This window comes from Plasmodium malariae, assembly GCF_900090045.1.
Source record: "Plasmodium malariae genome assembly, chromosome: 5".
Classification (NCBI taxonomy): Eukaryota; Apicomplexa; class Aconoidasida; order Haemosporida; family Plasmodiidae; genus Plasmodium; species Plasmodium malariae.
The window spans coordinates 184964-246500 of NC_041779.1; the positions used below are offsets into that span (position 1 = coordinate 184964).

Consider the following 61537-nt stretch of genomic DNA (forward strand, 5'->3'; position numbering starts at 1 on the left):
AAAGGAAATATATAATAAATTTTTTAAAAAGTTCATTGAAATGATCACTTGCAACAATAAAAAAAAAAGAAGAATTGTTAAAAACATAAATTTTTTAACTAGTTCAGAGAAGTTATATCAATTGCGATTATACATAATATTGTAAGTGACCAACTATATATGATAATACAAATTCACATGAAACATTAATACATATAATTTTTGCATATAAAGTAAAAACTTTTATTCAGAATATTGAGCAATATAAATATCATACTTTAATGAACCAAGAAAATTATAATATATGAACATGTTCCGAATAATAAATTATTTCAAAGAAATAAATTATAGTAAAAAAATATGTAAAAACACGCTAACCTTTAAAAATATTTAATATATTTTTTTTTTTCATTTGAATATTAATATATATTTCCATATTATCTAGGTTGAATAAAGAAAAATTTGTAATTATACAACGGTTAATATTTATTAAGCTCAATTTCACTGACCACAAAATAAAATTCCTTTAGATACGTGAAAAAATTTATATTTTAAGCAACATATTAATTATAAATAGGCTTTATAATAATTTACTACTATACCACTGAATTATTTTAAGAATTATACCAGTAAATATATAACATTTAAAATACTTAATTAAGTAACTAACTATCATATAGCAGTTCATCCATCCTCATCATCAAGTAATTCTCTTAGTACTTCTGTCCCTAATATATAACAAATACGTAATGGAATAAGAAATAAAAATATTAGTACAAATACTAAGATAGTATTATTTTAGAGTAATAGCTAAAGCACCGCTTGTATAGTCAGAGTGTTTTAAACCTTTTTTCTTGGTTGTATCAGTACATTTTCTGTAATTATATAAAGGAATAAGCTTCTTATATAATTTTTTTATAAATATAATATATCTGTGATTACATATAAGACTCATATATAACACATGTACATAATTTGTAAAAAATTTTGGATATAAAACTTGAATTATTATTATTTTTACACCAATTATTTGCATCATTTATGATTCAATATTATCATTTTTATTTTCTGAACCATTATGTTCATTTCCAAAAAATACAGAATTAATCCTTTATTGTTGTACCCTTCTCATATTCTGATAATAAAATATCAGTTGTTGGAACTAGTATTCCTTTTTTACCAAATCTAATTATCTAAAATTTTATAAAAGATTCTACAATGAAAAATACTTTTTCTTATTATTTATAATGTTATAAATTTAATTACTCATAAAGAATAATTTATTATAATTATATATGTACAAATGACATGAAGCAGAAAATATAAAATAAATTTACTGCTATTACGTTATAAATCATTACTAAAATAACATGTACAAATAAAAGGGAAAAATGCAGGTGATTTAACTAAAATAAAATTTTTATTATATTTCTAATTGTTATAATTACTTAACTTTATAATATATCTAAGTAGGTACAAAATTCATTCATATTCATAGTTAGGGATAAAACAGTATAGTTATATATATTTTTATTTAATTTAATTTTTTTTAAAAGTAAAAAATTACATAATAAAATACAAATATAATATAAAAAATGGAAAAGATGACTTTAAAAATATATTTTTATATATATCTAATAAAGTTATTTATACAAAAAGCAAATTCAAATAAAATATTTTATTTAAAACTTATTTTATTAATAAATGTTCAAAAATATATATATATATATAGTAGGGCACTTACAGAATAATTCTAAATTTTTTCCATTGATTCATTTAAGAAAAAATATAAAAAAAATATATCTTTTTGTGCATAAATATTCTACATAAATATTTTAATTCGTAACTAGAATAAAAAATATACGGTGAGAATAAATATATTAGCATATAAAAAAAAAATACTTATTAATTTTTTTGCTCAGCTTCCTAATAATAAGCTTGGTTATTTTCACATACTCTACCTTTTAAATATTATTTTATAATTGGAAGAACATAAATTATGGTATGACATGTAATAGTATTCAAATGATTAAAAAAAAAACAAAAATCTTTCTATATGTCATAAATTATAAACTAATATCACTCATATATTTTCGACATGAGGACATTTGTAGAATAAATAAAAAATTCCATTTTAGAATTGAATTCTCTTAAATAATTTTGACATTTCAAAAATTACTATCCAAATTAACTCTTTTATATATTCTTATTATATTATTATATATGTAATACTAAAAGTTGTACGTAATTTAAAGAAAGATGTTTTTATATTATGACTAAAATAAAATTTGTTACATTTAAGAATCAAAAAAAAAATATATATATATATATATATATATTGTTTTTTTTTTTTTTTGCCAAAAAAAATATAAATTTATAATTTCTATAAAAATGATAATTTTAGAAAACACGCTAAAAAAAATAATAGAAAATAAAGCGAAAGAAAAATATTTGTAGTAATTACGTTAAATAAAGAAAAATATTTATAATAAAAAAATTATTTTAAATAAATTAATTTTTAACATGAATTATATAGATAAGAAGTATGAAAATATAACATATAAAATAACATACAAAACCATTTAAGAAAATCCTTAATGCTTCATTTTTCATTTTGACAACATTATAGAAATAATAATTTTTTTATTATTAATTAATTTATAAAAAAATATATTCCCAAATCACGTGTTAAATTATATATTATATGTTACATAATAAAAAAAATTAAATATTTTATGAGATATACCTATAAATCCAAAAATACTTATATTACTTATTGTTTGTTGAATAAAGTAAATATATATAATTATTAAAATATAAAATATTAAATATGTTATTTTAATTATATAATAATATAATGTAACTAATTTGAATAAGAAAATTACTTTTCTGAATAATAATTAATTAAAAAATATATAAAACGCCTTTAAATTTTTAATAAACCGTATAACATAAACTATTCAACAGTAATTCACAAATATATGATAAAAATTTATTATTACATATTTTCATCTTTATTTAGCATTTATTATTCTATATAGAGATATAAAAATATTTAAAAATATACTCAGTTCGAGAACATTAACAGATTAACTCATATAGAGGTCACTATGTCAAAACATGCAAATTTGTGTTAATATGAAAAATTATAAAAGCGCAACATAATAATTAATACTATAATTTATGAATAATATATAATGACAAAAATTATAAAAATATATAAACACACACTTAATAATTATTTTCTAAATATTCGTGTAACTAATTAAATTAGTAATATTTAAGAGCATTTATTATTTTATAAATGGATTTTTGAATTTTATATAAATTAAAAACATACATTTATAAAAATGATTAAATTAATTGTACATGTTAATCAAAATAAATGAATTACATAAAAATAATTTTCATTTGTTTTCAAAGTTTTAAATTTGTTATTTAGTAAATATATATATTTAATATGGATAGTATTATTAACTGTATATATATATATATATTTATATTTATATCAGCCCTTCATTATTTCTTTATCTACTGTAGATATAATCTAGCTTGTAGATTTAAGTATTTTTAAATATATGTTTTAAAGTAATATTTTATATTCTTTTAATTAATGCTATTGCTGTTATAGTAATAATGAGATATTTGACTTTTTTTCTTTCAAAGTTTTATTTAAAAATAAATTAATGTGTATTATATATATTTTCACTGAAATTATTATTTCCTATTGTTTCATTATGTAATAATTTTATACTCATTTTTATTATATAGCTATTATATCATTTCAACAATAATATTTCTAATATGAGTTTTATAAATTGTTCATAAAAAAATATTTATAATAAAGTGACCGCTAAAATGAGGGTGAATACAAGTTTTAACTAGACGTACTTTACTCTATCACTTCGCTGACATTTAATTATACTAATTAATGCTTTTTTTTCCAAACATATTTAACACTTTCATTTTACTAATAAGCTTGCGTATATTTATCTAATGTAACGCTTAAAAAAACAAAACAAAACAAAACAAAAAAAATATAGTTTAATTTTTTATTTTTCTTTTTTAGTTCCAAATGAATAAATTCATTATATGTAAATATTCAAAAGTAATTTATTTATTCCCATTCTTTATTATTTCATGCGTACACTTCTTTACATACTTGTTTATATTCGGTATATATTATAAACGTGGAAATCTACATATAATTCCATAGTGTTTATATGTTTACCTATATTAATTTATAATTAGTGTTCTTCTACATTACGGATTACTAACAACTTTTGCGTTTGTATCTTTTATGTATTTGTTTGTGATAATTTACGCTTTATAATGTAAATACTGATTAAAACCTTACAAAAGTATTGTCATTAAAGAGTACTTTTACAATATTTATGTTACATAATATGGGGTTAAACTTAAACTAATTTTCTGATTAAATAATTAATTTAAACAGCACAAAGCTCATTTAACTTATCATGTATATATTTTTTCTTCCTTTTTTTAACACCCTTAAGAGATATATCTTTTTCAATGAAGTTCATACATTGATGATATTCTCCCTTGTCATATATCAGAGTTCTCTCAGTCGTCTTATTCCATCATATATACATAAAGATTTACATGAGAACATGCACAACAGGAGAACATAAGGTCGTAATGTGAGAAATAACATGTAAATAAATTCCTCATATGCAAAATTTTATATGTATATACATCCGCTTACAACGTTTTAATGCAAACAAGCTAAAACATCCAACATAGTAAAAAAAAAAAAAAAAAAATCTATATATACATACGTGCTATATTTATAAATAAGTATTCATTCGCGAATAATGCTGCCTTATGAAAACACATAATCATTCACACTACTCTGCACTAAAATCATTTCATTTACGTATGCACATAAGTTTACCTTTCGAAGGTAAATGTATTAATAGATATATTTTGTTTTAAATGGTTTACATACATATTAAAGCCTTCATAAAAATATTCTTCTATTTGTACAAATACATAAAAGTAATTTAAGTATATGCATAAGAAGCTTGCTCATAATACGCAATTCCTCAATAAAATATTATAAGTGTAAATAAATAAAACATACTTTAAAAAGAGCATTTTATTACTTCTATTTGTTTTAATTTCTTCTTGTTCATTCTTTGCAGGGGAATATACTTCCATTAATACTTCTAATAATATGTTCAAATATGTTACAATGTTGTATTAGGCATAAAAATGAATATGCATTCAATGAAATATATGAAGGCATATTTGTACAAATATGTATATAGCTACATCATCCTATTCAACATATGTATATACATTGACAAATACGCATGTGAACATGTATGTACATGGTATAGAATCATGCGAGACACATAAAAATTCTCTGAAATTTTTTTTTTTCATATCTTACATTCCCAATTCCGAAGAAATTATATAATTAGAGGCTTATTTTTGCTGTTTTAGCCTTTTCTGAAAAACTAAGAAAAGAAAAAATAAATTAGAAAAGTACTGTAAAGACATATACTTTTATTTTTTTCTGTCTCTTTTATATTAAACATTTATATGTATATCCATCTTTGTTTTTAGCAAAATCTCAGTGTAATTTCTGTCTTATAGAATAAAAGGGAGAAAAAAAAGTGATTTCACAATTTGATATTAAATATATATATTTTGTGTCATAATTAATCACATTTTATATTACTTTACATTTTTTTTATTTTTTTTATTTTAATATACCTGGAGTTCCTTTTTCATGACTTATTCAGATAAAGTTTTGCCTTTTCTCCATTATATCATTTTCCAACATAATTCTCTCATTTGCTGAATAAGCCACTCTTATAGTGACTTATATATACTTGAAAAAAAAGTGTTTCATTCATGTTCATAAAATTGTTATTTCTACAGTTTATATATTGTTAATTCTCGCAATACTCATCTTTTATTTTTATTAAAATTTTTGAATTCTTGCTCCCACAATACTTATGGTTACAATGATATATGGTGTATCAATCGCATAAAATAATTTTTACAATTATAATTACATATATCGGAACAAATAATATATTAGTTCATTGTTATATTTACAATTCAGTGACTTTGTTATAACATAGAACACATATTCAACTATTTCTTTAATTTAAAGATTTTTACCCAAAGTTATCTCATTATAATTTAGTAATATTTTATTTTTTTATATTAATTTTTTAAGTGATAAATAAAAAAAAAATTAAAATTAAAAAAGTGAGATAAAACAGGGAATTAATTATTAGTATTAAAGAAATCTTTATTGATATACATAAGTATGTAATTTATATTCAGTACGCATATATACATGTAAATATTTTTAAAAAATTCAAAAAGAGGTTAAAAGAAAAAAAAGAAAATATATATTATTTAATATAATCATTTTATATAAGTGTATATATTATATACACTAAAGAAAATATGTTAATAAAATATAGTAATAATTATTAAAAAACAAAAATACATATAAATATTTTTTTATTATAATTCTTATTAGTAATATCTTCTCTTGTACCACTCAGAATTGTTCACATATATTATTCTCATATTCTCTTTGGCTTTAGTATATTTTTGCAAGGAAATAAATATTCAAGTACTAATTCATTTACCAAGCAAAACTTTTTAATTGTATGTTAAAGCGATAAATGGAACATATATTAATATTATTATATTTTTCGTTTGATTCTATAAAGATACAAATATAATAATTTAAATTTAGTCAAGAATATTACTAGGAAAATATACGTATTCAAAATAATATACATTATATTTATTTAATTAAATATGGTATAAAAAAAATAAGTAATTTCTTAATAAAACAAATTGAAGCTTATGTGACAAAAAAAAAAAAAATATATGTACATATGAATTATCGAAAAATACATAATATTTTTTTTATGAATTTCATTTCATTTAAAAAATTAGCGTTATAAAAATAAATGCGTTATTATTTGTCTATGTAGAGTATGTATATTTATATTGATAATTAAAATCATACTAACTCCTTAATGGATATATTACATATATTAAAAATAGGATATATATATATATATATATATATTAAATCTACATATTATTACATAATTACAGAAAGAATATATATTATTTCACTACCAATAATTATAATATACTTTTTATAGACATATATAAAATTTCATTATTTTCATAAAAAAAAGAACGGATTTATACGTAATACCTATTAACATATGTTTACATTTAATTCAATTATATAATAATTTAAGAATATAAAAAGTAAACAAAAATATATATTTTATTTATTTATAAATTCTTATTATAACATATATTTAAATCGTTGTTACAAAATTTAATTAATACCATAATTTTATTTTAGAATAAAAAATTATAAATATTCAATTTAATTGCAAAGATACCTGTTAAATAAATCAGTAAAATAATAAAAATTATCTAAATTTAAAAAGATATTTTCCTTATTTTCATAAATTCAAGTTTTGTTCATCACTAAAATACTAAAAGAGAATTATAATAGCTTTTATAGTAATATTTTATATCTTATTTTTCATAATACATATTTTATATAATGAATATTAGACGTTTTATTAAGTAAATAAAAAATATATGTACATATCAATACGACATTGTATATTTACTTCCCTTCATTAAATAATAAACAGTACATTTTTATTGGTAAATTATAATTAATACTTCCTTTTCTTTATAACTTGATAAAATAAATATTTTAGAATATAATATATTATAAAATGGAAAGCAACATTTTTTGTTCATAATATATGTTACCACAATAATTCAATAAAATTACATGAATTATTCTATTATATATTAATTTTAATGCACAAATATATTTTTTTTATAAAAATATATTTAAATATAAAATATATGTATATAACAGATATTTTTAATTAAGCTACAACAATATATCATAATACTAAAAGAAAAATATTCAAATATTCAAATTCATTAAAATTATAAGAACATACATTACACTTCTATGAGTACATCAACACGTATATTCAGATGTATTTATAAAGTTTAAGCTACTACGATAATATTTATTTTATATTAACTAAAGATAATACAGATAATACTTCTTATTAAAGACACTTTTTTAAAAAGACGTATATTCCTTATTATTCAATTACCTTTTTCTGAACTTAATTTTTTCATATTTTTTAACCTTTTTATGATAATAAATAATCCAGAATATTAATATGAAACCTAATATAATGAAAGGTAAGAAATATATTATAAAACCAAATAAACCCGTTGATACATAGACCTTCGTTTCAATTTTACTCCCTACCCATGATTTATATGTCCAGAGAGGCTTTAAAGTTTCCGCCAAAGAATTACCCAGAAAGTTATATATTTTTTCTGGTAAAGATTTCCAAAAACCTGGAGCGTATACTCTCAAAAACAAGCGCAACCCATTTATAAAACCACAACCCACAAATAAATCTAATATAAGGGATATTGTTAAGGACAAAAACAGTGACAGAGGTACAGACAAACGCAGTCCATATTTTTTAAGTATTATGTTTTTGTACAACTTACCTCTAATAGTCCTGTTATTTTTAATAAAATTCTCATAGTCAAGTTCTTTGAATATTTTTTTTTCTAAATGGGAATATTTTTTTGTTTCGAAAATAAAAAAGTTATTTTTCTTATCTTGTTTATGAATTCCCTCTTTATTTAATAAATTTTCCTTTGATTGTTTCTTTTTTTCTTTGTTCTTTTTTTCATTCTTACAAATATTTTTTTTTTCGTTTTTTCCATAACATGGTAACTCTTCCTTTAATCCTACAATATTTAAGCCCTTATCTTGCGTATATTTTGCCATTAATCGATGGGCTCTTATATCCATTTTTCTACTAAGTTTGTAGTTCTCACACAATATTTTGTTAAACTCTCTCTAAAAAAATAAAGAAAACCTTTCCTATTTAATCAGTAAATAAGTCCTTGATAAAAAATTATATTAATAGTAATAAAAAACATAAAAATTAATAATATATATATCCTTAAATAATATCATAATACCAGATCACTCTTGATTTTACTTATCCAAATGAAAAGGATAAAAGTAGCAATTTTAACTAAAAACAATATATTCATTTTTTTTTGCGTTATATCGATATTTTAGATTGTAATATATTAAGGAAGAAGTTAAAAATAATATAACAATCTTTTAATGATAAACGTTACTATAATTATTTATTTAATTTTTTCTTCCTTTTTTATTTCTTTCGTAAAACTTATTAAAAATTACTTAACTATGAGGTTTGTTAAAACAAAAACAAAGAAATAAAAGTTTAAAAAAAATATATTGAAGAAATTTTAATTTAAGTTAATTTGTAAAAATGTATTATTTATTAAAATTAAGCAATTTGAATTTGTCCATAAATATCATATATAAATAATTTATTGTACTAGCATAATTAATTGATTTTTATTATTAAGTTTCTTTAAAAATAAAGCAGAAAAAGTATAAGAAACTTTATCTTTTCTAAATTGAGATTATGTAGAATATGGAATGTATAGAATATATAGAATATAGGTATTTTGTTGTTGTCTATAATAAGAGAATAATGACTATGTTTATCGTTTTTTTTCCTTTAGAAATTATAATTTTATAAATGTTATTTTTTAAAGAAAATTATTATTGATAAATAATATTATTATGATAATATAGTATTATAAGTAATAAATTAAGAACAGTAGATTTTGTAGAACTTTTTATGGTATATCATTAACAACACCTATATTATCCAGTGGTTCATTAGATATTTATGAAATAGAATTTATATAATATTACCAAATCTATAAAACATTATATATTTAAAGGTAAATGAATTATGATTTTTTATTTTTGTGTAATAATTGTCGAAAGATATATATTTTAAATATACTCAATATGTAACATTATTTGTACATATGTTTTTAAATTCTTTTACTTCAATTTTTTACATTTTTAATTAAATATACATATTTAGAGGAACTGTTTATATTATATAATAAAAAAATTATAATAAAAAGCATTTATGTTGGTATTATATATACTGTTATAAGAATAATTTTATTCCAGTAGTTCTTTTTCCCATTCTTTCAGTAATTATATATATGCGTATTATCTGTTTCAATAAATTTATTATATCATAGGTATTCAAGTAATTTTTATAAAAAGGAATTTAATGAACAACTACGTAATTGTAGTAATAATATAAAAAATATAACTATCTTTTCAATTTATTGTAAAGATTATAATACATGATATTAATAATCTGATGTACACAATTTGTATATAAATCAAATATATACTAATAAATGTGGACCAATTTTCATCAGTAACCGGAACTTCAACGCCTAATATATAATTAAATGTTTTATAATTTATAATATATAAACGAAGTTTATATAAATATAAGATTTTTATTTAAAGCATTTCTCAAAAAACAAAAAAAAAATTTGCTTTTAGAACATTAATAACATAAATTATTAAATACTAAAACAGAAAAAATTCTAAATTGTTTAAAAAATTAAAAAATATATTTAAAATGTTATTATAAATATATGCAAGGATATAATCAAAAAAAAGCTAAAAATTAAACAATCACAAAAATTAAAACAGTTCCTAGAGCTATATATTTTATGCTTATATTTATTTATATAATTAATGGTTCTCACAAAATCATATCAGTTATTAAACATTTGTATACATGATATTATTAATCTTTTTCTTTTTATTTTATGTTAAAATACACTTCTATAACCATATATGTATACAATTTTCTCTTTTTCTACTTTATCTTCTCATTTCTTATTAAATAATATGTGTTTGCATCCATTTAAATTTATTAAAAATCAGAATTTTCATCTACTACTTGTAGTATATGAAATTCATTTATATTTTAAATTCTTTTTATATACACTCCGAATTATATAAATATTTATACTTATAAAAAATGAAACAGTAGAAAAAAAGCACAAAAAATTAATAAACAATACTTATTTACAAAAAAACTGTTATATTTTAGTTTATTCTTAATTTAGGTTGAATCATTTAGTTAAGAAAATTTTGCAGCACGTATTTGGTTATTTCTAGAATAAAAAATTTACAATATTATAATATATTATAAATAATAATATAAAAAAATAAAAACATATATGAATTGAAAATTTTAATTTATGTTTATAATTATGACCTTTATTTGTTTAAAAATTTCATTACATACATTATATTAATTTTTCATCATTAAATATTTATTATTGCTGAAATCTAAAAAAAAAAAAAAAAACAATTTTATATAGATATATAATTGTGTATATAATTAATATTCTGAACATACAGAAACTAAATTTTTATTTAGAAGTGTGCTCTATTTGAAATATTGAAAAAAAAATAACATTATTTAAAATGTAATTTTTTATAGTATTGTTAATATACTCTCTTATTTGTATTGTTAACAGTGAGCAAAAATATATCGTTTAATAATTTTTATTTCCATATTCAGAAATACACCCATAATTTCCAAAAAAATAATATGTATTTTTTCTTTTCATATAATCAATAAAGTTAATGAATTAAATATGTATCGAAAGAGTAAGCTACACTTAATTTAGAACCAGTATTATAATATAAATCAATGTATTTTTAATATTATTTTAATCTGTTTTATCTAAATTTAAAAATACAAGTTAAGTCTTTAATTGGGGAATTTGACACATTTGAATATAAATAAACGTAGAATTTTCTACTTTGTAGATACAACATAAAAATATATACTAGATAATATATAATAGTTACATTTAAATATTGTTACTATATTTATCCTTAATCCCATCAAGGTATGTAAGACATAATTCTCCTTATATTTCTATTTACGAAGAAAGAACAAAATGAAATTAATAAAAATTCAGCAGTATTTCGTGGACTTATAAAGAATTTCCAAAATAATGAAATAGAAATTTGGATATATATTTAAAATGGAGCTTTCATATATAAAATTAAAAATAAATATAATCCTAAATAACATAAAGCTAATTATTAAACTAATAATCTAGAACGTCTCAAATTTATACTGCACAAAGTTAACGGTATTTTTTTCATTCAAAGATCTACAAAAATCTCATTAAAAATATGAGAAGATTAATTATGATAAGATAAAAAAAAAAAAAAAATTTTATTAAGAATTTTCAAAATATGAGTTTGGTATTTCATGCTAGCCATTCCTAATATTTTTTCATGATTAAGGAAAATATGATGTAGTTATTAAATTAATTAAACATTACTATTTACCATGTGACATGTTCGGCACATCCTCTTTTGTTAGATTTAAAAGCTTTGTTTAACGAGAAAACAATATACATGAGTTGTTTTATTTATTGAAAATATTTATGCACTGCATATAAAAATATTTCTGAGAAATATTAAATGAGTCATAGATAATTTAAAATTTGTCCCAGTTATTAACATAAAATGTATTTAAATTATATCAAAGATATGTTATACTATAGATACATAAATAATATTTAAAAAAAACAGAAAATAGTAATAATTCCAATAAATTGTCATTAATATCTAATTAAATATAAATTATTAATTTAATACATTAATAATATAAAAACATATAAATATACACGTTAATTATATAAAAATTTTCAGTAAAATAAATGCTTATGCAATTTTGACAAAATTGAAATAGTATACATTTAAGAATAATAATTAAATTACATATAGTTTTAACTCTTCATTTAATTACAGATATTTATAATCACCAAATATGTAAGAAATATTAAATATTCCATTATTAAAAAGTTATATTTTTTTATTATATATTTGCAATATCATATTTATGCGGTTAATGAGAAACAAAAAGTCGTGTAAAAATATTTTTACAATAAAGACATTATTTTGCCGATGTTTTATAAAACTTATTTTATATAATAAATATTTTGTCTTTTTCTTTCTGTGAAATATATACATATATATATATATATGTATCAAACTACGTGTAATACCTTTAATAAATTATAAAAAAAAATGTTTTTTAAATATAAAATCTATAAAACATTTTCTTGAAAACCATAACATATTATAATTTCAGATAAAAATAAGAGAAAAAATAAAAAGTAAAACTGTTTAATAGTAATGCATATTATCACAGCTCTAAATAATTATATGAAGTGCAATGTTATATATAAACAATAAAGATCAAACATATATTCGTAGAAATATTTTTTAATACGCAAATATATAAATTATGCAATAATATATTATTATGTTTAATTATTATTTAAAATTCAAATTCAAAAGCATTAAAATATTAAAATTAACAAAAATATGATGAACATATTTTGTTGTTGTCTTGTATCAAAGAGGTCATCTATGCCCGTATATTTACAATACTTTAGACATTATATGTATGCTTATTGTATATATATCTAAATATATTACATTTAATACTTCATTATAAAGACTTCTTTATATAAAGATATATATTTCTTTTTATACATTTTACTCATATATTAACTTAATATTTTTGTATTTTTCATTATTTCTTAAGATTTTATAAATCGCTACTATGAGTATAACTGATATTATAAACATAAGGATGCTAAACGATATTATATGAATATAGGGAGCTATAGATTCTGGCACCATCTTTTCTATAGGATTTTTGAAATATCCCCAGAATGGATGTTCATTAATTTTGTCCCAAGTAATATTCAAAGAATCAAAACCGTGTAATGAGGGTATTCCTATTCCCAACAAGAAAAAAATAAAAAATATAAAAACTCCAAAACCGTAACTTTTAAATTTTATTTTTTTTAAAGAAATATCTCCAATTCTCCTGTTTTTCTCAAGAAAATTGTCATAATCTTTTTTTCTGATCCATCGTTTTTTAAAATGGAAATATTTTCCATCAAAAATTCCATTATTATAATCCATGACTTCTGTATAGTATTTCGCCTTATTTAATAAACTTCTATTGGATTGTTTTTCTCTTACGTTGAACACTTTTTCACAATTAGATAAATTTTTTTGTGTGTAATTATTATTATATTGTATATTTTCTTTTAATTCTGTATAATATGAATCCTTATTCTCTTTATACTTTGCTAGTAATCTATAATTCCTTGTATCCAATTTTCTACCAAGATTATAGCTCTCATACAAAAACTTGCTAAATTCAATCTGAAGAAGCAAAGAAAACATTTTTTAATTAAAAAAAATATATTGTTATAATAATCCGTATTAAAAAAAAAAAAAGCATGAAATTTATAAAAAATATACATATACTAAAATAATATGAACCTTAATCCCCTAAGTCTATTTGAGTTTACAGAATACCATTTTTAAGAAAATTAAATATCACGTAAAAAGCTCGTATATAAATTTAATCAAATATAATATTTATTATTCATATATAATTAAGTCTTTTACTCAAAATACAGCCTAATATTTTAATTAAAACATACTGGAGTTTATAGTTTTAATAAAAGCATAATTCCATATAGGATAATTTATAATATAGCATAATATAGTTTAAAAATACGAAATATTATGTACAAAAAATTTAGTAAAACTTAAGAAATTCTTTTATATATGGATATTTTTCTTTAAAATGTTAATGAACTTAAAATGAGGAATTTATTATTTGTACTTAAATACTCCAGAAATAATATATTAAATTGCAACTCTTATGCAACTAATATAAATGAAATAAATTTGATTTTTTACGAGATATAACTTTGAAAGCAAAAATATTCATATTTGCAAGTTTTTATTACTTACTCTTTGTTCAATTTAGTGTTAGGAGTAATTAAAAAAATATTATATATTAATTATATTATTTTAATAATATAACAATAATGTATAGCAATTTTCCTAAGAAAATTACATTTATAAAAGATAAATAATTAAAAAAAAAAAAATCTTACGTCTAAGATGTGTATATATTGAACACTCCTTTGTTATTTCTATATTTTTATTTCTCTTGTAAACTTTGCATACTATTTTTACTATAAAATATATATTAAACTTAATTTATTTTATTTATATATATAATTCAATTTTTCTATAATATATTTTCTTCAGATTTTAATTTTTATACATTACTAATATTCTAATGTTATATTATATATTTCTTATGATAATAATATTTTAAACCTCAACAATTTTGTATTTTATTATAAAATAATTATACTCCTTTTATTTCTCTTAGCCACAGATGGTTTAATGGGATCATTGTTTTGTGTAAATTATTCTCTTCTATTCATATAAGTCTGATATATATTATTCTCTATAATATTATACTTTTTTTTTAATTTTTCTACAATAAATTTAATAATACATTTTATAGATAGACCAAATATATTTCTTTATGTATCCATATTCTGACTATATATTATATATTTTTAAGAAATAATATCTATATAATATAATATTACAAGAAGGTAACAATATTTTTAATCATTTTTATGTAATAAAACTTTTTTCTAAGCATACCTTTTATATATCACATAAAAAAAAAACTTCATTAATTACAGATAATTGCATGCATTAGATTTTTCTATAAGGTTATATTTAGGAATAATATTTTTATTAGTGAAATTTCTCTAATCTTGTTTTTCTGTAGTATCTTGTGAAATTTTTTTAATTATTAGTATTTCTTCCATTTTTGTATAACCATATTCTTTAATAAATATATTTAATTAATACAACGTAGATGTAGTATTTATTTGTAGAAGTATTCATAATAAAAACTACTTAAATTATGTTTATCATTTTCCCCATTTAACTTTATATTATGTTTATTAAGAGCTTATGAAAAAATTATATTTACACATTTATTTAAAAAGTTGCTTATGTAGATTTTCAGTACAAGTTATATACAAAATTATCCTTTATATTGCACAATTTACAATATATATAATCACTTATATTATTATTTATTATTCACTTTATTGATAATATATAATATATTATCTGCTTCACACGTCCACTTTTCTCATGCTATAATAACAACTATTTACAATGATCTGTTTCGACAAATCAGCTATCTTTTTATTCTTTTTATTGCTTTAAATTATGAGTTACAAATATACTACTATATATAAAAAATATTTAATTTTGATAAACTTAAAATATTCAAATATTTTAATTCATTTTTATTTGCATTTTGATTAATTATATATAAATTAGGAAAACAAAGAATATAGAAATTTCTAATTTAACACTCCATATTTTTGACTACTTGTAATACTCTATATATTTTAATTAATAATCTTTTTTACAATGATTATATATCAATAGGGTATTATTATTTATGATAAGTTACAATGTAAGTTGCTATATCATAATCTTCTCTCTATTGGTATATATGTCCTAATTTATATATTTTTTTTCTTTTTTTTTGTTTTCTTTCTTTTTGTAGTATAATATTATACGGACATATGCTCTTGTTAAAATTATTATTCTTAATATAAACTTAATATATACTTTTCGTAAAAGATTACTCATGCGGCATGGTATGCTACATTTAGTTGTCTTCTACCTAAATTTGATTTTCTTTCTTCATATGTGTGTTGTGTTAATTCTAGTGTATCCATATAATCCAAATTACGCCTAATTGATTTATTCTTTAATACTTTAGTATTTATCCATGATACAATTGGAGTAAACTATTATTCAAATGATATATATAAGATGATTATAAATTAATTATTTCATAGTTACTTATTATTTATTTATCTATTAAACAAATATAAATAGAAGTAAATTATAATATTTAAATTTATAAATAATATTAATAATTACTTTATATAGGAATATTCCAATGAAGAAAATGCCAATAAATGGTAGGACAAAAAACAGGAGAATTTGAGATGAACTAAAGGTATATCCTTTAATTACATATTCTGGATCAATATTAGTAGTGCCATAACGGATTGAACCTTGATCTTCTGGGGACACTTCCATTATTTTACATGTCAAAGGAGATAACTTGTTTTCAAAACAACTAGGAATATATGATTTAAGTTGTACACAATATGATGCAAAATATGTTTTTGCACAGTTGTATATTTCATTATAAGTAGTTTCAGCTTTAACAAGATAAGTATTAAATTCACTGTCACACATATTATTATATTCTTTAAGTGTACTCTCAATGCTATCATGATCATTACAATAATCATACACAATCTTCATTTTTTCAAAATTCTCCTTACTAATACCTTTAAAAAAAGTACAATTGCATTTATAACGCTGATAAAGAACATTTGAAACATTACTAAGTATTTCAATAACTTCTGAAAATGATTTTTCCTCTATGTTACTTAATAATAATTCATTGCCTAACCAATAGTACAAAAAACGGCATTGTTCTTTACACTTAACGCCATCATCAGTAAAAGCTACATGACATAAAGTCTTCGTAAGCTTATCTTCAATACTTTTTATTTTTTCATAATTATTTAACCCAGCTCTTTTTTCTTTAAAGTTATTATTTTCATTAAACGGTGAGCAATAATCGAAATTTGACTCAAAATTTGTTCTATAATACACTTTTGATGGTAGTGATTCTATAAAAATTTTCTTAGAGTTAATAAAAAAAAAAAATAAAAAATTTGTAATTAGAGAAAACATATTCTCAGAATTATTTTATTAATGTAATTCACAAGAAAAATAATATTCCATTAAATATATATAAATAACAATTTAAAGTTATTAACCTGCAGAACACTGGACATTTTAAAATGTGTCTTCACTCTTGGAATATTCGAAATACAAAAATGAAAAATATTTTTAAAGTATATTTATTTATATAACATATATAAAAATACATAATATATTCATAATTTTCATAAATTTTATTAAAAACTTAAAAATGTGAAAATCTATTATTTACTAGAAATTGCTTTTAAACTTTTATAAAGGATAAATTATAATGATATAATTATTCTTATATAAATGTAATATTTAAATTTGTGATATAACCAGAAAAACAGATAATATTACAGAATGATAAAAAAAGAATAATAATATTTTAAAATTTTCGGACATATACAAATGACACATTATAATAACAAATCATAAATTTAACGTTTTGTTGAATATATATATACATAAAATATTTCATGTGGAAATAAATACAATTTTATCATTTAATATATTTGTAAATATATTATTGATTAAATAGTTTTTTTCATTATTAATATAAAAAATTTTTATTTAACAAATACAATTACTATGTACACATATATACAGTTATATTTTATTAATATATCCCTCTTAAAGTTTAATTCCTTGTAATATCATTGTAAATTTTAAAATTAGGAAAATATGAATTAAACGCAAATTCATGTTATATTATTCAGAAAATATTATATATTTAAATATTAATAGAATACTTAATAGAACAAATTTCAGTATATTAGTATTAAAAATTAATATAAAGTTATCTAATATGCATTTAACTCAATATATAAAGACTTATTTCTCCGATGTATACTATTTACCATGAATTCTTCACTATATTATGCGATCGGAATATTATGTTTTTATAATTTTTTAACGCTTGATTGTTAAACTTCTTTTCATAAATTTTTAAATAAAAATATTAATATATATACGATCATATTACTACTTATATTAAAGCTTATTCATTGATAATTTTATAAAGATAAAATAAATAATAAAAATTATACTATTATAATTATGTTTATCAATTTGAAGAAAATAATATCCTGTTACATATAATTTATTATTTAAAGATATATTTATTTAGATTACTCTTAACTTTTCATTGTTCTATGACATTTAAAAATATTGATATAAATGTATTTAACTTAAAATGAGAATAAAATCATTATTGTATAATTCGTAGCTCTCAAAAGAAATCTTATAATGCAAAAAATTCCATAAATATGTTAGTTACAAAAAAATATATTACATTTGTTACCTCCTTTCATTATAAAAAGTTTATTGCAATTTTTTGACATTATGAAACTTATGGAATTATAAATATATTTATTAAATTGTTCTTTATGTTTTGTATCGTACTAGGAAAAAAAGGAAAATTACCTTAACTTTGACTATCACAAGTATTGCACTGAATATATTATTTTTCGAAAACATTAATATATTAATTTTTATTAGCGCTATATTTAGTAATTTTATTTTTTTATTTATATAATAGAATAAGTAATCATTTTTATATTTCATCATTAAAATTATTAGTTACCCACAATGGTAATATGTTTAAATAAATTTTTAGAAATCCATTTTATTATGATGTATCTCTATGACACTTTTCATAACATATCTAATTATACATTATTCATTTCTTCATACAGTTATATATGTATACAGATTACTCTTAGGTGTTATAATTTTAATCATGATTTTTATTATTTTTAATCCATATTTATTAAAAAGCATAAATTACTCATACATAACTATTTATATTCTTAAGATTTCTCACTTTGTAAAACATTTATTTTCTTTTGTAAAATTAATGATTAACAGCTATCCATATTTTAGTCATAATTACAATAATAGGAATAAAAAAAAATTTTTAACTTAATATTACGTCTGCAAAATATTTCATTCATAAATCTTTTATTTAATAGGAGCTTTATTTTATTAAATGATTCTTTTTTTTTTTTTTTTTTTCTTTTGCTTATCTTAAATGCCTTATGCTCTCTGATGTGTACATTAGTAAATATAAGCTTATGTTTATGTAAAAATTTTTCTTATTATTTAAATTTGTTCATTATACACGATATAATTTTTTAATTTATTGAAAAAATATTCAAATTTTCTCATGTGCAATAATAATATACGTAAAACCTTGTTACGTTTATTATCTGTAAAAAAAGTATGGTTTATATAATAAAATATGTAATAAAACAAACAGAAAATAAGATTGTCATATTTTAATTATACATTGCTTTTCGTTATAGTAGGTAAAAAAAGAAAAAAAAAATCATTAAAATAATTTAAATAAAGTCAAAATATATAGTTTTACAATATTTAATATACTTATTTAATATTGAAAAAATAAAAAAAAATTTCTATTAATTTTTTTTCAGAAAAGAAAAAAAAAAATAAGTGGATTAGATAAGATATGAAAAAATCAAAATTTATTTAATCAAATTTATGTATTTTTAATTTAAGCAAATGAAAGTATAATATATAGAAAACATATACTAATATATACTCAGAAACTAAATAACTTTTACAATATTGAAAAATATTAACTCTAATTTTATACATATTTTTTTCGGTGTTTAGTATCATCGCGAAATTAAATTAATTTTTATATTAAATATTACACAAAAGGAATATGAAGAATGTAATGATTTATTATATAAAATGTATATTAATATACATTTAAAAAAAAATACTTATTATTTTACTTTTATGAACTATTATATCTTAATAAAATTAAATTTATAGTTATAAAAAAATTTATTAATTTGTATATATTTTTAAAAGTATTGTAAAAGCGAGATACATATATTTGTATAATGGTATTACAATATTATAACATGTAACTACATTCGATTGAAAACTATAGTTATTTAATGAAAAGATTAAAAATATATAAATTCTAAATTTCTTTTTCTCTAAAAATCTAAATATACATATATTTAGATAAATATTAATATATCTAAAATAATATTAATATTAATATTAATAAAAACAAATGTAAAATTAAGGTTAGTATAAAAACATTTCAGACAATTCTATAATTTCACAAATATTAATAGTATTCAAGTTATACAAAAGTAATGCAATGTCCAAATTTAAAATACAAATAAGGACGGTAGAAAAACATTTTCGAATATGAAATATTTCTTAATTTTTCCTTAAAAAAGTTTAGAAAGAAAACATATATATAATTTTATATTAATACATAATATAAAAGACATTTTTAAGAAAAACTATAAAAAAAATAATACCTTTATATAACATAAAATTTTCTTATTTTAATAAAATTATTTTAATATTATAATGTATTTAAACTTCTTAAAAAATTATACAGTGGTTAATAATGAAATATTAAATTTAAGCAAATATATATTACTAATAGTAGTAAAAATAAAATATATTGCAATAGAATTCTCCACATATATACTGTATTTTCCTATAGGAATATATTTTAATAAAATATAATAATACTTAGAATTATTAAAAAATTAAATATGTACTATTTATAAGATTACTAATAAAAAATGCTTTCATTATCCCTATATAGTTTTATATATGAACACTTTTCTCATTTCCACTAGGTCCTAAGTATCCTTTTACAAGGAAAAATATATTCTTGTGTAATTTCATTTACATCACATTAATTTTTAAAGTGTTTGTATGATAAATAAAATATATATTAATTTATTTTTTAATAATCTCCATTTAAATATAAAAGATTGACATTTAATAATTTTTATTTAATCATAATATATATTACCAAAGCAGTTACTTGCAAAATAATATACAATACACTTATATAATTGAAGCTTACATAGAAACATAGAATAATTTTTTAAATATATATGGTAAAAAATTAATTAAGCAAAAAAATATTTTGTATTTATGAATTATATATATAAAAATAATAATTTTTCTTATCATTTTATTTTTTTATAAAAATAAGCGTTACAAATATAAACGAATAGTAATTATCAGCAAAAGCTACGTATATTTTCACATATATTTAAAATTATATTTAGTTTTCAAATATTATAATTATATATATATATATAATAAGTATATATAAAAAAAATATCCGCATAATTATATGTTTTTAGAATATTTATATTTATTTTCATTAATTCCAATAACTTAGCTTTTAACAGACATATTTACATATATAAAATATTACAATTATAAAAAAATCAAAATTATATATATTATTATATTACCATATTTAACTCACCAAATTAATATTCTAATTATGTAAAATTAAAATAAATATATATAATTATATATAAAAATCCAATATAATATATATTTAATTCATTATTGTAAGAATGTATTAATACCACAATTAAGCAATATAATAAAATAATAAATGTGTTTTACCCTTCATTTAATGGTAAGGACATAAAATACATAAGTAAGGATACAATTAGAAATAATCAATGTTTAACCAGTGTATTTATTTATTATGTATATATATTTTTTGTCTTTTATACCGTAGAAAAGAAACTATAGTTCTCTTAAAATGGTTTTTACAATATATAAAAATACTCTGATACATTCATTTAAAACATATTTGGTATTATAAATATTAATAATGGTTTTAAGTAAAAAATAAAAAAAAAATATATATATTAATTAAAAATAATAGTTTAATATCGTCTTATTATTTACAAAAGTGAACACATTTTTTTTTTATTTCAAATTAATAATGATCTTATTCAAATTAAGTCAATAAATAATCATTTCAGAAGAGAATCACATGAAAGAAAAGGAAAAATTATTTTGTATTTCAAATATAATTTATAACTCTTGAATAAAATTATATGATCTATTCTATTACATATCAATTTTAAAGAACATGTATATATTTTTCATATGAAACTAATTAAACACTATATTATATATGTAATAAGACATATTTAATTATGCTAAACAATTACCTTAAAATACAGAATCAAAAATAGAATAACATACAAATTCTTTCAAAAATTAAGAATATTTCTTGTATGCAGTTATGTATCAAATATACTAGGTATATATAGATGTATCTAATAAATTTAAGCAATTATGCGTAAATTTATTATGTATTTCTCTAAATATGTTACAGTTATTACTTCATATTAAACACTATTTTACTTTGGGAAATATATTTTTTATTATTCGTTCATTTATTTTTTATAATTTTTATAAATATACCCTATCAAGTATACAATACATAATGCATAGAATACTGCTAAACATAGTGCTTCAATACTTTTTTCAAAAGATGTTCTAATACTACTAATTATTTGTGAAAAGAATGCCAAGAACAACAGTATGAAATGTAACTATATTCGTAATCCGCACTTTTGAAATACCATTTTTCCATGAGTCTTATCAGTATATGATTGATTTTTTCCAATATTTTCTATATAATTAAGATATTTGAATGTAATTCTTTCAAAATGGGATATTTATTTTTTCTCATGTACTAAATATTTATGTCTGTTAAATTGTTTATCGAATTTATTCTTGTATTATGAACTTCTATTTGATCGTTTGTTTCTTCTATTGTCCCACTTTCTATTTTTAGGTCTAACATTATATTTGTTCTCTTTATAACTAATTATCATATTTTTTTTCCATATAATATTTGAAACATTACTCTTTCCATTATGCGCTAACAATCGATAATTAGTTATATCTAATTTTTTATTAAGTTTGTACTATCAAACAATATTATAAAATGTAAACAAAAAAAAAAAAATATATACATATGTATATTTATCATTTATATTAATAATTACACTTTTCCTGCAATAAAAAAAGAATAAGAATAAACAAAATGAACATTAAAATAATGTCAAAACACTTAAATAATATTATAATATTACGTCACTTCTAGAATGATAAGTAAATGCTATAAGTATAAACACAACAATTTCAATAAAAAAGAGTGATATTATTTTTTGTTCTATTATAAAGATATTTAATATGATAATAGTTTTCTTCAAAAAAAAATTAATAATAATATAACACAATTTTAATGACAAACGAAAATGTAATTAGATTTTTAAATTTCCACTCATTATTCACTAATAAAATTTTTATTTATATATATATACTGATATATTAATATTATATTGTGTTTTATAAAATAGTAAAACGAAAAAAACTTTAAAATAGATTATAAAAGCTTTACATTAATGTGATATATGAAAACTAAACATTATTAACATAAATATAATTTGAATTCATTTGTAAATATACAAAATATATACTTTAATATATTGCACTAATTAAATAAATTTTTTTTATATATTCAAAAAAAAAAAAAAGAAAAAAAGATGATTTCTTAATATTACAAAATATGAAATTTATCTAAAAAATTAAATGTATGGAATATATATTTTGCTTTATATTATATAATTAAAGAATAATTTCCATTTTTTTTAAGATGCTTTCCTCTTATTAATGTTACTAACTTTATAAATGCTACTTTTTAGAACAAATGCTTATCATTGTTAAAAAATATTTGTTAACAAAACAGTATATAATAATAATCAAAAAAAAATATACCGTGCAAAATGTGTGTCATACTAATTATAAGATTTTCATACTATAGGATATTTTATATATTTAAAAAATCATTTTTATGTGATACTAAATAATATACCTAAAAATATATATTATTAAGGTAATCAAAATAAATATTCTTTTTTGTAGCATAAATTTTTAAAATGATAAATTTTAATAAATATCATTATTTGTAAAGGAACTTCTGCATACTAATAAAATTAATTCCCTTTCCAGTTTTGTAATTAAAAATGTGTATTTATAAGAAATATTAAAATAACAAAAAATAAAGGGAAAAAATAAAAGATAAATAGTAAAATTTCTGTTAAAATATTAAATATATTTATTTCAATTTAAAGGTATATCAAATGAAATATATTCAAAAAATAAGTATAATATAAAAGATATAATATTTACATAATAAATAAGCATAAGAATATGTTTTAATAAAATATATTATTTGGAAATATTTTTCTGATAATTTTTGAAAGAATGTATATTTTTTTATATATTCTTTTAAAAAAAAATAACATCAGGTACAAATTCTGATGATACAGAATAAACAATAAATATGAATAAATAATATATTGTTAAAAATAACTATAGAAAAAAAATATATAATTCCTTAATATTTTTATACTTTATGTAATCTTGGGTGTGACAATTATAAATATATAATACGTAAAAAAAAGTATTGTAATTACACAATATAGAACTACATATAACTTTTCACCTTAAGAAATATTGTTCTTCAGACTATACAGTTAAAAAAATTAAGATAATAGAGAAATATAAAATAGTATTTTTAAATTTCAAAAAAATAATTTTTTTTTCAAAATTAACTTTAATGTATTTTATTGTTTTAAAATATATATATTATTATCGTGAAAGCATGTATTGAGTTTCTTATTTAGTTTGTTTTAAGAATCTTTCGGAATTTGGTAATATCACATTTTCAAGTACAATTAATGTTTTTATATAAAATATGCGCTAAAACATTTTATATATTCACAATAATGTACATATAACTTATAAAATATATTACAAAAGTTAACTGTTTGTATGGAAAAATACCCTAAGACATAAATTTACATATAAAATTTTTCAAATTTAACAATATTCATTATTTCTAAATATATTTTTATGCCTTTTTTTTAAAAGTAAACATATATTTGTGTAAATTATTTACATTTTTCCCAATTTGAGAAGTCATATACAATAAGTATAATTTCCTACTAAAATATTTTATTCTTTCATTATTATGTATATATAGTATAAGTATATTTTTCTTTTATGTGTATATCTCAATAATCTTTAGCTACTTTCGCATAATATCTTTTATATATTTATTAAATTATATTATTATACATAATAATAACTCACGTTAATAAATAATATATAATAAATTCCAATTTCCACAATATAATTTTCATATTTTTACTAGCTATATAAAATTGTGCCTTCAAAAAATAAATTATTCATTTACATATTTAAGTTTCATAAAAAATAATATATTCTTTATATAATTTCATATATAATTTTCCAAGGAAATCAATGTTTCGCTCTTTTACAAAAAAGACATTTTAGATTTTTTTTCCATTTCTATAATTTAACATATAAATAATTTGTTTCACAGCATTAAAATGTTTCAATAATTCAAATGCATGTGTAGTCTCCGCGACTATGCTGAGAAATATAATTGATTATATAATATTCATGTAAATAGATATGTTACATTAAACAAAATAATTTTTTTATACAGTAGGAAAACTTTAAAAATTAATATCTCCCTCGTAAACATCATATGATTAATTTCAAAAGGGTATAGCTTTTAAGGTGTATTAACTACATGAATATATTCCATGTCAAAGTTATAAAGTTCTATTAAAATGCTCTTTTGTTAGTTTACTGTCACAAGATGCACATTCCTAAGCTACCGTGTATGAATTTATATTTTTATTTTCATTTAGTACATTAAAATTTATTGTAGTATATTTCATATTTCTTTTCTCCTAGAACTATAAATTATTTTAAGGAAAAATAGGAATTGTCTACACAATCCCTGTAATATGTTACTGCAACAAATTACTGTTATAATAGTGTTGTACATACAAATATCCAATTTATTTAATAATAGTTTATATCATTTTCACTTTGATTCGATCTACAATAAGAAAAAATAATAATACAGATATGAACAAAATGCCCCAATAGAAAAAAATAGTTCTGTAGCATCTATAAAAGATCAAACATATACAGATAATAGCAGGTATTATATTACATATACTGTACAAAATTATAATTTAGAAATGTTCAATAATATATATCATTGTACATATAAAGTAGAATCCTGAACATTTTAAATGAAAGGTATATTAAAAAGAATAAAAAAAAAAAGTTAGCATTATTTTTTTTAATAACACTACAAATATAATACTCGTATGGTTCTAATGGAGCTATAAAATGTTTATATATAAAGACCCACGTATGAAGTCTGAAAAGATAATAAAACAAAAAAAAATATAAAACAGAAAGAGAAATATTTTATGCAAAATTATAAGAGAAACTCAGATTTATAAAAAATAATTAATTTATATTGGATAACTAATGATCATATTACTATTCAACGCGAACATAGTATAAATAATATTTATTAAATGGAAATAATACATATAATATATATAAATTGATAAGTAACTAAAGGAAAATATTAATAATTGAATAATTATAAGTAACGCTTTACCAGTTTTGGATAAACAGAATAATAATTAATTTAATTAAACATTAATATTACTGAGAATGTTTCATATATGAATTCAAGATTAATACATAAATAATATTTTTTATACTAACAAAATTAAATTATTAATAATTCTATATATTAGAAACTTCAAAATTTGAAAGTTCCATGTCAGAACAATATCATTTTATAAAGAATAAGTTTACACAAAATGATCTTATTTAATTCAATAAGATAAAATGTTACTAAATATAAAAATATAAAAATAAAATCACATCTTCTACATTACAATAATCTACATAAATGTAATTTATTGATTTATTTATGAAAATATAATGGAAAAAAGTTCCTTTTACAATATGATACGACTATATATTTATCCGCATAACTAATAGAATATTAGTAAATTAAGACATATTTATCATCAAAATAAAAATTATTGTTCTATTTTTTAGATATATTATTATTTAGTATTGTTTACTCTATAATAATATGTTAATAATTTTAACCATTAGATTGAATAATATAAACTATAAATTTAAATACATAAATAACTTCTTATAATAATATATGTCACAGTTTTTACATTGTGTTTTTGTATATATAAAATAAGGAAAAATTATAATTTGTTATTTTAATAATAACATTACCCTAAATGAATTTACCTTTATGTATTTTCCAGGCTTCGTGATTTAGTACTTTTTATTGATAGAGCATTTGAATTAGTTTATATTATGTTAATATTTTACATAAAAATGTAACTATTATTATATTAAATATTATCTTTTTAAATAAAAAAGCAAATAGTATATTCATAATATTATGAAGGAAACCTCATTAGTACAAATAAATTGTTATTATTTTTGTATTAACTTTAAATAAAAAAAAAATAATAATAACATATAAATTACAGAATTATATAAAAATTAGGAAAAATTATTAAAAAAGATAATTAAAAATACTTTAACAAAGAAAAAAATATATTTTAATATATTTATAAAATAATAAAAAAAAACATTTTTACGAACATTTTCTAACTCATTTTATGCAGTTTTTTTCAAATGCCTTCAAATATTTCAGAAAATCATATTTTTTTTTTGTTGCTACATATTAATGCACAAATATGTGTTCATTACATAAATTATGTTTACGTATATCTACATAATATATTCAAAAGCAAAATTATAAATAAAAGATATTTTAAAACATGATAAATTATTTTTATGTATAATCCGTTGTATATTGTAATTAAGTAACATATTTAAAAAAAAAAATGGAATAGTATATAAGATTTTAAAGTAAAAAGAGTAAAATAATGAATAAATATATTTTATATAAATAAATTAAAGTATAAAAAAAAAAATATTAAAATATAATTCATCAACATAAATGATTTATTAAATATAAACTTAATAATGTAATTTTATATGTTAAGTAACTTGTTGCAAAATTTTATTATTATTATATTAATTTTTAATTCTCATATCACTATATATCTCTTATTTAGTTTCATATGAAACATTAAAATAAGTAATACTGTATGTACAATATAAAATAATAGCCTATGTTGTTAGTTATAAGTTTAAATTGTTCTTCATTTCCATTTAGTTATTCAAGCCTTAACCATATTATAAATAATTCATGTATTCTTTATTATGCATAATAAATAAATAATTACTACTATTAAAAAGATATCTTTACATAACTAAAGGTAGAAAAAACTAAAAAAATATATAATATATTTTTAATCTACCTATTAGAATACATCTATCAAAAATTACAGAAAAATTATTAAAAAGTGTCAATATTTTATGTTTTATCTAATTTAATAAATTATTGCTTTTATGTTCATTTATTATGTTATTATTCATTATTTTAATGATATAGTTTATTTTAAATTTTTTTAATTCTATTCTATAAATAAGTTTGTTACAATTATTTCTTAATATTTTTCCATATATTCTACAAGTATCCAAATATTTTTTCATTAACTAACAAAACTAAAAATACTTTAATTAAATAAAATTTTATCCAAATGCAAGGATTCATATCTAAAAGTGATAATTGATACCTAATAAAGAAAATAAATGCATAATGAATTATACCATATTAAGAATAAGCTATGGAATAATATATAGAACAAATATTGAATTATTAAGTATCAGATATAAATATAATATTCAGATCCACATGTGCATTTTAATGATAAGATCATTTCAAAATTATAGCAACAATTTAGTTTAATTTGTATATTATTAACTCTCATTCGTATATACAACTCAGTAAATATAAAAAAACTTTTAACAAAATAATTAAAACTATAAAATGGCCTATATCAATAATAAATAAAAAGATAAAACAAAAAAAAAAAAATAAAAAAGTACTATCTGTATTAATAATGATTTGGTTTATGGATTATTTATTGCAGGAAAAACGAAAGAAAAATAGGGATTATTTACGTTAATATAGATAATAATATCTATTTATATATGAGTTTGTAATAAGAAAAAATAAAAAACGTCAATATACAACTTAATGTAATTTCTACAGAATAACATTTATATTACATATTGATGTAACTTATATGTATATCTTTCATGTTAATATCTTGGCTTTTCTTTCATAAAGTGAATATTATTTTTACATTGTAATATTTATATAACTGTGAATTAATAATAAAATATGGTTATGATTTATCTCTAGTTGTGATATATATTCTTAATGTAAAAGAAGATAAGAGACGTACAAAATAAATAGAAATGTATTCAATTAATTTATAATTCATATATAAATTCTTATGTTAATGATAATTTTATAATTTCTTTTTAATAAGATATATTCATTTAAAATTTCACTATCGGTAAATAAAAATAAATTAATCTGTATTTTTTTTTCAAATTGTTATTTATAACGAACTATAGTATTAATATAGAACCATCATGGATAGTTGTTTTTCCTCGGTAAGATTTAATGTTTTCTAATACGTTTAAGTATTCAGATAATTTATTTTTTTCATAACAATGTGTTAATAAAACTATCTCAAAAAATAATAATTAAATAAGTAATGATAATAATAATAATACGTTTTAATACAGAATTATGATTCTCTAGGTTCGCTTTCCTCGAAGTCTCTCGAATATCATATTTTAAATATATTAAAAATCAAATAATACAGAAAACCAGCACCTTACGTAGTGAGAACAATAAAGCTAAATTTAGAGAAAAATGTCAAGACTTGGCTAATTATCTAATTCAGAACAATAATCCACCACGATATTATGAACAATATAAAGTGACGTGGAAAGGAGCACTAAATTTTTGGTTAAAAGTTTACTATAGAGATCTAAATAAATATGGAGGTTGCCCTTTGATTTTAGAGGAAAAAGATAAAACTATTTTAAATTTAAAATATGAAGAAGTAGATTTCTGTGATAAAAAAAAAAAAGATTTGGAAGAAATAAAACAATTAAGTGGAAAATCAAAGGGTACTGATATATACATAAGTAAATGTAATGCATATAATGAGTGGATTGAACAGAAGTGGAAGCATTTTGAGCAGAAGCAAAACCTTTTTGAAACATGCTATAAAAAAACAAGCCTAAAGAAGAAAAAAAAAGGAAGTTCAGATTTTATATGCGACTTAATGAATCCCCAAACATTCCAAAAAATACCAGACTGCCCATCTCCCAATACATTATCATCTCTTAATGTTGAAGCTAAAAAAGCAGAAAAAGTCTTAGAAACAAAGGATAAAGAAAAACAAGAAGATTCAAAAGAATCAAATGATCCACCTGAACTAGCCAGTCCAGCTAAATCTGAAGAAATAGATCAAGATACAAATCATAATCAACATGAACAGACAAATCAACAAGTACCCTCAACTCAACACGATCTACAAATACAAGAACGGTTATCATCACCTGAACCTCCACCTGAGGAAGACAAAGCTGATTTTCAAAGTTCTTCACAGTCTAAAACACTAACACTTCCCAAACCTTCCAAGTCATCCCTAGAAGTATCAGGTGAATCTCTATCACCTTCTCCAGTTCCACTAGTCACAAAACCAGACAATGCTCCCCAAGCGACTTTATCTTCTACAATATCATCTTCCCAATCAAGTCCTTTAGTTTCCCCTATGCCTTCTGTAACTTTAGGTAAACGTAATGCTACTTATTTTTCTATTTTATAAATAACTACATAAAATAATATATATATTTAAAAACCATTATAGGTACATTAACAAAAACATCTACCATAAACATATCATCTATACTATTAAGTTTCATAATTATTATTGTATTTTCTGTTTTTATTAAAGTAAAATAAAAAATAAGCATTAAAATTATGATAACCATTTGATTATTGTAATATACTATTTAAAAATGTTTAATTTTTATACTTCAGTATACATTATTAGGGATTCTAAAAAAAAAAAAAAGAATAAAAAAAAGACAAGTAAAATTCCTAAGAATACTGCTACCTTCACTCTCTAACAGAAGTGAGCATCTAACACAAGGTCATTTAGAACACCCAGAATATGATGCCGAAGAAATCATAAAAAACATAAATATATATGAATGTAACACGATAAAAAAGGTAAATGCGTTAAATCGAAAAAATGAAAGGACTAAAACTATTATAGAAGTACATTTGGAAGTACTCAAAGAATACAGAAAAGAAGAATGGGAATACAGAAAAGGAGAATTTTTAGACATATGCCTAGAAGTGCTCACAAAAGAGGGGCATCGAACTAATCCTAGTTTAACAAATGAAGAACTAACAATAGAAAGTATTAAAAATAGCAATGACACTGTAAAAAATAAAATCTTATGGATTAAATGGATAGAAAGACATAAAAATATTTCTGAAAAATTGAAAAAAGTGGAATGGTTTAATAATTTGAAAAATGAATGGAAAAAAGAAAAATCTTACATAAAAGAAATGAAAGAATTAAAAAACGAATCATCGAATGAAAATCATAATATTCTACTCCTGGAAAGAGAGAAAGACATATGGAGGAAGTGGATATCAAAGAAGAGAAAGTTTATAGAACAATATTTTGAACAAGACTGGTTTAAAGAATTAGCAGAGGAATACCAAAATATGCTAGATGAATACACAAATGAAGAAAAAGTAAATGATGAGTTACCAAAAAATATAGAAAAAATGGAGCACAGAGAAAATTATGAAGAATTATATAAGTATATAAGAACAAAATTACTATCAAAATTTTGTATACTTGCATATATGGCAATATTAGAAGAATGCAAAAAAGAAGATTATATAGAAAATAGAGAATTACATTTAGATAGTTCCATAAATGATTGGAAAAATGAAGAAAATTCAGAAAAAAAAATAAAAATTACAGATAACTTCATTGAAAAGAATAATAACGTTTATGAAAATAGTAAAAATAAGGAAATTCATAATAATATAGGGGAAAATCTTTTAGGGGAAAAGCTGGAAGATTGGATAGGAGAAGATGAATCATATGTAAATTCCATATAACCTATTAATAACAATGATAAATATGATTATATTGCAGAATATTTCATCCTAAAAATTTATGTGAATATATTAAAATGTTGATCAATCTAAATCTTATGGTATCTATAAAACAATCTTATTAAATTTTGCTATACCAAAAGGAAATAAACGAAAAGCAGAATGTGAAGTAGCAAATAATATAAAAAAGAAAATAAGGAGTGAAACATAAAGTACGAAATTCAATATCCTTAAAAATATTCCAATGACATATAACTTTATTTTATCTGTAAAGATATATTTATTAATGTTATAGAAGAGTTGATTCAATAAAAGGAGTTAATATATACATAAATATACAAAAAAATTATAATATATTAAATGTAAGCACATCTATTAATGAGATTTAAAGCAATGTTCTTTTTCTTTTTTCCTAAATAAATAATTTCTTACAGCAGTACATTAAAATATATGATGAAATGTATAACTTATATTTTTAAAATATATGCATTTTTTATATATATTAGAATAATGCATATTACTATATTGGAATTCAGTTTCTAACAATGATACAGTTTTAACGTAGATTAGGACCATATATAAGCATTCTAATATGTATATATTATATCATTTTTTAATTTTTTCCCTGTTTTTCTATATAATTAATCTGTCCAAACGTATTCTTATTACTGAAATTTTAAAATTTTACAACAATATAATATTATGTATTTCTTAAAAAGAATTAGTTTTTATTACATTTAACAATAATAACATTTATATTACACTACGATAAAATAAAAAATTTTCACAATTTTTTTATAATTTTATTATCCTCATATTATGATGCAAAGCTACGCATTATGCTTGATGCCACTTAATGATACAAACAATCATATATAAATATTAATCAATTTTTTATTGACTTAAATGAAATTTTAAAAATATAGTTACTCTTTTATTAATAAGTAATATGGAATAATGGACATTTAAAAAATAAATACATAATCCAGATATATAACACATATAACAATAGTAAATAACGTTCTTTATTTTAGATACTTTATATATGCAAAAATTAAAAAGAAAGAAAAATAATTATGTTTTCCATATTTTCGTTAACTATTTTTGATATCTATGATATTCTGTTACCTAAGAAGATAGATTATAATATTATGGATTACTTAAAAACAATTAATATTGTTGCTAAATTAATTTAAAAAAACATTTATAAAAAAGGTTACAGTTTTAATATATATAATTCCATATTTATAAATTCAAATATATATGTAATATTTTTTTTAAACGTTGTAGATGCACAATTTTTTATCATATACAGATCATGTGAACATTTATTAATTCCTTACTTGTTATATTTACAATGTATCATGAATAAAAATATTCATATAGTTAAATAAATCTTTTCACATAGTTAACATAGTACTTCATAAATTATAAACACAATTCAAAAATTAAGCAACTTTCATATGTTAAATCTTATCCACATCAATGTATTATAATATATCCCCCAAATTAAGGGTCATTTTTTGGCTTTAGGGAATGAACTGTAAACTGCTAATTAATAATTAACTTAACTATAAATATAAATTCTTTTAAAATAATTAACAACTTTATCGTTAGTAAAATTCATGAAAACGTTTTTTACATAAAAAGTAATTCTATTATTTTAGAAATATAAAAATAATTTATTAATATATAAATATGTTGTCTATTTATAAGGAAGTACTCAAACACTCATAATATTCAAAGAAAAAATATTATGAGGTTATGTATTGTTGATTTTTAAATATAAATGATACTTTTTTAAAATTTATATATATGCATAGTTAAAATTTATACTAAATTTATTTATTAAAAAATAAGAATATAATTATAACTCTGATTTTATTATATATTCAATAAATTTGTATAATAAAATAAAATAAGCAAAATACTTTATAAACACAAAATTGTACAGAATTCTTCATTTAAATAAATAAACAAAAAAAATTTTACAAACCTTTACTTATAAATGTATAAATGAAAAACATAAATAAAGGTAGTTATATATGATTATTATAAACTTAATATATACAATGAAAATTTAAATTGTTCTTTATTTATTCTTTATATAGCGAAATATTTTATAAAAGCGAAATATATTTATATATTCTAAGATATATAATTAAATCATAACACATGAATTTATCGTCGAAGAAAAAAAACTAATGGCCTTTAACATTATACAGTAAAAATAATATATATAAGTAGAACGAGTCTTTGCTTTATTATTCATAATCCCATTTCATGTTTTTTAGTTCGTAATCTTGATACAATTGTTGTAATGTATTATTTAAATAAATTTATTTTTCCGTATTTTTACAATTATTTTCTTAATATCTAACGTTATATAAGTACTAGTTTGATGTTAAAGAACTATGATTGTGTCAATTTATTATGTATGTATGATGCTTAATAGTATTTTTGACATAAATAAATTTTTAATTCCTAATTTTTCATCTTTATTTCTTAAGTTTTAATTCTTAATTTTTTATTTTTTACTTATTTTTAACTTTTTTTTTTTTTTTCTTTTAATTATATTTTATATTTTAATTACAAGTATTTTAGAAAAAATTTTTTTTTTTAATTTTTTTATAATATTATTTCATATATTTGCATTATTGTCACTTTTTGAATTAATTTTCATTTATTGTATTAGTGAAAATTCTGGCTTAATGTGAAAGCCATATAACATAACAACTATACAATAAAATTATTTTCTTTTAAAATATTTAAAAAAAAAATAGAACAGCAGTTTATATTACATAACGCAACAATAAAATTATCTTCTTTTAAAAATAATATAGTTTATATGGCTATTAAGCGTATTTCCTTAAAATATGTAAGTTTATGCATATGTTACATGTATATTAATAAATATTTTATTTTATTATATATTTATTTTGTTCTAATCGTTGTGCTTTTAGAAAATTACATAAAAAAAGAAATTTAATATATAAGACTTTAGCTGATTTAGCCAAATTATTTTCATTATTTTAATTATAACAGTTTGACTTAAAATGATACATTATTTAAGTTGAACTTTATATACGTATTATTTTATGAAATTTTATTACATTTATCCATTTTTATAAGCATTTTAAAAAAATATTTTATTAATATTTCATAGAAAATATATAAATATAAACAAATTTTTAGAACTATAGTATTCACAGAATGTATAATTGCAGTTATTACATATAATTACATGTCTTTAATATACATTAAAATATTCTTCTGTTTATATTATTATTTAAATACATATATACACCAAAAATTTACTAATATATTTTTATTTAATATATTTATTCCCTTTTTACCTATGAATATATGTAATAGTTACCATTAATTTAAGAAAACCAAAAAGCTTTATATTTTAATGTGACAAAAAAATATTAAGAAAAATTATTACAAATCTTTTATTCATTATAATTTAATATTATATAATGATAAAAATTCCAGTATTGCAAAAGATCTAGAACCCATAAATAAGTTCTTCATAATGGTACAAGCAAACAAGTTTTTCTATTTCACTCTATTAATTTGGTTAGTCCAGTATTCCTATGAGGTAAAATATTTTTTATATTCAATAATTTCTATACAGTTTTTGTAATCTCACATTTTCATTATATAATTAATATTTTATTTATATTGTAATACTTTTATCCTTCTAAATATAAAATATATACCACAATTTTTAGGTAGCTACATCTAGCACATCATGGAATAAGATAATCAAACTAAATAATATATCAGATGTAAGGGTAAGTAGATTATTATACGGAGAAACAGATCTATATGATCAACAGAGATATCAATCCTTAAAAGAAAAAGCAAAGCATATAGAAAAGGAAGATGAATATATTTTTGGAAAAAGACTAAACAAATTATTACAAAGTGATGGTATAAAGGAACAGTTTAAAAAAAATATGTATAATGAAGAGCTTCAAAAAACATCTGATTCATTAAATTTTAAGGATAATTCGAATAATTCTTATGATTCTTTAACATCTATTGATTACCTTGAAGATGTTCATGATGAAATAAAAGGAGAACCAATTCGAATGAAATGGTATAAGTCAAAAGAAAAAAGTGTGTCACCATTAACAAGTAATCATCACAAAATAGTATATCCACCATATAAAAGAGGAAAACAAAAAATTTTATATCCTGAATATAAAAAAACAAATAAATTTATAGGTAAATATGATAAACGTATTACTAAAAAAATGATTAATATTTTTACTACAATTATTCTATTCAGCTCTGTCACCATATTAGTAATCCTGAATTATCGATCTCCTCAAGCTGTTCTAGCATCATGCGCTTTATTGGCGTTATCCATATTATATTTACATTTTAAAGGATTTAAAAAATTTAGCAAGAGTTCTAATATTTATAATATACATAATAGATTTTCTCGGCCCTTATAAGGATCATATGAAAAACTGGTTCTTAGAAATATTTAATTTTAATTCAATTTTTTTAATATACATATAATATTATATGTTTAAGAATATATATATACATATATGAACTTCAACGTTTTATGTAATACACAAATAGTATTCAACTTTTATCTAAAAAAAATTCCTATAATATTATTCTTGTTAACCCTAACTTAAATATATCATTTATGTTTTTAGTGTTTCATCATACAATTAATTTTTTTTATATGTGATAAGATAAAAAATATTGTTAAATTAATTTTTTTTTATTTTACATATATATTTATATGTGTTTAAGAAAGTTCTCTTTATATCTAGGTTTTATTTATATACCCAAAATATTTCTAGACATTTTTTTTTAATATGTTTTTATTTATTCGATATTTTTTTGTTTTTTTAGTTGTATTTAAATATACATACACACTTTAAAATATATAATATTATTAATATTTATAATTGTCATCTTAATGTGTATTGAACTAATGAATCTGTAAACATGTTTGTAACATGTTAATTAGGATAATTTTGTTAACAGAAGAATAGAAGTACACTTAAAGTGATTTTATTAAAAATAAGAATTAATTTCGTAATCATTTTTACTTAATAGAAATATTGTTTATACTTAAATTTCAATTTTGTCACATGACTTTTTTGGATCTTTGGGAATATAAATATAACATAAAATTACTCTTTTCATATTATAAAAAAAACATTATATCATTTTCATTTATTAACTATCCATATATAAATAAATTCCCTTATTATTTTATTATTATTTTTTTAAATATATCCTACTTTTCTTTATACCCTTATTAAAATTATTCATTTTGAAAATATCATGTGCTTAAAAAAATTTTATCTCAGTAAAAAATAATAGAATGATTACTAAATATATAAAATGTAAAATGAAATATGGTTTATTATCATAGTTAATATGTGAAAAACCATACAGGTGTAGTAATAAATAGATATTATTGATTATGTAATTTTTCCTTTACTTTTTCTCATAAGTAACAACTAATTTCGTATATATAAAGTTTTAACTTAAGATAAAAAAAACTTATTAATAAGTAATATATATGAGATAATACTAAAACAACAAATGTATATTTTTTTTATAATGTAATTATGCTATATTAGTTCAACTTCCATTTTTTTATGCTAAATTCTCACTTTACATAAGTTTTATGCAGGATAATTAATAATTAAATTAAATTATATCTGAATTAATATATAAAAGGAATAACTTAACTATGCAGTAAATCCTTAATTGAATGACGTATAATATTCCACTTGTATGTAATGATTTTATATATTTTAATATAATAAATTCTTTCTTTTTCTTTTATTATTATTACTATTATATTAATATATTATAAAAATATATATATTTATAATTATTTACAGAAAATAAGATAAAAACAAAAAATAAAATTCATTCAAAATGCATAGTATATTTCTTTAATTACAAAAGAAATAGTAAAAATATATAAGTACTCTTATTCCATTCTAAAATTTTAATAAAAATAATAAATCACTAGTTTTTATACTATTTTATAGATATTATGAAGTATTAGTAAATGGTAAAAATTTATTTTTATTAAAGTGTCATGACTTGAAAAATAATATTACATATGTTTAAAACGATACTAAATCTGTATTTATTGTATAAAAAAATGTCCTTATAGTTTTATTTTCTTCGTTTAATATTTTTTCAATAATAATATTTAAATAAACGACATCAACGGATAATAATATATAATTTCTATAAATTTTAGATTATTAATTAGAAGTAATTAACTAATATGTTTTATCTATTTTATAATAAATAATGTAAATTAAATAACTAAATTTTATATTTTATATACTTTAAATAAAATATCAAAATTTTCAGATTCTACAGTTTTGGGCATCTTTTAAATTTATTTTATTTTTCCTTCTTTTATTGTGACACTATATCTTGAATTACTTCTAAATGGAAAAACAAGTTTATATGTATTATATATATTTTATATTTATTAAACAGTTTCAATTAAATTATTTTAATTAATTTGGTTTTCATAAGTAAATTTAATAATAAATAATATGTCATAAACTATTTTTAAATTTTCAATTTCACTTCCTATAAATTAATGTTAACTAAATAGGCATAAAATAATAAAAATTTCATAAAAGTAATATAAAAATGAAATTTTTTAAAACAAATTATTTTAAATAGTACAATAGCACCTTTTATAATTAATAGTTTAAAAAATTAATAAACCTTTTTTTTTTACAAAATTTAATATAACATTAAAAACTTATTTCAATGGAAAAAAAAAACAGGTTTTCAAGTATAATTAAAATTTTTACATTTGTCCTTCTATTTTGCACATCCCATTGCTATAACCAAAAAGTATATAAATTAAGAACATTTTTTTTATTTTCTTATTATTTTCACAGTTTTTTCATATTTTATCTTATGTTATTTTAAAAATATAACGTTCTATACTATTCATATATTTATATGAATTAAATATATATGTAGTTTTCTCTTTTTTAGAGTACTTATATTAAATCGTTAGAAGGAAAAGTAAACTTAGAAAATACATTAACTATTAGAGCTATACGATTATTGTTATCAGAAAATAAATTAAAAGAGAACAACTTCACAGAGATAAATTTAAAACAGCGTAGACAAAATAATGAAAAAGTTGAAACATTAGTAGGGGAATTAGAAAGTACGTATGAAAAAAATTCAGATAATCAAGGTAAGGTCAATATACTTAAAAAACTAGACGAATACCTAGAGGAAAAAATATTCAATTCTTTAACTTATATATATAGTTATTTTAATAAAAATGAAAAGGCCAGAAAAAAAGAAAATTTTAAGGGAGTACTTAAGTATATAATTTTATTGAATCTCCCATCTGCATTAGTTTCTTTACTTGGATTTCTCTTTTATATAGGAAAAGATAATACATTATTACTTTCCTTGGGCACTGCAGCTTGTATTGTTATAAATTTACTTATGATGATATATGTTTTTTTGAAAAATTTAAAATATAAGGCTATACAAGCAGGTTACAAAAATCCTTCTTTTAAAGTATATATTGGTTTCATAAAAAAAATTTTTAAATTATAATAAATTGAAGTAAATTTTATTACATATTTAAAAATATACTGATGAATAGTTGATTTATTATATTTAAGATATATCTTATGATTCATATTTTTATACACAATAATAAAAATAATTATTAATAATATCTATAAACATTTTCCTTTTCCATTTTTATTTTGTATTTTCCTTTCTAGTTAATTTAATAAATCTACTTTTAATATATATACATTATAAATATTGCTTTTAATAAACAAATATTAAATATTAATATATTGTTATTTTAACGGAGTTTATTTTCTTTATCAACAGCTCCAGTTTAAATATATTCTTAACATCCTTTTGTATATTTTTGTTAAATCTACGCATAAACATGTATTGTAAAATTAAAATAGGAAAGTGTTTTCCATATATTTTCATTGATTTAATGAGTTGTTTATTATTTTGACCATAAACTTTTTTATTTTGTTTTTTTTATTTTTTATCTAGATCCAAATACTTATTATTTCAAGCGATATTTATAAAAAAGGATCAGTACGTCAAATTAAATATAAATATGTATTTTTCTAAATTTTGTAATACACTATTAATATGTTTTTTTTTTAATTGATATTTTTATTTTTTTTCTATTAATAAAAAAATATTCCTCAAAAAAATTATTATGAGAAATATATTAAAAACAATTTTCTAAAAAAAATGTGATTACTAGTGGTTTAATATTTTCAACACGCTTCTAAAGTAAAATTATAAATGTAAACAAAAAAAACTATATTTTCACTTACAAATAATTAATTTTTACTACTTTATTAAATCGTACATTCAAAAAATTTATAATAATATAATATAAATCTAGTTATTTTATTATTATTATATCGACTTAAAATACCATATAAATTTAAAGCTCATAAACGTTAAATAAACTCATTTAATAAAAAAATACAAGGTATATACATTAGTATATTAATGTGGCGCACGAACGTGTTATAGAGCTAAGTTTAATATGATAATATTAAATTTCTTATTCTTTTGTTCCTTTTTTTAGTTTTTCGAATACTAGGTTTTTTTAAAAATTAGAATTATAATATTAAACTAAATGAAAAAAAATTTAAATTAATATATAATTTCTATCAATAATTCTAAGTTACAACAGTCAATAAAGCATTAGTGCATTATATGTATAAGTTATTCACATTGATTTCTTAATTTATTAAAAGAAGTATTTTATATTTTATGGTACTAGATACTAAGTAATTCATTACATTTTCTTACACAATTGATGTTATTACACTTAAATTATTACTAAGATGCATAAATATATATAGAGTGTTTACTTTTTTGATCCCCACAAAATATAAAAAAAGAATCGACTTCATATAAGGATTTTCAATTATACAACATTAATATGATGTGTGATGAATATTTTTAGTTAACAAAAAATTTAAATTGTTCCATAATAGTTCTTTTTTAAAAACATGCGTTCATTTATATGCAGATATGTTAATGTAAAATATAATAATTAACAGAAAAAGTTATGTTGCCTTTTTAACACTATAAATGTATTATATGTGGAATTGTTAGAATGTTCCAAAATATACTTTAAAATATTTCATATATATATACGTTTTAAACAAAATTAATGAAATATATATTTTTTTGCATAAATGTATTTTATTGTGTAAATTTCATTATATAAATATATAAAATATATGATATGAAACTTGTACTAAGTAAAAATATAAAATAAAATTTCAATCATGATATATATTTTTGCTTATTATAAATTAATATGTACGAGATCCTTACGCATGTATATTATATTATGATTAAAAATGTGCTATATAAAGTATAATTTTTTCTTTTAGAGAAAATAATTTTTATTTATAATATCTTAAATTATAAAAATACACATATAACTATAAAAGAATAATTTCCTATATGCATATAATATATACATAATATTAAACATTTAATAGCATAATGTAATATAAAATATTGAATGAAACATAAATATAAATTACAGAATATATATATATATATATATATATATATATATATGTAAATTTTCTTTATTTTATATATTTTAGTAATTCTTATTAAATTGAATTAATAGCACATTTCATGTAAGTAAAATATTAAATGTACACAGAGCAATTTTAATTACAAGAATTTATGATCCTGGAAATTAATAAAGTATTCTAAATAATTCATTCTTAAAAACAATAATTTTTTATTATATATTCATATTTTCTCATTTAAAATTTCGAATATATAAACAAATATTATAAATGTTTCTATGCAAAATACGTATTATTATACATTAATCATAATATCATCTACAATAAAAATTAAATTATTATTCTTTTTACAGAATCCTCAAGAAAATATGCTATTTTTGTTTTATAAAATACATAAAAAGTTATTCACAATAAATATAAAAAAAATGATACAATTTTATCTATGTCATAAAATAATCATTTTGAACTGAAAAAACATAATAGGAATAAAAATAAATTTTGTCTACTCTTTAAGTTTAATAACATGAAGTTCTCCATTAATCTAACGAAATAATACTAAATGTGATTTTTTATATTAATATTAAAGAACATTCATGTATTTCATATACAAATATACTTATATACACATATATATATATTGTTCGAAAATACTATGTTCTAACGATTCTTTGAAATATAAATTTTAAAAATAAAACTATAGTATTCATTGAGAATTAAGAATAAATACTTTTCTATTTTATATCAAAATAGATATGAATATACATGATGTTTTATAATAATTATCTAATTGTATATTCTCTTCTTATGTAAGTAATATTTTTAAGGATTCTATATATCTTTTTAATCCATATTAAATGTTATTTTAACCAAAGGAATTGTTCATATTTTAATGAAGTTTTGGGTAAGTTTTTCTTTTTTATTTTAAAATTTTCAGTTTTTTTCAAAGTATAACTAATACTTGATATAAATAAAGTATCCACAAGTAGTAAAAATACAAAAATTGCTGATGATATTACAATTCCTACAATATGAACCGCTGCTAATATGGAATCATTAGGCTGATCTGGTAGACTTTTGGGAAATTTTGAACCACCAAAGTTAATTAATAATAATAAAAATATGAATCCTGTCAAAAAAACTAAAAAGAGTCGAATAATTCCTAAACATATCTTCCAATATATCATTTTTCTTGCAGTCTTTTTGTCATTTTTCTTGTTATTATTAATCTTATTTATTAAGTCTAGTTGAAAGAATATATTTTTTTCATGAAATAAATCTATTTTATTAAATGTAGAAGACTTTTTTTTCTTGCCTAATTTATTCCTTTCCTCTGATTTTAAGAAAAAATCTTTTATTATTTTTCCTTTTGATTTAAGCTCTTTTCCATTTTTATACACATCTTCTCTTTCATCTATTCATTTATAGACACTCTCATCATATGATGTAACTCTAGTTGACTTTACAATCATTGAACTCTCTGATAGCAGCCTATTAGTTGTTAAATGTGAATAGCTATTTAGTTTATACTTCTTGCGAATAGATTTACCACAGGCATACTAAAAAAAAATACGTAAATATATATTATTTACATGCATATATATATTTATACTAGGAAAATATAATTTTTAAAAATAAAACGTGAAAACCAAAAAAGAAGAAAAAAGAAGAAACTTTATTATAATACTTCGCTATTGCTATAATGGAATATCCAAATTAAAAGGGAAAATATAAGTATATTAATCAGGATATGGTACTTAATATCTTCCATAATTATATATTTCAATGCTATTATATATTTACTAAGAAAAATATGAACTGCATTTTAAATTCAATAAATGATAAAATACATTTCTTATATTATTTTTTCTTATTTTATTTAAAGGTAATAAGTTGAATTTATATAGATATAATTCATATTAAATTTTACAAATGTAATATGACTTTAAAATGTTTTTGGAATAATTTTTCTATATAGATATTTTACATAAATATAATACTAAAATAATACAAATAAGAATAATATTAGATAAGATGAAAAAAAAACAAAAATTATACAATCATTGGTAAAAATATGTTATTTATTTAAAATAAAGTATAACATGTAGAAAACGTATACTTACATATATTCAGAACATAATTATGCACTTTTACAATGTTTATAGGAATAATTATAATTTTATATTGTTTTTTGTCAAATTTCCTTCTGTATTTAAATAATATTAATTAATCCGATAACCAAATAAATAGAAAAAGTATATGAATTTATGAAAAATGTTAATAATTATATAATGTATACATTCATATTTATCTAAAAAAAATACATATCCTTTTATAAATCATTCATTATTAATAAAATAAAGTTTATATTTACAACGAAATCTGTAAATTTACTTATATTGTTTGATGTACTATAATAATTAGATTTATATTTTTGTATAAGAATTTCACAAAATAATTTGTATACAAATAGGAACACGATTTACTATTATTTAATAGAACATTTAAAAATTCTTGATTTTTATATTATAATTATCCCTTTTAAAAATGGATACAAATTTTTATAAAGAAAAATACTATAATAATAATAAAAAAGAAGGTAAAAAGGAATTTATTACAAATACATCATTAGACCTTCAATAATTTCAAAAATATTTATAGCCATATTCTTTTACCAATGAAAAAAACACAAAGAATATATATAAATGATATATAAAATGATCATGAAAAATATCTAAGAATATAAATAATTCACTAATTTTTCTTATAAATAATTGAGAAGAAACTTACTCAATTTTGTTTGAATATATGCAATTAAAAATGTATTCTTAAAAGAAAATATAAAAAATTAATATTTTCAGATAATAAAATTATTTGTTATAACAAGGAAATTATTATATATATTATTTATTTTACCCTTTACACATTTACAACAGAGATAATAATAATAAAACATTTATTAATTTCAAAAAAAATATTATTAATGATCAAAAAAACAAAAAACATTATCTCAAGCTTATTCAGTAAGTTTTAAATTAAAAATAAAAATAAAAATATGTAAAAACAACGAAAAATAATTACAGTTAAAATATTTTTTTGTATTACTAATTCAATTTGAAAAAATTGACATAATTATTATTCATTTTATTATATAATATGTACATATTGTAATATGAATAAGGAGATAATATTAGCTTATTTCGGACGATTTTATGATTTCAAATACATATATTTTAAATAAATAAACAAAAATTTTTACACATAAATTCGTAAAAGAAAAAGCCTCTAATACGTATATTAAAAAATAACTTATCAAAATTTATATAATATATATAATTCACTGAAATTAATAAATTTTTTTACATTCTCAATAATTCTATGATATATTCATCTTTCTTAAACTTTTTTTAATTTCCCATTTACATTTATGAATATATTTAATGATTTATTTGTTTAATTATGTGAAGTATAAAAACAGAAATCCTTGTTTATCATCAATTTAACTTATCATAAATATATAAATATATTTTTATAAAATAGAATTAAATCAAAATTATGCGTATATAACAATAAAATGATAAATATAAGTATTCTGTTATTCAAATGAACAAACAGATATTGCACAAAAATAATAATCCTTAACAAAAACTTCTACTAAAAATTAACTAAAAATAAATAAATACTCAACATTTCATAGTTATAACTTAAACTCTAAACCTTGATGTATTTAATTTGTTCTTGAATAAACGGATAAAACATAAATGTATAGTATTATTAAATATATATATATTAACATTTGTTAACTTCTTCTAGATATAACATCACGTATTATAATAATTTCTCTTGAATATGTATTTTATAATAATTGATTACTATTATACTAATCAATAATATTATTAATTTTATATAACTATAGGATACATAACGTGGTTTACTTCAGTATAATGTATAAAAATAAACGGTAGTATTCTACATATATTTTCACACAAAATTTTATTTTCCTGTTGTTTCATTAATGAGCCGTTTTATATTCATATTTACTATAAATGTATTACTTCTTTTCAACAATGTTATTACTACTAATAGAATCACAAAAATATATCATCATGAACATAAATACTTTAATTAATAACGAAAATGAGTGAAATTTCCATTTCAACTAATGTTAACATGCAATAACATTTTTCTTATTTTACAATAGAACATTATTAATATTAACTTTTTTTCAATTAATATAATATGTTCAAACATATCTATCCCATTCGTATAATGTATATGTTTTCGTATATTTTCTAACTGTAAGGTTAACGAACAAAAAAAAATGTTAAAATAATTAATTCGCCTATTATAAAATGTATAATTTAATAAATATACAGAACAAAATGTAGAACAAACATAGGTAAAATAACAAATTTTATTTACTAAATAATTATTCCATTTCTTATACATAATTATTAGTAATGGAACTCATTTAAAAAAATTTAAAAAAGAATAAAAGTAATATTTTATATTATATTACTTATTGGAACCTACCATTAACCATAAATTGTATAGTAGGATAATACATAAATATAAGAATTTTTATAATTCAAAAAGAGCATCTCTCAGAATAAAATTATTCAAATAAGCAAAAAATATTCATATCATTTATCTTTTACTATTTAAAATATCATAAATGCTCTATACCTTTTTGTGCCATACAAAAATTTTTTATTATTGATTATACACATCATTTTACAAGAATAAAAAGGCAAAAAAGCAAAATAAATAAAAATTAATTAACATATATATTTTGTAAAGTTATACATATGATCTAATTCATCAAATTTCAATGGTTTTCTATTTTCTAAATTTAATCTTATATCTTATAAAATAAAAATATATTTTAAATAGGAAAAAATGTATTGTGATAAGATTGATTCATCACATAATTCATTTGTTACTTATACACAATCAAAAATATAAAACGAAAATTATACATATATATATAAAACATTACATTTTCATTCAGTAACTTCGTTTCTTTATATAAAAAACAAACGCTCTTATTCTTAATTAAAAATTCTATTCATATACTTTTTAATTACACCATAAAATATTAATTTAACACCAAAATTAGATAGAAAAGAGTTTAGAAAATTTTTACAGTTAGAAATGTAAGCTGGTACATATATTAATAAAATTATATAAACTGTGCTTATATATATTTGTGTTAAGTTATATACAGTTTTCAAAAAAATTGTTATATACAAAAATATATATATATATCACAATACTGTATTGAACTGAAAAAATATTTTAGAATAAAATATGAATAATATTAAAACATTCAAAATTACATATAAATTAAAAGTGTATATTTTTACTGTTCTAAATCAAAAAAACCCGTCACTTGCAGGTCTATCTGTGAAATCTAAAAATATACAGTTATACTTGTTATGCATTTTTATCAATTTGTATAATATAGATTTTAATTCTTACAAAGGTCAACGTAGAGAAGAATATGCCGTATTATGTAAATCACTTTTTATATGTATTAACTTTGCGTATGCTTCAGTTTTTCTGAAGATATATAAAAGCACCACAAAAACTGAAATCCATAATATAATTAATGGTGACGTAATTTGAAATAAAGACAAACTAGGTATTCCCCTCGATTCAGTCTTAAGAAAATTATACAAAATAGCACCTCTTGCTGCAACTTTTAAATGGAATATAAATAAAGCATAATATACACCAACTTTACTATGTACAGATTTTCTTAAAAACTTAAAATTAGAATTTGCAACTGCTCTAACTGTCTTTATATAATTTATTTTATTCAATATACGTTTATCAAAATATATATTTTCTCCGCTGTATACAGGTGATTTACCTTCCTTAGCTTGTACATAGCCTCCTCTATTATTTAATGATCTTTTACCTTTTTGTATATTTTTTCTTATTGTTCTCTTTCTGTTATTAGACATATCTTTTTTTTCCCACGTTCCAACGTTTGGAATATCTCCTTTTATACATAAAATATTTGAACTCTTTTTGTTTATATGTTCAACTATCAAATGATAAATTCTATTATCTAATATTATATAAACATTGAGCTTCTGATCCAAATAATTATAAAAGGCACACTAAAATAACAACGTAAATATTCATGATTTAAAAAAATAAAAAATTTCATTCTAAGAAGGAATATTAATAAAAATAAAACAAAAGAAAAAAACATATAACAAAGGTATCATTAATAAATCATATCATATCCCTTCAATATTAATGTGACATATATATGTTAAAAGGATAAATATCCCAATTTTAATAAAAAAGAATAACTTAATTCTCTTTTTCATTTTATGGAATTTTAATCCTGTATCATATCCTCGTAAGAACAAATTAATAATAGTATAATATACTTAAAATGACAAAGAACACTATATTTTTTTTTTATAAAAATTTAATAATATGTATATAAAGTATTTTACAACATAGAAAATGTAAAAAAACTTTAAAAGTTTACTTTTAAATTTTTACCTTAATGTTATATATAAAAAAGAAGCATTACGTAATATAACATATGAATTCATTCATAAATATTTGAAATATAGAATTTAATTAATTTACTACAGTAATTAAATAATTAATTTATTAGTTCTTTTCAAAACAGAAATAAAAAAATATATATATAATTTTTCTTAATATTTGAAAATACTCTCAATAAATAAAGTATATAATGAATAAAATATATATAATGCAATGGTCTGTATAATGAGAAAATAATTGATAATTTTAATGATTTTTTATTAAACATTATATTTCGAAACAAATGATTATTATAGTTAAATGATATTAATTATTGTAACAATATAATAATAGTAATAATAAACAAACAAAGAAAAATTTTTACGAATTTTGTACTATATTATTAATAAAAGCTATATTTTTTATGATTTATTTTATACATTGAAGATCAAAATTATAGGTTATTACCTAATGTACGAGTAAATATATATTTTAAAGGCAAATGAAAAAACACAGTTATTATATGTGTTTCATAATTTTTAAAAATTATGATTTCCAATTATGTGTTATTTGTTCCCTTATTTCTAAATGAAAAATTTAAATATTCGTCCAGTTTACTTATATATTATTTTTAAAGAAAAATATACTTTTAGAAGATATACTGTTAAAATTAAAAAACAGAGAAAAAGAAAAAAGGATATTAACAGAAAAATTGGTATAATAATCTTACATACAGTATCACCATTCTGCAGAAATTTCGAATGATTTATATTTATAATATTAATGTTATATATGTGGCGTTATATATACATAATAAAAAATAATTACAATATGAATTTGTAAAATATATGATTTAATTATTTTACTTCTCATACATATAAACAATTAAATTATATTTTGTTTGTTCATTTACAATTACATTATATAAGAGACATATTTTAGAGATTGAACTGAATGAACATAAAATATTATTTTGATAAAAATATCATTAACAGCAAAATTACTCTCTCTTAACATATTTATATTCCCTATATATTATAACATACAAAAAATAATTAATTATAAAAATATTATGTAATTATATAATTAATATAATAATCTAATATTAAACTCTATTTTATTCCCTTAAAATATTAGTTTTCTAAGAAAAAAGTTAAAAAATTAAAAAAAAAAAATTGTTCAAAAAGTGACATTATGGTATTTATATTGATATAAGTAAATTTCATTATCAGCCTGCAATTTCGATACATCTTATAAATTTTTATTTTTTTGACATTTTGTTTATATTCCTTTTTTTCTCTAATTTAATATTTCTATATATATTATAGGTAAACACATTTAAAATTTTATAAATATCTATACATATAAATCATTAAATAAGTTATGAAAAATAAGAGCACTATACTATAAAATACCGATAAACATTTTCTTATACAACATTTACTTTTTATGAAACTTCATTGTTTATAAAAATTATTTTGAAACTTTTTTTTAAAAAATAATAATTTATGTTTTTCCTAAATTAAGAAATCACAAAAAAATAATTTAATTTTCTAATAAAATATTTAATATTCTTCCTATTAAGTATATATACTATATGACAATTGGATTCGTACATATATATATAAAATAGTAAGTGTTACACACATTTTTCATTATAACAATTTTATATTTAATAAATAATATTATTACCTAATAATAAAACAAGTTAAATATAAAAAAAATAATAAATTTCAAATTTCAAAAATTTATATTCATATTTAAACTAACTATACAGTATTCTATATACAAAAAATATTATATTAATTTAAATATTGAATATTTATGGAATATAATATAATTTATGTTTTCAATATAATTTACGTATTAAAACCTAAGTTTTCCTCTTTTACAATAAAACAAAATATATTTTTTTATATAAATTCCTTTTTTATAATAAAACGTATATATTATTTGTTTTACAATTACCAAAAAGTTCCCCTAGTACAATTTATACATAACTTCTTCTTATCTATGATGAAAAATGCTATTGAATATATGGTAGTCATTAATAATTGTATCACACAAAATGACAATAATTTTTATACTAACATACAAAACATTAAAAATTAGTATGATACTTATAAAATACATATAACTAAGCTAAAGGGGTAAAATTATATAAATTTGTTAATGACATTCAAGAGATTTCTCAATCTAAATAAATCCTAGTTCCTGAAAAATCTTCATTTATTAATGACAATCATCGGAAAAAGGATCACATATGTTAACGGATATGAATATAACTATTAGTTTCTAATAATTATATTATCATTTATTATAGCATATTTCTTATATTTTCTTTTCCTAACATTATGTAATATTCCTTTTAAAAACGTGAATATACTTCTTTTGTTCCTATAATTTATTTCTGCATAATATTACTTTTCAAGTAGTACTGTATTTACGAATATGTAATTTTTTTTAAAATTAGTCTGTATTATTAGATCTTTCGAGTTATATTCATTAATAAAAAAAGTAAATACGAGGAAATTACTAGATGAACAGAACAAACAAATACCTATAATTCGTTCTGGAAATGATCAGACATATTCTTGTGGTTGCAGATATCATATTGAATATCTTACTGTATAAAATTATAATTTGTATATTTTCTATAAACGATATATTTGTTTATATTAAATAGAATCTTAAACAAGTAAAATGAAGTGTGTATTTAAAAATTATCATCAAAGAAAACGCTAAAATACTAATTTCAGAGACAATATTACAACAGTAATATTATACAAACGAGTGCTATTATAAGAGAATGTTAAAACGTTCATATAAAAGATATTGAAGAACAAGTTTAAGATGCTAAAAAAAAAAAAAAATTAGTAGGAAATTAAAGAATAATTATTTTATTGAAATTTATATATTACGTAGAAGATATTGTTGAAATATAAAAATACATTCACATAAAGTACAAAATCAACATTAATGTTATTACTCAAGCTTAACATAGTTAGCATAAAATCTATTTATTATGAGATATCTATACTTATAATACATATGTGAGGATAATTTAATAAATAAAAACATATAATTCTATCTATATTCATATTGGAATATAAACTTTTCCTTTCATTGTCTAAAAATATGTGAAAACATGTTATATATTAACGTAGAATTAATACAAAAATAATAACTTTTATACAGTGTTAATTAAATTAACAAATATTTGATAAATTGTGGAATCAACCTTAGATAATTCAGAGGAAGAACTATAAAATATTTTATTAAATAAATTATACATAGAACAATATTATGTAACCTAATAGAATTCATAATGTTATTAAAAATATAACATAAAAATATATTTATATTAAGATAATCTGAATGAATATACTTTATTTCTTTATTTGTAAAAATACATATAAATATTAATTTATTTCCTAGAATGATGATACGCTATATTTATATATTTAACTGAAATATTATAAGTAAAACTAAAACTTAGTGATTGTCCAAATAAATTGTTTTTCTGTGTTTTGAGGATAATTATTCATTAAGGTTGTTTTCGTTACTATAATATATTGATAGTTTTTAATTCTTGTATAAAATATTATGAACTATAAATTTTAATATATAAGTGCCTTTTTCAATAATATAAATCCCAGTTTTAACATTGTGCACGTATACATATTTAATTAAGATAAAAAAAAATTTAATTTGTTATTTAAACTATTTTTTCTTAAATAAAATTAAATTTTCTTATATTTCTGATTTTGTGCTGTAATACACTTTATACAAGTAATATTTCTTTTAGTTTATATTATATTAATAAATTACACGGGGAATATATCATCTACATTAATATTAAATATTATATTATAAATAAATAATATTTTTATTATAATATGAACAAAGCTTCAATGATTCATATGAACTGTTATTAAATTTGTATTACACTTAAATAAATGTAATGTTTAAATTGCAATATCAAGCCGTGATTCCCATAATATATTAAAAAAATATATAAAAATTACATTAAAAAAAAAAAAAAACATATATTCACACGTATATATAAAATGGTAAATAAATAAAATATTTCATATAAACACAATATAAAAATTTTTCCTTTTTTCTTTTTTGGAAATTTTATTTTGTCATATAGAATTCAATCCTCTAAATTTTTCTTAAAAGCGTTTTAAAATATTCTTCCATTGATTTAATGAATTTTAGTTTCTTAGGATATTCCCATGAATTAAAAAATACAAAATTATTTAACAAAAACGAAATAAATTTGTTATATAGAAAAAAAAACCTTAAATAAAAATACTCTTCTAAAATTACAAAAACTAGAAAAAAAAAAATAATGTTCAAAAATAATACTAGCAAAATGTTGAAAGAAAAAATGTTATAAAGGTATTGTTTTACACAATTTTTTTTTTTTTTTACTATATCTCTCTTCCTAATTGTATTATTGTAATCTTCATAAAACAAAGCATAATAAGAGTTCATATTTTATAGTTTCATTATGCTTTTTAGTACTTTGTTATTGAAATTGTTGACTTTAAATATTACTACGCATCTTTTATAAAAATTAAATCAAGCCTATTTTCAATCTTAAGAGTAAAAATTTCTTATATTTTTGACTACATAAAATAAAACTACATATTCGTTATATAATTATATTTTGTAAACATATTTTTTATTAATTAATACACAATTATACATAAAATTAATAGTAAATATGTATATATTTAAGTATGTAATATATTATAATTTTATTAAGTTTACATATAGCCTTCCTTATCATTTAATAATATTTATCAAAAATATTTTTAAAAAAAATTACAAGATAATTAGTATATAATCTCTAGAAAATCTTTTACTGTTCACCATATAACAACAGGTTTAAACAAAACTGTTCTAATTATATTATTTGAATATATACTAATTCAATTTTTACTATTAGAATTTTATCCTCTGTTATATCCTTTATAAAATATTTTACCTATCTATAGCATATATAATATTCTTTTTTCGAAATAGGTTGTACGTTGTTGATTTATAATTTTTATACAATATTTTACTCTCAAAATTTAATAGAATCCTAATTTATTAACTTTGTTTCGATAAAAGGACTTAATAATAATAATAATTAAAACTCTTATTAATTTCGTTTTCAGTAACATATATTTTTTTGTTCTTCAGTATATATTACCATTACACTTATTTAAACAAAAATACAAAACTTTTTTATATTGCAATTATAAAAAATAATTAAAACAAATCATAAACCAAACATTTAATAATTATTATCATAAATAATATATATATATATATATAGCACCTTAATTATTACAAAATTGTTATCAGCATTAAATAAATTCATTATGAGACAAAATATATATATGCTTACCTTTTTTACTGAAGGTATTATTTTTTCCATTTTAATATGGATCTATAAATTTTTCGATGATGTATCATAATCATTATATATAAACTGTTTTTGTTCATTATTATTCTATTTTTTAATAAAAAGTAATCTTTTTATTCAAATAATATATAAATATACCCTTTCTGAATATGGGATATGTACCTTTACTTTTAGTTAAACAACTATCGTAAATCATAGGACAAGGAATACAACCAAAATAACGCATTCAATGTAAAATTTAGAAGATTACTAAGTACCGAAGCAAACGTAGAGGAAGAAAGAAAAGATGAAACGTTAAAAAAAGGAATATATAATTTATTATACGAAAGTAATGATTCCTTTGGAGAGAGAATAAATTCATTAGAGCATGATGAAGAATTTCTAAAAAGATTTACTGATTTAATGCAACGTGAAATTTCTGAGCAAGAATTTAAAGATTTAATTAAATATACAAAATTTCAAAAACAACACCACTCACACAACACTCAACATAATTTAAAAAAAATATATAAAAACGTAAAACATTATGATAATGCTGAAAAACACAAAAATCCACATATATCTTCAAAAAAAGTAGACTCAAGCTATGAATCAATTTTATTTCAAAGCAGCTCAGGAATTAATCATCATTTCTTTAAGCATAAAGACATAGATAGAAATCTCTTATATTCAAAAAAAAAAAACGTCAAGTATACTCTTCATTTAAGTCAAAAAAAAAACATTCCTTCAAAAAAGATTATTAATATTGTTTTCTCTAATTATGTTACGTATTTCTGTTGTACCGTTTTGGTACTTTGTGCCATCATATCTGGAGATAGACTTTTCGCATTATCGACAATTACTACATAAAAATCTTTTTTAAAATAACGCATTTAAATTATTTAATAAATAAAGATGAAGCTAATAATAAACATAAAAAAAAATATACATTATGAAAAATTTATATTATAAATTTTTATACTTATTTCATTAATTTAGGGATATATAAAATTTTATACTTTTAATAGTGAAAAAGTATACCCCCTAATACAAGTATATAATATTAGAATTCTTTATTTTTTTATATTTTATCTTAAAAAATTAACTTCAAATTATTTTATATATAACATAATATAAATAAATTATTTATAATTAAATTGTTAATTTAAATTATTGAAGTATCATATTTTATCTAAATATAAACCTTCCAGAGTTTTATATTTATATATTTTTAAGTGTAAATTTATCAAAAACATTAATGTTGCAAGTATGTAAAATATGTAAAAATTCAATTAAATAACAGTAAATTATATTTTTCAATGAATACATACATAGTTCATATTCTTTATAATTTTTAAGAACATTATTCTATTATTAATTAATACTTATTAACATATTCTATAAATAAAATGTTATTATTCGTTAATTTGGTTCATATATACAATATGAAGTAGTGTTCTATATTTTTTTCTTTGTATTAGGCTTTTTTGTATACTGCATAAACAATGCGTAGTTAGAGATTCTCTTTTTTTATGTAATTATTCTCATAAACCACAATTTCCACAATTTATTATTACATAATTATATATCTTATAATTAATTCATATTATTACTTCGTTAAAAAGAAATTATTTATAATATATTTTCAATAATATATTTATTATCTCATCTATATCCTTATATTTTTAAATAATTATGGAATTAATAACTTCCACACAGTATAATTTTTTTTTTTTTGAATTATTCTTCAAAATTCTAAACAAAGTGCATTAAATATAAATTCTTCCATATATAATTATTTTGAAATAAGAAAATTTTAATTTCATAATTCTTATCAAAGCTTCTCTATTTATAACATCAATGATTGAAGCATTCAGTAACTAGTATCTGCATCTCTAACTTCAAATATGGAATTTTAATTATTTTCTGAATACCTCAATATTATTAAAATTATACTGTTCATTCAAAAATAAATCAATATAAACTCTTTTTTATTAAACATATCATATATATCACTTTAAATAATTCATTAAATGAAAATTTATCCTTTTCGACTTTTTTCATATATAAAAAAATTATCATTGTATCCAATATCATCCATGCTCCTACATATATGTTTCGATATTTCATAATTCCTTATATATCTCTTTATATAGATTATTATATAATACATAATAATGTTTACTAGATCAATCACATCTTTTCATATAACACTTATCCAGAATAGTCACATATTTCATATACTCCTACCATATACCTATATACGTAATACAACTAACACAAAGATATATTTACTTTCACGTATTTAAATAATTTGATTCAATTTATTTTAAATGAGAAAATATTTAAATAATATAAAAGTAAATAAATAAAGTATATAAAATATATATTTTAATTTAAATTGTTACTTTATTATAATAATACTCGCACGTTATATATTTTATTATTTTTTTTTTTTCTTGATTATACATTTGAACACATTTTAAGATGTATCCAAATCTATAAATTTTTTTTCACTACTTATAGTAAAAATAATAAAAATTTGAAATATTTATTTTAATATAGTATTTAAAAGGGTGTACGTTTATATTATAACTAATGAACTTAAAAATTTGCTCTCACATAAAAAACTTTTTTTTGTTTTTCATTTTATTATAAATATTACAACTCATCACATACTAAAAACAAATACATTAAAAATAAAAAAAAATACAAGTTTAGAGAGAATTGGTTAGCATAAGCATAACAGTAAAATTATTTATAATATTATTATTATCATAATAAAGAATATAATACCCCAATATATGCAATTCAATTTAAAAATTATTCGAACAGATATTCCTGATTTATTGAAGCTCCATTTTTTACTTGAGTATAAAAATAATAACTAAAATTCCATAAATTATTTATTTAATATTTACTAAGCAGTACATTATATTTTAGTAAGTACATTTTAAATGAAATAAATGTGAGAATATATATTAAGTATAATTATCTAATACAAATTTTTATGTTGTTTATTTTATTATGATAATAAAATCTTTCCCCTTCTTTTTATATAGAACAAAAACTTGTCTACAGATGAACTGATAATTCATATATAAAATTTCTTTTAATAATTTATCTTATAAATATAATAATATTTTATAGACATTAAATTGAGAGAAAAAAAATAAAAATTAATGTATAATTTTTAGTAAAATGCATTTATTATTTTTATACTTTTAAATGTTCAATACATAAGTAAAATTGGAATTTTATAATTTCACATTAATCATCCATGTTTTAATATATTATTATATAAATATGTTTTACACAAGGAAAATATAATATCTAGCTACTCTATATTAACTAAAAATTTATAGAGATTTATTTTTTTTATTTTTTGAGAGATAATACTTTCCTATTTTATAATGATAATATTTTCCACCATATCCTAATTTTTTTATTAAGCAACGTGAGAATAACAGAATTCCATAAATTAAATTATTAGTTAACTATATAGCACTAATAAAGTTCACATATGCGATAAACAGATATGAATGCAATATATAAATTACAATATTTAATATATATGTAGAATTTTTAATGTTCGTTTATTTTAAATATATTTTTTTAAGCATCTAAATGAAAAGGAAATAATTTAATTGATTATAAACATAACATGTCATTAGTTTTAATCTTTTATTTTCATATATTTTTTACTTGTGTATCTCCTTAAGATATTCAATTTTAATTTATTACAAATAACTTTTTAATATAATACTTCCTCGATTATTACTTAATAGAATATATAAAAATTCTTATTTTCCATAGAGTATAATAAATTATAACCTGTTTCAATAAATATTATATTAATTATTTTATGACATAAAAACTTATATTACTAATAGTTAAAATAAATTCATTTAAATATATAGCATATTTATTATTAAATAAAAAGTTAAATTGGATTTATTATATAACACTTATGACTAAGTAATATCTACTATCAAAGGGGAAACTAATTTAAGGATTATTTATATATTTATGCATAAGTAGCAAAATATAGGGAAATATAATTCTTATGAAATTTCTTTATATAATAAAATATAGTACAATAAAAGTATGTAAACATAAAATAAATAACTCAGATAAAATGAACTTTATATTTAGCAACAATAGTAATTTTAACTACCATGGTTAATAAAAATAATAGAGATAAAATTATATTTCTCTTAATGCAGTACCCGCAATTATACTTGTTTATATTGTTTTATATATGACAAGCGTTTAATTATAATAATTTAATATCAAAAGTTTTCATTTAGGTACTTAAACATATAGGTTTAGTGCTTCATGTTTAGTTATGACTTATTATTTCCAAAAATATATTAGATTAATTTTATTAACAATATGTGTATACATAATTTATTTGGCTATACACTTTTTAAAGTTAATTATTTTTGTTATAATATATATTTATTTTTTAATATCCATCAATAGAAATCGTAAAGATAAAAATAATTTCAAGAACCAATTGCATTATATAGAAATATAAAATAATATAATCATGTAAATAACATAAACAATGTACAAAACATAGGAAACTTTAAGAAAGATGAGGAAGTAGGTTCTTAAAACAAAATACAAACACCTTTATATGATAACAAGTTTGTAATTACATAAATATAATAATTATTTGTATTTTCAGTGACGAAAATGAAGTTGTCTTACAATAATACAATTATAAAATTAGTATTTATTGAAGATAAAAAAAGAATAAAATTATCCATAAATATACGAATATATTATTATGGAAGTTCCTAAAAATGTTTAAGAATATAAATTTGTAATATGTATCTTTATAACATTACATTTACGATATATTAAAAAAAAATTTATATTAATTCAAAAAATCTATATAGGAAAAAAACAAGATAAATAATCTATTAATACATGTATAAAATAAATCTATTCTTAAATTACTTCACATAAGTCTATATGTAGTTTACGTATAAAAAATGATTTCATAATATATAAATTAAATCCACTACAAATAAATAAATATATTTATTAATTTTTATTTATATTTTGAAAAATACTCATAAAAGAGAAATATGAGGCTATTCACTACAAACAAGTGCATCAAATCATTGATTTTAATTGTAATGTTTAGTTGCAGATAAGCATATTTAAATATTTGTCTGAATATTAATATATGAAGATATAATCTTTATAACTTTATAAAAATACATAAAAAATCAACTTTTTTAACAGTTCTATAAATTATACTTATTTATTTATTTATCATTAAGTGAAATGATAAGTACAAGTATTTAAACCTATCCATTAATTATATAATATAAAATAAATAGGATATATGTTTCTCAAATAAGTACTAAAATAAATATTAACTAAACTTAATTTTTTATAACTATATATATTTCTTGGTTTTCCTTAATTTTTTTTTTTTTTTTTGTAAATATATTACTGTAATTGGACACCCTAAAGAATTATTCATATTAAATATACAAAATAATATAACTATTATACCTCAATAATATCTACACATAGAAATCATAATTTATGATACGTTTATAATATATTATAATGTGACTTATAACTATTATTATTATTAATACATGGATATGGAAAATTTTCACTTTATTTATATTAGTGAAATATAACAGATAAAAACTGTAAAGTTTTGTATTTTTTTTCTTATTAATTCATAAGGAAATACTAGTTAAATCTTTGCATATACTTTTTAAACATATATAATTATAAAGATATAAATTATGATTACATTCTTTTTCAAAATATTTATTTCCTGTAGTTTAACCAGAAATAATTTCCCATTATATCCAAACAAATATAATGTAATAAAAAATAAAAGTAAGATAAAAGAACGAATTTATGCTCTATATTATTAGACTTCTTATTTACCATATTATTCATTAATTAATAATTTATTTTATATACACTCATTTATTATAATACGTGTATAAAAATTCTTCTACTAGAAGATAAATTTTATATTCAAAAAAAAAAAATCGGTATACCTCTAATAAAAATATATGTATTGTTATTATTACTAATTATATAATTTTAGAAGAATTGATGTTTCCTTATAAAAAAACCATTATTTTTTTATATTTCCGAAATAGTATAACAATAATTTTTTTTAGGATAAAAAATACATACTAAAAAATTCTGTAAGAACTAATGCATAGAAATAAGTTAAAAATTATATTTTATAATAACGAACAAAAGCAATAACATAAATATTGTTATTACTCTATATAAAGTATATCTGCGAATGTAAAATATATATTGTACATAATTAACTGATATGCATATATTCATGTTATTCATGCAAATTTTTATAAGTTTTTTAAAAATGTATACAAATACATAAAGGATTACGATTCAATTTAATCAATCACGAATATGAAAAAATAAAATAATTCCATTTTAATTATTAAAAAAGTGGATAAACAATCATAGTGTTGGTATTGTTGGTTACATGTATTTGTAATTAGCTAACATACTATTATATACACACCACTCTATTTGATTAAATGAAACGAATTTATAAAAATGAGAGTAATATGAATTATTTTTGTAAACCTAATAAAATAGTATAGAGAGAATCTTATAATAAATATTATAAAATATAAAATAATAAGATAGGGACCAAAAAATATCCAACGTAAATAACATTAAAAATTATTTAATTTAATCATTATAATAATTATATCACCATGCTAACTTTTACTTTGTTAATGAATGAAAAATACAATTCATTACATATATGTATTAGTAATAAAAACAATTTTCTTTTATTATTCTATTTTTAAGTTTTTTTAAAATATATGTATATGTTAAATATAAGAATATACTATAATACTATATGATTTACATATAATAATAAATATGTATAAGCTTAAGATATATTACAACAATATTAAGAATAAGAAAATGAAGAAATATTTTATTATTATTATCTTATTACCATGAAACAAATGTTGTTATATAGTACAAAACATATCACACAGAATAGTGATGTATAAAATATCATTAAAATATAAAATATTGAAAAATAATTTGGCATTATAATTAACAGTTATTTTATTATATGGGGAATGTAAAACAAATATCAATAGCATGTTTTCAAATAGTATGAAGAATATACAAATTATAATGATAAATTTTAGTTGATATATTATCCTATATTTTTATGATATTACAGGTAAAAATGATTGCAGGAATATATTTTATTTAAGAATTTATGAAAATAAAATTTTTTGTTTTTTTTAATTATATATGTGATCGTTTTAAACCATAATAATATCCAATTTCCTAGTATAAATTTATAATACCAATATAAATATGTGTAATACACTAAGTCAAATATAATAATGTAAAAACTAAAAAGTTAGTATTCCTTTGTCTTAGAATGGAGAAATTTGAGATATTATTTTATAATTATACGACATATTCTATATCTCCTATAAAGCATTTAG

General features: G+C 18.5%; 7 protein-coding genes and 2 pseudogenes across 7 annotated transcripts, besides 2 other annotated features; 4 read left to right on the top strand and 5 right to left on the bottom strand.

Moving 5' to 3' along the window:
* Nucleotides 1–8143: 8143 nt before the first annotated feature.
* PmUG01_05013300 (fam-l protein) lies at nt 8144–9117 on the bottom strand (the record flags this gene model as incomplete). Its single annotated transcript, XM_029003335.1, has 2 exons — nt 8144–8917; nt 9043–9117. 2 exons carry the CDS (start codon nt 9115–9117, stop codon nt 8144–8146), a joined length of 849 nt encoding a protein of 282 aa, XP_028860291.1.
* A 4399-nt stretch (nt 9118–13516) lies between these two features.
* PmUG01_05013400 (fam-m protein) lies at nt 13517–14218 on the bottom strand (the record flags this gene model as incomplete). Its single annotated transcript, XM_029003336.1, has 1 exon — nt 13517–14218. The coding sequence occupies one exon, from the start codon at nt 14216–14218 to the stop codon at nt 13517–13519; it is 702 nt and encodes a 233-aa protein (XP_028860292.1).
* Nucleotides 14219–16521: 2303 nt separating this feature from the next.
* PmUG01_05013500 (PIR protein) lies at nt 16522–17757 on the bottom strand (the record flags this gene model as incomplete). The annotated part of the gene is made up of 3 exons (XM_029003337.1): nt 16522–16686; nt 16823–17602; nt 17740–17757. 3 exons carry the CDS (start codon nt 17755–17757, stop codon nt 16522–16524), a joined length of 963 nt encoding a protein of 320 aa, XP_028860293.1.
* Nucleotides 17758–29950: 12193 nt separating this feature from the next.
* On the top strand, nt 29951–32519 carry PmUG01_05013600 (STP1 protein; the record flags this gene model as incomplete). The annotated part of the gene is made up of 3 exons (XM_029003338.1): nt 29951–29971; nt 30187–31155; nt 31416–32519. The coding sequence occupies 3 exons, from the start codon at nt 29951–29953 to the stop codon at nt 32517–32519; spliced, it is 2094 nt and encodes a 697-aa protein (XP_028860294.1).
* A 3535-nt stretch (nt 32520–36054) lies between these two features.
* PmUG01_05013700 (Plasmodium exported protein, unknown function) lies at nt 36055–36985 on the top strand (the record flags this gene model as incomplete). Its single annotated transcript, XM_029003339.1, has 2 exons — nt 36055–36120; nt 36254–36985. The coding sequence occupies 2 exons, from the start codon at nt 36055–36057 to the stop codon at nt 36983–36985; spliced, it is 798 nt and encodes a 265-aa protein (XP_028860295.1).
* Nucleotides 36986–39308: 2323 nt separating this feature from the next.
* Nucleotides 39309–40124, top strand: PmUG01_05013750 (Plasmodium exported protein, unknown function; the record flags this gene model as incomplete). The annotated part of the gene is made up of 2 exons (XM_029003340.1): nt 39309–39395; nt 39543–40124. 2 exons carry the CDS (start codon nt 39309–39311, stop codon nt 40122–40124), a joined length of 669 nt encoding a protein of 222 aa, XP_028860296.1.
* Nucleotides 40125–42972: 2848 nt separating this feature from the next.
* Nucleotides 42973–43883, bottom strand: PmUG01_05013800 (annotated as a pseudogene).
* Nucleotides 42973–43883: a sequence feature (Plasmodium exported protein, unknown function, pseudogene).
* A 3715-nt stretch (nt 43884–47598) lies between these two features.
* PmUG01_05013900 lies at nt 47599–48240 on the bottom strand (annotated as a pseudogene).
* Nucleotides 47599–48240: a sequence feature (Plasmodium exported protein, unknown function, pseudogene).
* A 5784-nt stretch (nt 48241–54024) lies between these two features.
* PmUG01_05014000 (Plasmodium exported protein, unknown function) lies at nt 54025–54899 on the top strand (the record flags this gene model as incomplete). The annotated part of the gene is made up of 2 exons (XM_029003341.1): nt 54025–54093; nt 54249–54899. The coding sequence occupies 2 exons, from the start codon at nt 54025–54027 to the stop codon at nt 54897–54899; spliced, it is 720 nt and encodes a 239-aa protein (XP_028860297.1).
* Between the last annotated feature and the right edge of the window lie 6638 nt (nt 54900–61537).